The 63,994-nt window shown below is 36.9% G+C and overlaps 3 protein-coding genes across 3 annotated transcripts; all 3 read right to left on the bottom strand.

Annotated features, from left to right (window-relative positions):
* Nucleotides 1-14,971: 14,971 nt before the first annotated feature.
* Nucleotides 14,972-18,452, bottom strand: LOC130933889 (glutamate--cysteine ligase, chloroplastic-like; the record flags this gene model as incomplete). Its single annotated transcript, XM_057863495.1, has 13 exons — nt 14,972-15,262; nt 15,421-15,490; nt 15,592-15,672; nt 15,795-15,887; nt 16,014-16,094; nt 16,177-16,266; nt 16,444-16,537; nt 16,714-16,782; nt 16,886-16,956; nt 17,025-17,093; nt 17,226-17,309; nt 17,949-18,041; nt 18,345-18,452. Coding segments are annotated over 13 exons (1,092 nt in total), but the record flags the coding sequence as incomplete, so codon positions are not given.
* A 2,668-nt stretch (nt 18,453-21,120) lies between these two features.
* On the bottom strand, nt 21,121-23,170 carry LOC130932399 (uncharacterized). Its single transcript, XM_057861718.1, has 4 exons — nt 22,877-23,170; nt 22,136-22,759; nt 21,851-22,047; nt 21,121-21,764 (listed from the first exon to the last, which is right to left on the bottom strand). The coding sequence occupies exons 1-4, from the start codon at nt 23,064-23,066 to the stop codon at nt 21,330-21,332; spliced, it is 1,446 nt and encodes a 481-aa protein (XP_057717701.1). The 5' UTR covers nt 23,067-23,170; the 3' UTR covers nt 21,121-21,329.
* Nucleotides 23,171-34,512: 11,342 nt separating this feature from the next.
* On the bottom strand, nt 34,513-45,248 carry LOC130933888 (uncharacterized). The gene is made up of 28 exons (XM_057863494.1): nt 44,870-45,248; nt 44,693-44,777; nt 44,367-44,442; nt 43,893-43,957; nt 43,768-43,812; nt 43,580-43,680; nt 43,346-43,487; nt 43,034-43,095; nt 42,855-42,928; nt 42,704-42,774; nt 41,411-41,498; nt 41,258-41,330; nt 41,049-41,144; nt 40,531-40,639; nt 40,220-40,313; nt 40,044-40,127; nt 39,805-39,961; nt 39,420-39,616; nt 38,366-38,410; nt 38,236-38,264; nt 38,006-38,127; nt 37,867-37,914; nt 37,507-37,631; nt 37,116-37,405; nt 35,591-36,491; nt 35,418-35,489; nt 35,057-35,158; nt 34,513-34,975 (listed from the first exon to the last, which is right to left on the bottom strand). Exons 1-28 carry the CDS (start codon nt 45,246-45,248, stop codon nt 34,931-34,933), a joined length of 3,777 nt encoding a protein of 1,258 aa, XP_057719477.1. The 3' UTR covers nt 34,513-34,930.
* Between the last annotated feature and the right edge of the window lie 18,746 nt (nt 45,249-63,994).

Genomic DNA, 63,994 nt, shown 5'->3' with positions numbered 1-63,994 from the left:
AGTTAACCTCATCTATTAATCAAACAAATTTCATGGGATATTGCCCTCCATCACAATATGATTCAAGTTATTATTTTAATGATGGCTGGAAATATCACCAAGAAAATACAAATTCTGAGCACTCCAATCCATGAAGATTTACTTCAGAGACACAAGATGAGCAAGAGAATCATATGGGATATTTTTCTCCACCACAAGATGATTCACGTTATTATAATGGTGGTTAGGAATATCACCAAGAAACTACAGATTTTGAGCAATCCAATCAGTGGGGATATGTTAATCAAGATAATTCCATGGAATACTACCCAACACCACAAAATAATTCATATTATTATGCTAATGGTGGATGGAAGTATCAACCAGGAATAAACAAGTATGAACACCTCCCAAAGCCACAAGATGATTTAAACTGCTATAACAACCACTCAGATTGTGACTGGGAGGGTCAAAATCAAAGAGATCTTAATGATCCATACTTTGTTCATCAAGAGAAATCATCATTGGAGTATGCTTTCGATAAGCTCATGCATAATTGTTCCCCAATGTCACAAAATGAACTATACTGTGATTACAATGATTCACATTGTGGATGAGAGGATCAAAACCAGAAAGCATTTGACAGTTCATACCCCACTTATCAAGAGCCATCATCACTTGAGCAAACCTTCAATTCACTCATACAAAATTGCCCAACCTCACCTTCCAGTTCCTCATTTGAAGATTGTTCATCACTTGATTATGCCTCAACACAAAGTCTCCTCCAAGATCCATATAATTTATTCCACCAACCACAAAACTTATTTCATAATCAACAAGATTCATCCCATACCACTCAAAACAACTTCACCACAGCACCCACATATCCAGAAACTCATTCTCAACCTTCATCTTTTGAGCTAATAGCTGAGGATCCCCTTCAAAAATCCAGAGAATTGTTGAAAAGACAAGAACAACTCATGGAGAAACAACAACAATCCTGGAGAGAAAAAGAAATCCTTCTTCAGAAGATGGATGAGCATTTGGAGAACAGAGGGAAACACTCAGAACCACTAAGCAAGAAGAATGAAGATCACTTGGTGGATGTGAAGGAGAAAGTGAAAGAGCAAGACGAGGAGGCTACTGTATCAAGTGAAACTCCAATGGAGAATGAGGTGGTGAAGGTATTTGAAAATGAAACTGCATTTGAGGAGACAAAGGAATATAAACATTCACAACCCTCACAAACTTCCCTTGAATTTGAGATCGAAAAATATGAAAAGGAGATGAAGAAATCTTGGGAAGAACAACAACCCTTCTCCATGAAAGTACTATTAAGTCAAATGTTGAATGTGAAGGAGAAAGTGGAAGAGCAAGAAAGTGAGGAGGATAATCAAGAGAATCCACACTCAAGTAAAGTAGAGAAGAACATGAAGGAAGAGCTCATGGAACCACAAATTCAAGAGGCTCTTGATGAAGATGAAACTCCAATAATCACACAACCACCAAGTGCTGATATCCAAGAAGTGAAGGCAACTAACAAGAGTATCAATCCAACCCCTGAACCATCAGCAAGCAAGCTCAACCAGGCCATTTACAGAAAGAAGCTTGCTAAGAGGAGACCAAGAAAGGGGACATTAGCTGGTTAATCCCTCCCCTTGAAGTCATTCCTCTTTAATTGGAAGAAGAGGAAGAAAGTGAGGAACAACATGTCAAGCTAATGACACTAAAAGAGCGCTTGTTGGGAGGCAACCGAACCTTGGGTAACATTTTATTTCTTTGTCTAGTTCATTTTTTTCTTTGTCTGTTTAGTTTAAATTTCAATAAATTGGCATATGATCACATTCTAAGTTTGGTGTTGTCCTGCAATAATTTGTTTTCAATCCCTTTGGATGATTGCATCAATTTTACATGGAAGTGACACACTAAGATTCTAAGTTTGGTGTGCCACTTATATTTTTTATGCAAATCATCCAGCAACACCACTTGTCTGCATAATCATAATGCCTTGCAGTTTTATCTTTCATTTAGTTAGACAATATTAGTTTTCTTTTTGTTTGAGTCATTTTCTTGTTTTTAATGCTTTCTTTTATTAACTATTTTTGTTAATACATCACCAAGAAATCCTTATTCATGACAGATTCTTCACTTGGTGATTGTATTTAACAATAACAGTTTCTTTTGTTTAGTTTTAGTTCAAATAAATTGATATATGGTTGCATTCTAAGTTTGGTGTTGCTATGCAACAAAATTTGGTTCCAATCCTTATAAGATACTTGCATCAATTCCAAGTGAAGTGTCACACTAAGTTTGGTGTGCCACTTATATTTTATGCAATGTATCATGCACACCCTCTTATTTTTGCAACCACAATATCTTTGTTTCTTTGTGCCTTGATTGTTATCCTCAATTTTGCTTGCTTAGAACACATGTATCACTAACATTTCATTGTGTAAGACATTCATGATCCTTCTTAGCCCCTTAGCCATTGTTCTAATTGTTGCTTGAGGATGAGCAAGCATTCTGAGTTTGGCAAGGGAAAAGGAAGAATGGGAGGAAAATGACAATAATAGAGAAGATGAATTGCAAGGTTGTAAAGTTTGTTTTCCTCTCATTTATTTCTAGCACTTTAAATTGCATGATTGTCTTTATATTCTCTGTATGCATGTGTGGTATGAATAAGCATAGCTTGAATTTTGATTTGCAACATGTTGATGTGACATTATGACTACCAACTTGAATTTTGTGAGTTCAAAGTAGTAAATTATCATGATCATAAACAAACAAGGAATTAAAGAAGAATTTAGCATGTGCATACAAGTATTGGAAAGCTAGTATGTTTGATTGTTGCTCAATTGCATTAGATTTTATTTAATTGAAGTTTTCATCTAGAACATTTTGTGAAATCTTTTGAAATCATGAAAACCTTGAAAAAGGGCAAAAAAAGGTCAAGAAAAGAAAAAGGGAAAGAATGAGAAAGCTAAAGGCTCTGAGTACCAATGACAATTCTATCGTTAAGTACTTGTGGTGTTTATGTATCAAGCCAAATGCTTGAAAACAAAACACTTAGAAGTCAAGGTTAGGCTCAAGTGCAAAAGCACTCCCTCAAAGCTCAAGGCTCTGAGCATCAAAGATTAGAGAGTTAAGAAAAGAAATAAATGAGCTTAATGAAGTCCTCTAATTAAATGCTTGTGGTGCTTATGTATCAAGTGGTAATACTTGAAAATAAAACATTTAGAAGTCGTAGCTTTGTTATCAACTCATGGGACAAAGCACCCAAAAGGAGAAGCTAATAAGAAAAATCAAAAGCTTGTTTCAAGGAAGAATTATAAGGAAAAGATTTCATAAATTGAACTAGATAGAAGCATCAATCATCTACATTTCTTTTGTGATTGAAGCTTGCTTAGAAAACTAGCTTATCATGAACATTGAGTTGTTATTCTTCTCACCGTGGTTTGTCAATCTTTATTGCATGATTCTTTTCTTGCTTGGGGACAAGCAAGGTTTAAGTTTGGTGTTGTGATGACATGTCACCATGTCATATTTTTCTATGCTTTTTCATACAAGAAATTGATGGTTAGTGCTTAAATATTGCATTCTTTTATGCTCAAATGGTATATTTCCTTGATCTTTTGATTTTATAAATTTTGTAGGAAATAAGAAGAAAAAGAAGCAAAAAGAGCACAAAATAAGCTGAAAAGAAGAAAAGAGAAATTTTGGGCACACTTTAAAGATTGAGCACACTTTGGAGCTTTAGGCCATGCTTTTAAAAGTGTGGCCCATGACCATAAAGCCATGGCATGCATTAATGTCTTATGCATGCATATAAGCCAATAAACCATGGCGTTGCACAAGTGAACACTAACGTTCATCAATTGAGTGAATGCATGCAAGTAATATTAGTTCAAGGCATTAATAAAGCATGCATGCACTTAATTGAGAAAGACTTGAATGAATGCAACGTTAATGCATTATTAAGTAAATATAAGCATGCATGCAGGAAATAATTCATTAGTAATGTCAATGGATGAACCAAGGCGTTAAATGAATTAATTGGCATTACTAATCAACTACACCAATGGAAGCATGCATGAAATTTACTTAGTAAATTAGCCCAACATTTGCGCTCACGTTTGCCTCAAACGTGAGGTCAAACGTGAGTGGTAACCATACCCTGGAAGAGGAGCCACGTTTGCGCCAACGTTTGCCTCAAACATTGAGGCAAATGTTGGCTGAAGATCACTCAGGGGAAGGGCCAACGTTTGCGCCAACGTTTGTCTCAAACGTGAGATGAAACGTTGGCGCCTGAATACCATGGAGGAAATCACGTTTGAGCTCACGTTTGACCTCAAACGTGAGTGACAGCAGCTGGCCTTCTGCATAATGCCACACACGAAGACGTTTGAGTCAACGTTTGCCTCAAACGTGAATGCTCTAAAGTCCAAATTGCAAGTGGATTTCTTCTCAAAACCAAGGCCATCCAGATCCATCTTCAAGACTTCAACCCAATTCCACTCCAAAGCAAGCAAAGCCCACATGACTCAAAGGCATACAGAGAAGCTAGATTAGGAATTTCATTTTGTAAATATTACTTTTATTTTTCATTTTTATTTTGTAAAAGCCTATATAAAGGCATTAGTTTCATTTCACTAAAAAAAGGCTGGCTCTGCTAGAGCATTAGGAGTAGGGTAGAATAGAAAGTCCTCTTTGATACACTTTTAATTTTCTGCAATTGTCATTTTCTAATATTGAATTCATTTTATGCAATCTAAATTTCTACAATTCTCTGCTACACTTTTCTTTCCTGCAAAGTTTACTTTCTGCAACCTTGTGTTTGAAATTGTTGAGATCCAAATTTACTTTTCTTGCAAGTTTAATTTTCTGCACTTGATCTGAGTTCTAATTTACTGCTCTCATTTAATTTTCCAGCACCCAGCCCCCTTTACATCTTACTGCAATTTAATTTTCTTGCTCTTTAAGCTTCAGTTAATTTACATTCTATTCTTTACTTTCAAGTCAATTTACCTTCTACAATTTATATTCCTTGCAATTTTCTTTTTGTTGGTTACACTTCACACAATTCACTCAATATTAGCTTGACTAAACTAACCACCCACTAAAGTTGCTTGATCCATCAATCCCTGTGGGATCGACCTCACTCTAAGTGAGTTATTACTACTTGATGCGACCTGGTATACTTGCCGGTTAGATTTATGTGTTGGAAATTCGTTTTTCCACAAAAACAACCATCACCCAATACTTCACAGACCTTCTACATTTAGTCCTTCAGTCGAGTTGAATGTTGATACTCGAGAACAACTCCGGTCACTTCTTAAACTCTTGGATCATCCACCTGCTGCATGGATCAATGATACAATTCTCAACCAGTTTTTATCTGATCTTTTGAATTTTGCCTTTGAACTCCCAGCTCCTACTCCGTATTCTGCCATAGTCCAACAATTCAAACAGCTTACCAAGCACATCATAGCTTTCCAAAATAAACTCCAAGAGATCGAGAACGAGGAAGTTAAGATCAAAACTGAAGTAGAAGGTTGTGCTGCGGCCCTTCAACCGAAAAAAACTTCCCGTGAAGAATTCAATTTGAGAATCTCACAGGCTATTTCTATTCAAGCTTTTTATGACAAGGAAGAAATAAAACTTGAAACAGAATTGGCTCAGATCAATGAAAAGCTTGCCAAAATACGCCAGAGACGCGCTGATATAGCCATACCTCTAACTTCTGTCCAGCAAGAACAACAACAAATAATCCAAGAAATTGTTTCTATTGAGACCAAGCAAGAAGAATATGAGAAACAACTTGACAAAGTCCAATACGAAAAGTTCAAGCATGCTGAGGCACTTTCAGCTCTGGACAACCAAAGGGCAAAGCTACGCTCAGACTTGGCAAAACTCCTAGCGCCTTATACATCTTAGATTTTAGTATTTGTAATAATTTTACTCTCTTTCAGACTTATACACCTTGAATTCAATTTGGAAAACAAAAATATTGCTTTAAGTATTTTCCATTAATCGAGTCAATTATATTTCCCGATTCGATATCTTTAATCCGATATGCATTTTCCGAATACAATCCTATCACTTGGAAAGGACCTTCCCAAGTATGGAACCATTTGGCAAGAAATTTCGATTTTATTTCCATTGGTAAAATAACTTTTAAAACCAACTTACCTATACTGAAATACTTTTCTCTTATTCGACAATTATAACTTCGAGCAACACTTTCTTTTTGTCGAACCATACTCTCCAAGTGCTAGGATTCGCTCTGAATATAACTCATTTAACTCATCAAACATTGCATTCCAGTAATCATCGACTGAAAAATCATTTTGTTTCGATACTTTCAAAGTATTCAAATTAATTTCTAGTGGTAGCACTGCATCATGGCTATAAACCAATTTATAGGGTGAAGTACTTGTTAACCCCCTTGGTGAATTTCAATAAGCCCATAATACTTGGCTTAAAGTTTCATGTCACGTTTGGTGTCTATTTTTGATATGCTTCTTGATCAAACTTATCAAGATTTTATTTGCTGCCTCCACTTGTCCATTAGCCTGTGCATAATAAGGAGTTGAGATAACCATATTGATATTCTTCGAGACTGCAAAATTTCTAATTCGCTGATCAGTAAACATAGTCCCTTGATCAGTACTCAATATTTGAGAAATTCCAAATCGATGGATAATATGTTCCTCAATGAAGTCTATTATTTCATTTTGACCAACTTCTATTAGGGGAACTGCTTCAACCCACTTTGTAAAGTAATAGATTGCTACCAAGATAAATTTATGTTGTTTCGATGAAGGAGGGTGAATTAACCCAATTAGATCCAAAGTTCGACTTCTAAATGGCCATGGTTTTATGATCGAATGCAACTCAGATGCTGGAATCTGTTGTATCAAAGCATGTTTTTGACACTTTTGACATGCCTTTGCATATTCAATACAATCTTTGATCATAGTTGGCCAATACACATGATTGCGATATAACACCCATTTCATCTTCTTTCCAGCCTAATGGGCTCCACATATACCCTTATGGACTTCGCCGAAAGCAATATTTTGATCATCTTGTCCTAAACATCTCAACAAACTTCCATCGATTTCTTTCTTATACAATTCATCAACCATTAAGACAAAATTTATTGCTTGTAATTTTATCTTTCTATCGACTGGGATATTGGGATTCTTTAAATACTCAACAATAGGCTTTCTCCAATCAGTATCTTCCCATTCATCTATGCACAAAGCCTCTCTTTCATTCGCAGGCACTAATATTTGATGGATACTAGCCAATTTTTTAAGAGTTTCTGGACTGATTCTATATCTCGAAGTAATTTGGGCTAATTCATTAGAAATTTCATTATGAATCCTTGGGATGTGAACCAAAGAAACTTTTCGAAAGGAGGTTGTTAACAACTCCCAAGCAGTTGTTAAATACTTTTGCAATTTCTCATTATTGCATTTAAACTCCTTCGGTAACTACTTTAAAACCAATTGAGAATCCTTCGGTATTTGAACTTCCAAAGCCTCATTACTAATAATATTTCCAGACCCAAAATCAAAGTTTTGTACTCTACCATATTATTCGAGCAAGGATATTTTAATTCAAACTAGAATTCTGATGGAATCCCCTCTTGTGAGATAATAAGAATTCCAACCCCTGCACCATCTTTATGCTTCGATCTATCAAAATATAACTTCCAATAATCGATTTCAATGTTGATTACATTTGCCCCCTGGTCATTCAGATCTTTCGAATTATCTACAAGAAAATCTGCAATGACCTGACCTTTCACAGGTTTGGCCGGGACATACTGTAAATCAAACTCTGTTAAGGCGAGCATCCATTTCCCTAAACATCCGCGTAACATTGGAAAACTTAACATATATTTGATAAGATCAGTTTGTGCTCTAACTTTCACCGATTTAGCCACCATATAACATTTTAGTTTCATACAGGCATAATATAAAGACAAATACAATTTTTCGATCCGGGAATACCTTGTCTCGATATTAGTAAGCACCCGACTAAGGTAATAAACTGCGCGTTCATGCCCATTCTCATCATCTTGGGCTAACATATACCCAATTGTGTTTATAGATGCTGCAATGTACAACTTCAAAGGCTCATGTGGACGAAAATTTGCCATAATTGGAGCCTTAGATAAATAAGCTTTAATCGAATCGAATGCTAGTTGATGCTCAGTCATCCATTCGAACTATGAGTCATTCTTTAGTTTCACTAAAGGTGCAAACACTCGAGCTTGTTCAGAAAGATTCGAAATGAACCTTCTGAGGTAATTCACCTTTTCTATGAAGGATTGCACTTCTTTTTTCGATTTGGGCGCAGATAATGCCAATATTGAATCTGCCTTATTTTTATCGATTGCAATTCCTTTTTTATGAACAACAAAACCTAGAAAGTTTTCAGCCGACACCCCAAAAGCACATTTTAAAGGGTTCATTTTTAATCCCTTTTTCCTCATGGTGGCAAATACTTTTCTTAAGTGGTCAATGTGTTGACACACTGAAATCGATTTGACCATAACGTCATCGATATATACCTCGGTAAATTTTCCAATAAACTCATGGAATATAGCATTCATTGCTCGTTGATAAGTTGCACCAGCATTTTTCAAAACAAAGCGCATAACTACCCATTCATAAGTACCCAGCATCCCAGGACAACGAAAGGCAGTTTTAGACACATCATCTTCTGCAATGAAGATTTGGTTATACCCTGAATAACCATTCATACAACTTAAAATTTCAATTCCCGCTGCAGAGTCGATTAACATATCTGCAATCGGCATAAAATACTCATCCTTTTGGAGTAGCATTATTCAAATTTCAAAAATCAATGCATACTCTCAACTTTCTATTTTTCTTCATCATAGGAACAATATTTGAAACCCATTCCACATATCGTGCAGTTTGAATAAATTTTACTTTAATCGAGCGTTCTATTTCTTCTTTAATCTTTTGATTGATTTCTGGAGCAAAACGACGACAGATTTGCTATACAGGTCGAGAATTTGATTTCAATGCTAATCGATGCTCTACAAAAGAACGATCAAAACCAGGCATCTCATGATAATTCCAAGCAAAACAATCTTTAAATTCATGCAAAAGATGGAAAAGTTCAATTCGAAAAGGATCGATAAGATTTTTACAAATATATGTAATTCGAACATCCTCAAGAGTCCCTAGATTAATTTCTTCTAAGGGATCTTGAGATTCAAACCCTTTGAAAGGGTCATCATCTTTTACTAAATATTTTTCGAAATCCAAAGGTTCTAAATCATAGATGCAATTAAAAGAAAAATCAACAGATTCATTAGGAGTTGAATGTACTTGATCGTTTTTCCTATTAACATCAATTTGATTTTCAACACCATGTACTTCTGCTACTACATCAATAATTTAGTTTGAAACATCACTTGGATTACATAAAGAAGAAATATTTATACTATGATTGAACTCGATTGAACTAATCGAGTCATTACAACTACTAGAAGAACTTATATTCCTACATGATCCCACTTCACAGAGGAACCACTTTTATTTCCTTTAACAAGAGAATTACTTAAATAATTGTTTAAAATTACCAGGTAGTCTGAAATATTCTGGTCCTGGTCCATTGAGGAATCCATCATCTGGCCCTTAAGAGAGACAATCCCAGCCAGTTGGGCTTACATTCAGCTGTGGGTAGCGCAGCTTTACTATTAATCCTTCCGAAGACAAGTAACAACCTTCACAATTGTAAGAGTTTAGCATCCAGTCAACATTCAAAGGTTTCAATTTAGTGATGTACATTCTGAAGTCAACATGCAGCTGTTCGACATACAAGTTCGAATCTGCTTTAATGACTTCAGGTTTGCCATCTTCCGTCCAAAGAAGAACACTTTGATGCATGGTAGAAAGTGCAACCCCTACGCCATGGATCCAATCACGCCCCAATAAAGCATTATAGCTTGCCTTTGACGGTACAACCACGAACACAGTATTTCGTTCAGAGTACCCAACTTTTACACTCAAAGTAACTAGACCCTTTGCTAGGGTCAAAGCCCCGATGAAGTCCATTACAGCAGTATTTGTGGGGACCAAGTCATTAGGGTGCTTTCCCACCTTCATTAACATCCTTTCAGGCAGGAGACTTATTGCTGCTCCCCCATCAATCAGAATTTTATTCACTTTGATCCCACTCAAAGTGGTGGTGATATGGAGTGGACGGAGATGGGATTTCTACCTTTCAGTAGGCCTAAGAAAATAACACGGTTTATCCTCATATCAGATGAAGGAGAATGCTTCTTCGGCTTCCAAATCATAGTCTTCTTCTGAGTTACCTTCATATTCCTCCAGATACTCAGTAGAATAATCGAGATCGTTCCAACCATATCATCATCCTCTTCTTCGAAGTATTCCTCATCGACATCAACTTCATTGCCCTTGTCGACTCCCGAAGAATGAGCTATTGTCTTTCTCCATCTTTGCAGGAGTTGGAATTCCCTTCGGGCACGTCTCTCCATCAAAAGGAAAGACAATTCGGGAATGTACAGAAGGCGTTGCCCCCTTGCTTATATCTGCTTGAGGCTTGTTGTTTTGATTAACATTTCTTCTACCCTTACCCCTGGGGTACCCTTTGGCTTGACCACGATAATAGGAAATTTGATTTCGAGAGGGTCCTCGATGTCCCCACTGTGGATTCCTTCGATAGAAAGCATTTCGATTTTGGAACTCCTGACAGTTCCGAATCTATTGCACACCTATAGCTTGAGATCGGCTCAAAGGTGCAACCATATTTTACTGAGGGGTCTTAGAACTTTGACCCTAAAAACGCCGAATTGGCTTACTTTGGCGTGCCTGCTCCTCTCTATGAGCCAATTCTTTCTTTTTCGAAAATTGCCGCTGCTTCAACATTAAACACAGCATTACATCGTGGGCATAAAGACACATCACGATCTTTAATCTTCTGCTGTACCAAAAAATCAAGCAAGCCATCTCCTGCTCGAGGATACACAGCTCGAACTTGTGACTCAAAATCATCCAGAGCTACATCGAAATCATAAGACATACCAACCATATTCACTCCGAAACATGGTTCAACAAAGCTAGCATCAGCATCAAAGGGATCAACAACAACCTTCATTTCCTTCTTGCCATCATCAAACTTCAACCATCCCTCCATTATAGCTTCCTGAATTAAGTCCCTGAAACGAACACAATTGTTAGTCGAATGACTGGTTGCTTGATGAAATTTACAATAAGGTTTTCCTTTCAAATCTTTCACCAAAAGTAAAGTTATACCCTTAGGCAGAATTAATTGTTTATCTTTGAGCAACACATCGAAAATCTGATTAGATTTCAAAATATCAAAACTATATTTCTTTCCACTTTTTAGTTTTGATTCATTCGACTTTTCATTACTAGGAAGCTTTTTAAGTAAAGAATAAACATATGGAGGACCCTTTTTAAGTTTGGCCAAATCGATCTCTATTTTGAAATCGAATTCCTCCTCCGAGGACTCCATAGTCACATAAACAACTTTTTCTTTTCAAGTAAAAGGGTTACTCTTTGATCTTTGCTCACTCCTATATTTCTCCTTTTCTTTTTTCATGAGTTCAGTTTGACGGACCTTTTCAGCCAAACGGGCTAAATCAGGGATATGCACATTAAGAAACTTTCGGCGCATATAAAATCCTAGCCCCATAATTGCTATTTTCACCACTTCGCTCTCGGGTAATGAAACTTAGCATCTACTTCTAGCGTTATTGAAACGTATCATGTATTCATCAATGATTTCATCATCTTCACATTTCAAAGCAACTAGATCAGTAACTGCCACATTTATTTTCCCTCGATAAAATTGAGCATGAAAAGCAGTTTCTAATTGATTCCACGTCGTTATCGAATTTGGCCTGAGATTCGAAAATCAAGTAAATGCATTCTTCGTTAACGAAGAAGGAAAAAACTTCATTTTCAAATTCTCATCATTGGCTAAATTCCCAATCTCAACCAAATATCGAGCGACATGTTCAGTTGTAATCACGAGAATACTCAAAATGTTGCTGTGGATTTTGAGAATTATTCCCTCCATTTTCACTCCCAAATTGAACAGGAGGAACTACCCACCGGTGGAGTATAACCAGGAGGAAGGCATAAGGAGGCCAATCGGTAGTTATTGGAGGAGGTGGTAAATTACCACGTGGACAAATGTTATGTCCAACATTTCCAGTTTGCACAGTGGTAACTACTATGCTTTCACTTCCAATTGCACCTTCTGAACGTGAAGTCACATCCACTTGTTGCACAATTACTGATATGCTATTATTGGTGGATGAACCACCATTCACATTTGACACTTCATTAGCCATGTGAATGATTTTCCCACTTCTCAATCGCATACACCGAATGATATAAATTTTTTTGACACACTTCAATTTTAAAACTGTTCCACTGGGCGTGCCAATTTGTTTTGTCGATTTTTAATAAATCGATGGTGGTTCGATTCTAATGGTCTGGAAGCGAAACCAACTCCTCTTTTGTAGGTACCAGTTTTCTATAAGTGCATCAAAGCGTCTTCGATTAGACGGGTATCAAAATGAAATATAAATCGAAATTTGTAAAGAACAAAAGAAATGAGAAAAAAAATGAAGTTTTCAAAAAGTAAATTAACTGAAATCGAAAAAATTGCATTGAAATTTAAAGAAAGCAGTAAAGTGTCTTCGACTGGGTCAAAGGATTTTGACATGAAACTTAAAGGTACTGAAATATAAATTGGACATGGAAATTAAATAATGCTTGAAAGATAAATTTTACTGAAAGATAAAGTTTGCAGAAAATGTAAATGGAAAATAAAGACTTGTGAAAGAAACCCTACAGATAATTGACTCGAGGCAAACTCAGAAAGTCTCTAGGATGTGAGAGTGCGTGAGTAATTTCTAAAGCAAAGTTCCAACCCTTATTCCCTAAAACTTTCTACTATTTATAAACTACTTTTGTAACCGATTATTAATCATGCAATGCTATCTTGAATGTGCACTCCCTAGTAACCGTTCTCACTCTTTTACCAATGAAACGTTACCCATTAATTTCTCACGTGGTGAAAGCCCTTAACTTCTTCACTTGAGTAACCATTTGATTCGCTATTTCGAACAACCATTTGGTTTTGTAATTCGAATTCCTTTTTGACCAAACCTTAGTCGAATAATATTTTTTGACTAACAGAGCCGATGCTCAGTACCCCGTCACAGCTCTATCCCAATAGTTGGGAGGCACTCCGGTGATTCGATTTGATCTGCAAGCACTTGGGGATCCCATACTCTTGTCTTCTTTTTCCTTTCTGATATTGTTGGGGCTTCCCTCAATATGCACGACATTGGGGATCTGCACATCGTTGACAACCCTGGGGTTCGACTGTGGAACATGGCTTTCCCTCTTTCGACTTTATTCGGAGAGAGGAGGGATTTGATATTTATCCTACGTTAAAGTATCAGTCTCCACAGACGGCATCAATGTTCATTTGCTGACCTGAGTGAGGTGAGTGGAAGAATGAGACTGGCAACTCCAACATGCAATGCTGAACAGAAGATGACGAGAGTGGTACCTGCAATAACATTTCAACGGCCAAATCTGAAAATATTCAAAGAGGTGAGGTGAATTTTTGGTTGTGTACATACCTTTAGGAGAGCCCCGTACTCTCTCTTTGTAGTGGTTATGAGAATATATAAAAGATTTTCTAATTTAAAAAATTTTGAAAATTTTCTTCCTACTAAAATTTTAAGAAAGTTAATTGCAGAATTAAGGAGGATACCAGACCAAATCTTATCCTTCTTAGATTTAGAGGACCTACTATCTATGGGATCTTATCGTTGAGCCAGTTTAATTTATTATGACAAAAGACTGGAAGTCATGGTTAGGGATGGTAATGGGGTGGGTAGGGACAGTTTTTTGTCCTTTTTGACCCTGTCCTACCTTACAATAACCTGCATCGAATCCGTCCCATTTTTACCCGCGGGTAGTAAAAAGTTAAAACCTAACTCGTCCCTACCAGTTCTTATAATTATTAAAATCCAAAAAATAAAAATAAAATTTAAAATTTATATAACCATCATTACATACATAATATTATTAAAATATATATATATATAACGGGATAGATTTAACCTAAACTCGACTCTGCTCCGCCTCACCTAGGAACTCACCTCTTTAAAAATCTGCCCCTGTGTAAAGGCGGATAATTACCCGCCTCAAACAAATAGGAGGCAGGATGAATACCCACAAATTCAGGTAGTGTTACTACCCTTAGTCATAGTCCAAAACATTTATTATTATTATTTGGTTAAATATTATTTAGAATCCACTAATTCTACCAATTTTCATTTTATGTTGTTATTGAGAATCAATAGAAATATAGAATTGTTTTGTACACCTAATTTGATTATACTAGGAAAAAATATAAATAAGAGAGTTTAGTATGCAAGTATTTTTTGTGTGTACGATACTTAACTCTTATCATAACTAAAAGAGACATTTATTTTTTTAAACATAAGAAATCAGTCTTATATAGAATAAAACTTCTTACCCGTGAAATTTCTTATCCATTGAATTAAAAAAAGGAAAATATAAATAGATGATATAAAAATAATTTCTCATAAAATAAAATAAAAACAAATTCTCATCTCAAAAATTAAAATAAACAACATATATAAAATAAATAGCAAGTAATAACTATTCTAATTTGAAATGTTATTTTATAATTGTTTTTTAATGCAGTATTTCTTCTTTTAGAAAAACTGCATTGGTCATTAATTATAAAAATATTATGTATATATAAAAATTAATTATTATGTACTATGTATAAATATATAAATTATTATTAATATATATTTAATTATAAAAATTAATTTATTTTTAGTATGTGTTCTATAAAAATAAATAATTTAATAACTAATGTTTATGCATTGATTTGATCTAATGAGGTTATGAGGTGTCAATCACGCGTTAAACAAATTGTCTAGTCGAGACTATTATTACAAGTAAAACCCTGATTAGTGGGCCTTCCAAAATCTTATATTATAGTGTGGTTGATTAAAAAGGAGGAACTTCACATGGTCAAACCTAGTACAACTGTTGTTTCTCCTCTCTATGAGGATTGCAAGGGTTATACGCAGCTTAGTAGCAGCGCTCTCTGAAGACAGGATCTACGCTGTTTCCCCACGTGTTATGAAACATATCCAGAAGCCTATCAGCTGGCGTCAAACCTGCGATGTTAGTGCGAAGATGGTCATAAAGTTAAGAACAGCGCCACATTTTCCAAGGTTAAATTACTTACAACTGAACAATGTTGTTTTCACCTTAATGACATTCTAGTGCTCAAAGCAGGATGAACGAATAACGTTAAAGCTATCAGCTTATATACCTGTTCCAACGACGTCTTTTAATGGATCCAAAAAACTGGATTCGTTTAGGCCTCTCCTGTCCAAGCCATCCTGCAAAACAATATAAATAGAAGTCTGACGTAGTTCTAGACACCCAAGATAATGAAATCGGCAAAACAATTGGCTCTATCATTTATCAGCATCAAAGACACCTTCGCCCACTGCAACACATCTTCAGCCACATGCCGCAGTAATCTACCTTGAAATGGAGTCCTTAAACCAGTCATAGGAACCTAGACGTACAAATCACACAATTTTAGTCCACAGAAGAGGGCCTAGACCAACGACCACACTATATTCACTGGAATTTAATTCTTCCCGCATAAATGTTTGGCTTTGATTCACTAGTCATTACCATGTTCCTTAAATTCTGTCTCTCCTCGGGGGTCCAATGAACAATCATATCTAGAGCATTATGTAGGGAAACCTCGTCATATAGCAGACCTACCTGACATAGGAAAGATGACAACAATGATATGGGATTGCTTATTCTTGCCTGCAGACTATTAATATATACTTTTACTTTTAAGTTCACAATGTGAAGGAAAAACATGCAGGCGAATAGATCAATTACCCAAAATGCTGGCAGAGCACACAGCATGTCTGAAGTTCCCCCATCAGCACCCCTCATTTCCATGTACCTCTTGAGCCTGACCTACACAAAATTGAATACTCGGCCAACTTAGTAAACAGCAGGTAGATATACAAATTTCTTTGATGTTATACTTGGCCTCAACCTCGGGAAATATGGTCGTCAGATGATTTTCCCAGTCACTTAATGTTGGCACCTGACCTGGGATGGCAGGGAGTTTACCTGCCATGAAGTCCTGCACAAGATTCCATCAGCTAAGTACAGCTACTATGCTGTACAAATTACCAACTTGCTATCACTTCAACACATGCATAAAATTAAAACAATGTTGAACTAAAGAATAGTATGGCTGGAACTTGCAAGCGTAAGCTAGATATATCTGATTCTGAGAGATAAGAATAGAAGAGATAACCCGGAATGACATGCCACCGCAGTCAATGTACTTATTTTCCCGATAGACAAACATCATCGGTACATCTAGAGCATAATCAACATACTGCTCAAACCTATCAGAAGAACGAAAAATTAATCAAGATTCGTTATAGACAATTCCGATTGTTCAATTATCAATACTCTAAAGTTTTACTGAATGATTTATCCTAATAAAGTATCCTGTTTAGCAACACTGTGATCACAAACATAATTCTCTACCTGAATACTTCAAAAAAAAAAGTAAACCTACCCAAAAGTATCATCAAAAACAAAGGGCAGCATGCCTGTGCGACGTTTGTCAACTTGATTCACCTTATAGCTGTTTGCACCGCCACCAGGAAAAAAAAAAAAAAAGTGAGAAAATAATTGAACACAAATATTTGGGTGCTAAGGTGACTAATAATTCAGACAATTTTATAGACCTCCTTATGCTGAGGTAACCACTTGGGATGCCTCCACTGAAAGGCGAATTCGCAAACATAGCTGCTGCTAGCTGGTTAAAATAGTTGTTAGATACTGTAAGAATCTTGAACTTTCAACAATACTAGAATGAATTCTCACCGGCTGCAACGTAAGCCCAGTACGCATTTTCTTGATCATGTCTGCTTCAGAACTGTAGTCCAGGTTAACCTAAACTCATAGTTAGAAGGGAATATATAATATACATCGCCTATGCCAAGCTCACACAGACAATTCCTTGGTCACAGCTAAGTGGTTGAGGTATAAAATATTAAAGTATAAAATATTAAAAATTTCTCTCACCTGAACAGAGCAGGTCATTAACAATGCCTCAACTTGAGGTAAGCCATTATTGTTGAAGTAATTTTGCATAATGTCATACCGTACCTGGAAGAAGTCAATGTGCAAGTGAAATGCTGAAATAGGAGAAATTAGACATCATGCTACATCATGTTAGTTTAAAGTAACGCTAAGAAAGTTCCCTAGTGCAGCCAAGAAATGTATTGGTTTATCGTAACGCTACATCATGCTAGCAAACATCAAGAGTCCAAAAATAATCAGCTTTCCGCACGACCAATTATATTAGCAAATATCAAGAAGTAAACAAGATTGACAAGAAAGTCAAACTAACAGAAAGAGTGGTGCAACACATTGAGACAACACGAGGAAAATACTACGTAGCAATACAAAGAAAATCTTTGTAGTCTCACCACCCAATCATGTACGAGAGTTTGAAATTAACATAAAGGGATAGTGGTCCAAATTCTGGCAATCTCTGCAAATAGATTCAATTGGATCAAGATTATCTAAAGCAAGGAAGTTGGAAAAGTGAAAAAGTGAGAAGTTAATCATTCTTTAAGTTAAGATAGTGAGCACACATTTCATCAAAGTTGCACAATCAATGGTGAATTGGTGATTAACCCTTCACTTACCACTTTACCAACTTCCTCACTTTAGATGATCAAATTGGATTCAATTGCACTTCTTGATTCCAATGTTTGACTATAGGTAAAAAAAAAATATTACCTTAGGCACTCTAGGTATGTCTTGCGGTTTCCATTTAGGCTGGAAACCTAATCCCAAAAATCCAATTCCCATTTCCTCTCCAACAGTTTTCGCCTATGAAACAGAAGACAAAATGGATCCATCTCAAACTCACCTGAGGAGTTTATCAAATGCAATTATGTTCTAAATCTGATGGTCTGGAAAAATGAAGATGATGCTGCACTCTACATAATCAAACTGCCTTGTGGATTCATGCCATGCCAGAGAATTTAAGATACGGTTGGTTTGCATTTTCATTTTTTCTGTTTTTATTAGTGTTTTCTGCTCTTCTTTTTTTTCATTCGCAAAATATTAAAAACAGGAACCAGAGGAAATGAAAACAAAACCGCAAACCAAAGGCAGTCTTCTCGTACTGACCTGATAGAGGTGTGAATTAAGCTCATCACAAGTCTGATGCAATGTTTTAAAGGGAGTACCACTAAGCTCAAATTGACCACCGGGCTCCAATGATATGCTTCGATTGCCCTGGGGCAGAATGTTCTATTTATCAATCTCATGCATTCCCTTCACTTCATATGGATATCAAGAAACAGATTTCAAACAAGAATGGTAAAAAGATAAGCATTCAAGTAGGAACTCTACCTATAAAGGCATTATTAATTTTATAAATAAATAAAATTATGAAGGAGGAAGGGCTTGCCTTTTTGAGGCCTATGATATTGTCACCTTCCATTATTTTTTCCCATTCAAACCTTGCAGCAATGCCATTGAGTAAAGCTGCTATTTGTTTGTATTTAATTGGACGCAGGGTTTCAAATTCAAAAGCAAATTTCTCATGCTCTGTACCTATTCTGCAAGAAAAATACAATAAAAGGTAGGTGAATTACATCTGGCAAATGGAAATGGAATATATTCTGAACGAGAGGGAAAATCCTTGAAACACGCTAAGACCGTTAATGTTTTTTTTTATTGAGTGGCAATTAGATACGGCAGCTCAGCTCAGATGGAAAAGAAGTAAAGAACACCAGGACAAGAGAATAAAACAATAAGCAATATACAGTCGATGAACAAATCCAGTCTTGAAATAAGCAATACCACATTACATGATTTTTTGAATGTATTAAATGAAGTATGGACGCATGATAATAAGGCAGTGTTTGCTCAAAGAAATAACGTGGTGTGGTGAGAAATGGCGTAAACTAAAAGAGGAAAAGAAGTTAGGTGACCTCCACTCGTCTTTAGGCTTGCAACCAGAAGCAAAGTAGTTAATAAGATCATATTTTGTCAATGGCTGGTTGACCTTGAGAGGAGCCTCTGTGGCAGGTCCCGTAGCAACGATGACTCCATGCCTTACTCGTCTGCAAGATGCAGACGCTCTCTCTTTGTGAAAAACAACCATGGACGACCCTGATGATGCCCAATTCAGATGAAGGATTCCCATTATCAACTGAAACAACATGCACACACTGCACTTTACTTCACTTAATCGTGAAATTTTAATATTAAAAGTAAAAGAATTAAGAGAGATAAATATAAATAAAGTGCTATAAAAGTGGTGCATATAATATTTTTATAGTCAAGTCGCTGTATAAGTCCATTTCGAAAGGCATCTTCCTAGTTTGAATAATTTGCAATTACTATCACGAGCTACCAGTCCCATACAACGATTATTTCTTACTGACTGCAGCCAAGTTTTGACACTATAATGTCAAGTCTTGTCAATGAGCAAATCACAATGAACGATGCCTGTCTTCAGCTTATGATTGCCAAATCATAGTTTGGTCTAATGAAAAACCGAACTTTTACTATCTGCCATTTGGATTCATCTAGAATCTAAGAGTAAGATTTTGTCAAACATTTAAGTTGCTGTCCCAAACGGCCAAACCGTAGTTCCACTTTTTGCCAAAAGCACACAGTATCATAGGTTTTCTCTTCATCTTTTTCCTCCCAAGAAAAGAAATCAATCTTTTACTTAGGTTTGTTTGACAATAGATCAATCTTGGAAAATGACCAAATGAGCATCTGGAACGTATAAATAGAAGAAAAACAAAGCCAAGCTTGCTTGGTAATACTAGCAAAGCTAGCATGCATTAGTCCAAATACGAAACAAATATCTGCTTGAAATCAATCTTTTACTTAGGTTGGTTTGACAATAGAGTCAATAACACTAAAACCCTTGAAACTTGGAAAATGACCAAATGAGCACCTGGAACATATAAATAGAAGAAAAACAAAGCCAAGCTTGCTTGGTAATATTAGCAAAGCTAGCATCCATGCATTACTACAAATACGAAACAAATGTCTTAAGCAGACTGCAAATCAATGAAAGAAAGTTACCACAAACGAAAATTAATGGTTATTGTTGTCCAATCAACTTTAGTTGATAGATAGATAGAACTATAGAAGGAAGAATGAAGAAAGAGCGTAAGCAAGGATGTAACGAATTTTCCGTGGTCGGATGGATGTCACGATTTTTTCGTGGTTCCCAGGTTCTAATCAAGCATCGAATCAAATATACAGATATATTAGTAGAAATAGAAATAGAATATAGAAAATAGTCAAAATACAAATACAAAAGCATGGTATAGTCTTGATTGTGCTCCACGTGTCCTGGTAACGACACGTCAGTTTGTTGTCTCATCTGCTGTTATCTATAGAGTTGTTACTCGAGCTTTACAAGTGTCTTGCACCCTCAGTTTTGGGATACAGAGGAATCTCTTGACGTCGGTTATCGGTGATGAAGTCTGAATCACGACACATTGACGGATGAACCTTGGTCATTTAATGCACTATGCTGATAGAATGAGAATGGCCCAATCATTTGTTTCCACTTTCCCCTTTCCACTCAATTATAATGCCGAAAACAAGGCGATCGTATGCTCGGGCTGCAGCAAGTGATAATATGAAAGAAACAAACTAGCCTTGTATCCACCTTTCATCCCAATCCAAACTTATTAGACAAAAAAGATATGGTACTCTAGCACGTGCAGTAGTATTCTAGAAAGGGGCAACTCAAGCTCAAGCATCATAAAATCAGCAGATGATACTTAATTGATATGGGTATCATATATGATAGGAGTTAAATTTTGTCAGGGATAACCTTTGAATACCAATAACCGAAAAAGAAAAAAAAAATGGGACAAAGTTGTGCTGGACGGACGTCTCTATGAACTCGCGTTGTAAAAGTTATTACTTATGAGGGAATACACTGGGCCATCTTATTGATCTAAGAATGAGTACATCGTAACATTCTCCTCTAGATAAGTCTTTTCCAAAAGATAAAAGAACATGTTAAAGCAAAAATATAGTGCGCATTTTCCAAATTATTGTGCAGAAATCTTCAGGGAAGAGGAGTCATTCCCGGCATGATCCAGTCATCTGCTAAAAGCTTGAGAGTGCATTTTACTTCCTTGCTCTTTTCAAGAGGAAACGCAATGAAAAGAATCCAAGAGCAAAAGTTTGCCAAAACCAGCCTCTTGCATTAGAAGGATCGACCCTTTTAGCGAGGTGCCAAGCATAAATGGCTTCAAGGATATGTAAAGCTGTAGCTAAAAGGAAAATTAGTCTTATCATCCACATTGATCGAAAGACAAAAAGCGATATAGCTCTAAGAAAGACCACAATTCCAATGTCAGGTAAGAAAGCAGCAGAGGCGAGAGAGATCATTCCAATGACTGCAAACAGCCACACGTATATGGTAGGCCCGTCCAATGTCATCCTTTTCCTCTCTTGCCAGTATGCGATGGTAGAAGCCATCCCCTCTCGAGAGGACACCATGGGGACATAACCGATCTCCTCTCTGGCTTTGAGATAAGAGAAATAATGGGTGACCCCAACCTGTGAAAGAACGAATATGAATATGAATAAATTGGGAATACATGATGATATTGATAGTGGCCCAAGTAAATCTCCTCAGGACTGACCTTGTGTACTTCAGGGGGAAGGATGAATGGCTGAGGAAGCCACCACCGATTGAGCCATGGATATAATATTGTATAAACAGCCCAGCAAATCCTCCCAATAACAAGAGCACGATCGACAGCCAAACACTTCATTGGGAACTGGTAGTCCAAACTCCTGACGAGAGGTTCGATGAATTCAAAAGTATTGACAGGAGAACCTGAAAATAACAAAGAAAACCAGCTGAGGCCGAGGCCGAGGCCGTTTTCTCAAGGCTGCAAGTCAGAAATATGAAAATGAGTAGGTACCGTCAGATATGAAATATGCTTGGCCAGCCGCGTTGGGGAGCTTTCCCTTTCCCTCCCCAGGGATGTCATCCAAAAGCCCCATACTTGCCAAGATGAGAGCAAGAACAAGGTTGTCCACATAAACCCAATCTGTTTTGACAGTGTGGTGGCCAATCCGGAAGAGAAGGAGACCCAACTTGGCCATGGATACGATCCTAGGGAGGTGCCTGTCTTCGCCGGGTCCGTAGATTGCAGCAGGACGAACAGCGCAGGTGTAAAGACGCTTACCGGAGTTATTCTTGAGTGGGCGGGCGTTATTCTTGAGAACGAGCTGTTCGGCGATGGATTTGCTGCGGCCGTATGAATCGACGAGATGCTGATCAATTGGGAAATACGGCAGAGTCTCATCTCCGTTGACGATGGGTTGACCACCGAAGACTACATTGTAAGTGCTGCAATAGACGAGCCTTGTGATGCCGAGGTCGAGGCACGCGTCGAGCACGTGGCAGGTCCCGCTTATGTTGACCTCATCCACGCGCCCCATCTGAAGCATCTCTTTGCCCGACATTCCGAAGGCCGCCAGGTGGAACACACACTCCACCCCCTGCAGGGCCCTTTCCACCTCTTCTTTGCGCCCAACATCCCCTTTTTTAATTTAATACTTTTATTGTTAGCAGAGACCCACAGACTCGCAATCAGCTTTGTAAGGTGAAATGAAATGAAACCAAATTGCATGCAAAAAGAATATAAAATTAGAGTAACCTTGGATGAAGCGCACTCCCTTTTTCTCGAGAGCATGGGTAAATGGAGATGAGTGGCGGAGGTCAAAGGCTCGCACCTCCGCGGCACCTCTTCGGATCAGCTCCAAGCAAAGAGCTGCCCCTACGAATCCGAGCCCACCGGTCACCACGAAGACCTTCCCCTCTATCCCTTCGTTCTCGCTCAAGTGCATTCTCGATCCGACCTGATTCTGATCTGCTCGTCACCACCTTAAACACACACTAACGCTAAGACCAAGTCAGAACACAACAGAAAAGAACGGGCAAAGAAACACTTTCGTTACTCGAGATTACATTTAAAAAAGTATAGGCAGTAATGAAAATATTAAGATTTAGATAAATAATTTAAAAATCGGAAAAGCTCTGCATACAAGCCATTAGCGCTTGTATGCTTTACAAGTTTATTAAACAATAAATTTAAAATGCGCACTCTTCCACCTTCGTTGATTACACGCGCTATATAATATGCCGCGTATATCTAACTTCCAAATTTAAAATATTTGTTTCCTTCTTCGTTTTCGTTATTTTGAGATTTGGTTGTTCTTCTTCTCGCGCGTCTTCCCTCATTCTTCTCCATCGATCTTTTCCTCTTCTTTTCTCACTGGTATGTTCTTCGTTTACGTTCTCTTTTTCTCTCTCTGCAACTCCAGCTTCGTTTTCTCTTTTGATTTGTTGTTTTCTGAAATCAAAGTTCGAACTCGTTTTGAAGATGATGGATCCTTCAAGCTCAGATTCTGCGCTGAATCCAGGAGATGTGGATTATGAATTTGAATCTAACGAAGTTCCTGAGATTTGATTTACAGTAATTTGTATAGCATTGTGTAGTTTAAAAATTGCTGAACATTGTTTAATTACCTGGAATTTATAGCAGACGCTCGGGTGTAGATCAATTCTTCTTTGGGTGTATTTTAGCTATAAGTGTGGGTGTATATACACTTTACTGGTTTTTTGTTATTTTTAATTGAGTTGTTGTTGTTCAGGTGTATTATATCAGACATGATTGGGTGTGTTTTTAGTTTTTGACATGGTGTATTCTGCAGCCTGTGTATTGACAGTTTATGGCTTTAAAGGTCATTTTGTAGTTGAATTGTTTCGGTTCGGGTGTATCATATTAGACATGATTGGGTGTATTTTTATCATATCTATGGGTGTATTCACAGTTCTGACCAGGTGTATTCTGCAGCCTCTCTCTGTTGTTGATGACGAGCTTGTTCCGAAGGTCGGAATGACCTTTACGACCCTTGAAGATGCCGAAAAATTTTACAGGAACTACGCCAAGGTTGCAGGTTTCTCTACAAGAGTTCGGTGCACAAATAGGAAGAAAAACGAGATTAAGAATCAACTGATTACATGTAGCAGAGAGGGAAAATGGAAATCTAAAATATCTCCAACCGAGAAGACCAATCCGACAGCCGGTTTAAACTGTCCTGCAAGAATTTATATACACACATTGAAGGATGTCGGTGCTTGGATCATTTCAAAGGTTGTGCTGGATCATTCACACCCCTGCTGTCCAAGCAAAGCAGAGATGCTCAAACAGCACAGGGAACTAAGCATGTCCATTCGTCGTACGATAGAGAATAACGACGAGGCCGGTATCAGACCAAGCAAAACCTACCAATCATTTGTTGCGGCTGCCGGGGGTCACCGCGAGTTAAACTTTATCGAAAAGGACGTGAGGAATTACATTACCAGGGAAGTGCGGAATGTTTCCGAACAAGAAGATGCAAAGGAATTCGGGAAATATTTGTTACGAATGAAAGAGAAGAATCCGAATTTCTTTTTTGAGCTCGAACTCGAGGAGGATCAATCGATTAAGCTGGCTTTTTGGGCCGACGCAAGAAGCAGAGCCGCGTTTGACTATTTCGGAGACGTCATTTCATTCGACACCACTTACAATACAAACAGGTAACAAAATGTCCCTGTTTATGATGCTAAATTAATTTATTTTTACGAATCCGCAGCAGAGGTGTATATTGGCTGTCTCATTGGGTGTATTCAAAGCATTTGTTGGGGTGTACCTAATGATTTTGCATTCTGGACCATGGTAATTCGTTTCAGGTATAATTTGGTCTGTGGTTCTTTTGTCGGGGTGAATCACCACGGTCAGTCAACACTTCTCGGATGCTCTTTGATGAAGAACGAAGAAATTGAATCATTCAAATGGTTATTTCAATGCTGGCTTCGTTGCATGGGAGGAAACGCTCCGAAAGGGTTTCTCATCGATCAGTGCGCATCAATGAAAAGGGCTTTAGAGTCCTGTATGCCAACAACAGTTCACCGCTGGTGTATTTGGCACATCATGAAGAAGATTCCAAGCAAATTAAACGGGTACAAGGGACATGCCGATATCGAACAACAAATGAGCCATGTTGTTTGGAACTCTCACAGCAAAGACTCATTCGATAGGAATTGGAACGATTTTCTGGTGAATTTTGGTCTTGCGGACAACAAGTGGCTTTCAGGTAATGTGTTTTTAAAATCTGCAGCAGAGGTGTAAATTGTAGGATCACTCGGGTGTATTTTACTGTGTGTGTTCGGGTGTATTATGCAGATCTGTACGAAGACCGTCACATATGGGTTCCTATCTATCTGGACCACCACTTCTGGGCAGGGATGAGAAGCACACAAAGGAGCGAGAGCATGCATTCATTTTTTAACAAGTACATCACCCGGAACAGCTCGCTCATTCAGTTCGTCAAACAGTACGATAATTGCCTCGGAAGCAGGGAGCAAGCAGAGAGAGAATCAGATGCTGCAGATTTTCATACGGTCATACCGTGTGCAACCAAATCCTCCATCGAAGCTCAGTTTCAAGATGTGTACACCCACGCAAAGTTTAGGGAAGTCCAAGCCCAATTCAGAGGAAAGGCGAATTGCATCACCAGATTAAAGAATTCCGCTCTAGGCTATTCAGTATACGAAGTCGGAGAACAAGTTTCCAGCTCAATATTCGACAAGTTCACGGTTACCTACGACTCAGTTGCAGCCGAGGTAAAATGCCAATGCTTATTATTCGAGTCGAGAGGGATACTGTGCCGTCACGCACTAAGCGTTTTAAGCTTCGAACAAGTAAGCCAAGTGTCCCCTAGATACATACTAGAACGATGGAGCAAGAAGGTAAAGAGGCGACACACACACATCAAGAGCAGCCACGACGAGCCACTAATGGAGCCAAGAAGCAAGAGGTTCGACCAATTGGTTTTTCGTTCGCAAAATATTTGCGAATTTGCCTCCGAATCGGAGGAGCTGACTGCAATTCTGCACCGTGCGTACGATAACGTCATGGCCGAGATGGAAGCAATAAAAGGCAAAAGGAAGGGGACATCTTCTTTATCCCACGAAGACGCCAACTTGGAATCCGTTAACGAGCTTCAAAGCCCGCCAAGGATTCGAACAAGAGGACGTCCAAAAAACAGGCTAGGTTCAAAGCTGGAGAAACATATTGCAAATGCCACAAAGAAGAAGAAGACGAAAGTTTTAAGCGAGGTAAATGTAATGTTCTTTAAATTTGTGGCGATTGAGTTTATTTTTCTAGTTAATAGTTTAGCTAATGTGTGAGTGTTATATTCAGATAAACCTGTTTGATGCTGTATCAGCGGCGCATTCAAGTTGCAGCCAATATCAGGGACAAGTTATAAATTATCAGTTCAGGGTACCAGCAGCAGGGGATAACTCTTTGGGTGTATAGTTATAAAGAGTATGGGTGTAAAATCACTGTTACTTTTGGGTGTATTTTTGTTAATTGACAATTTACATATAGACACATATATAGATACATATAGAACAAAAGCTGTAAAAATTCACAGGTTATGGGCGTATATTTCAGTTGATGTTTTTTTTTCATATTTTAGTACATGTAATTCATTCATTTTGAATACAGCACAGACAATTGGGTGTATATTTTATTCAACCTCGGGTGTATTATTAGACTTGCGTTGGGTGTAACAGTTTATAATATGCGTATGCTTTGATTTTTTGCTTTATGTTTTACCACCTGTAATACAGTTTTTGAATACATCACAGACAGTTTATCAGCACAGATAGTTTAACTATGGGAAAAAATATACATGGAATAGAAGTTGTTGATAAATGGCAAACATTTAAATCATTTGTTCAATTTACAAACTACCCAGTTTCTATATCAGCAGAATTAATCTGACAAAACGGACTCAATAATACAGAGGATGGCTTTGACAGTCTTATGGCACTACTCTCTCTAATTGCCCGATCTCTCTGTGTATTCAACTCACTGAATAGTATCCGGGAAGCATACTCCACTCTATAGTGGTCCACCTCCTCCTACAATTAAAAAGTATGTTATGTTTAAACAGAAATATTAATTCAGTAAAGTAATACAGAGTTATATAGTTCTAAAGACAGTTACCTGTGTCCAATTATCCCATTCATACTTCCCCTTTTTAATGTTTTCCGGCTCTATTAACTCAAGCCACTTCATTACGTAGATAGCGCAGTCATAGCTGAAAACGAAGAAAATAAATTACAAATCTCATTTAGGAAAGTTTAATGTTCAGAGTCACAAATTTATACCTTGTTTTTTGGCCTGAAATTTTAACATATGGTGCTTTAATTTCCTTCTCCTTCTCGCCTTTCTCGAGAGGTTTCCCGCCGGCATATGTTATCAATCTTGAAAATACATATCCCTTAAATACCAAAACAAATCAGTAATACACCCGAATGAATGGACAAGACACACCCAACTTAATATGGAATATACACCCAATTGAATATGGAATATACACCCAACTCAACTTTCAAAATAGACCTATCTATTAAAGTAAAGAAGACAGAGGGAACTTACAGTGAATTTATTAATGTCCTTTCTCTCAGCGCTTGGAGCTTTTTTGTGTAGCGGGTCAAGTATTTGACATTTTCGCGTTCTTGTATTTATTAGCCATAACCACCAATGTCCCGAGTGGCAAACAGGAGCAAAAATTTGAAGGATTGCCACATTTCAACAGTCTGTTATTTTATTTGGCATATAAGTAAATAAGCGTACTAACAAATTTACGAAACAAAAACTTACATATGGATGCGAACTTAATTTTTTTCTATCTATGAAGTGAATGAAACTCGGGTAGGCTTCCACCCTGAATTCTCTGTTCGTTTTCGGAGATATGAATTTCCCCCTTGGGTGATCCGAAAGTGCCATGCTCTGCAAGAATTGCAATACAAGAAATGAAAACATGAAAATAAACAACTTACACCCCAATCTAAGCTAAAAAAATACACCCAAATCAATCCATAAAATACACCCAAAGTTCGTAGAAGTAACACTTACCACAATATCGGGGGGGAGACAGTATATTTGTGCCTGAAACCTGTTTTCCTTTTTCTGGTTTAGGATGAGGCAGATGGCAGATACAATCTAGAAATCAATTTTAAATTAATAAACATTGCAGTTGACTTTGGTGTAAAAACATTAATGTTAGTCTAAAATTACCTGAGATTCTATATCACTTTTTGCCTGGAGGGATGCAAGGTGCGTTCTCATCAAAATGTATTCTCCTTGGCCAGTCAGAGTGCATATCTCCTCAAACTCATCAGTATTGCCCTTTGCATCTTCCTTTAGTCTCGTCCCCCAGATGTAGCACTTTTCTTTCATATCATCCGAAATTTGATTTATTACCCCCGGGGTTTCAAACTTTGCAGAACTTTCTCCCCCAGTCTCCCTCTGAATTTGTGGACTTTCGTCTTTTCCCTTTGACGCACTGCTTGCTAACTTTTGGACCAAACTGTCCAATTGTTCTAGCATAGTTGCAGTTTCTGGAGATTTTTCCCTTTCTGTCTCCTGCGTCGACGCCCCCTCCTGGCTTGAATCTGTCAATCCGAGGCTGAATGATGGCATCCCCGGATCTGTTTTAGGAACATAGCTTGCTGTCCGTGCCATCATCAGCAGGGCAGCAGCGTCTTCGGCGTCTGGATGACTGCATCATTATGTATAAGAATAAGAGTAAGAATAAGAATATACGGATGAACAAGCAAAGATTGATTCTAGTCTAATTAACTTACATTTTTGTTGGAGCTGGGGGAAGCTTGGGTGTTGTTTCTTGAAGTTGTTTGGGGGTTTCAGGAGTGCTGCACAGTTACACAAAATCGATCAGGAAGAGTATACACCCAAACTCTTAGCAAATATACACCCAAACCCTAAACAAATATACACCCAATACTATTTTCTTACGTTTCTCTAGCCCCTTCAATCTGTAGCATAGGGGTTGGTTCGGAATCTGCGTCAGTGGTTGTTTGCTGGGATGGCGGCACAAAAAACTGGATCGGGACTCTAAACAAGAATAAAAATGAAAGGTTAACAACGTATTTGAAAATAATAAGGTTATAAGGTTGAAATATTCTTGGATAACTCACATTGCAAGCGCTTCCGACGGCGTTTGTTCCCTAACAACCATCATATTCGAATCATCCGGAGTCAACCTAAAATACACCCAAAGAAGGTCAAAAAATACACCCGAACAATTCAAAAAGAAGACGGGCTTTGTTTTTTGAGAACTTACATAATTGCAGTTTTTGCTTTTTTTTGCTGCCTTTTTTTTCTTGAATAAAATAATAAAGGGCTTTTTTTTCTAAAAAAAATATATACAGAATTAGAAGTAGAAGTTATTAGAAGAACAAAAGTAACGGTTATTTGAAAGAGAAATTACATGCTCTGAGACGGCTGGTTTACACTACTCTGTTCTGTGCGTCCTTGAGAGGAAGGATCATCACTTCCCAAGTTCACAGCCGGTAGTCTAAACAGATTTCATGTTATTCAAACGAAATATACATCCAACTTAGTAAACAAGATACAACCAACTTGATCCACAAAATACACGCATATTGTTTCACAGAATACATCCAAATCATGATAACAAGATTTTATTAAATAATAAAGCTTCTTACGTTTCAGAGGACACATAGCGACCTTCTGTCGATCGCAGGTCAGCCTGGTTGTCCCTGCAAAATAAGATACAATTATTAGCAAACAAAAGACACCAAAATCTCAAATACACAACACAGCAAGACATACCCCTCTGCAACAGATTTATGAACGTTTTCCCCTAGCAATTCATCAAGTTCGTCACTTGATATTTCATATGTCTCACTACATTCATAAAATAAGACGTTAACAAAAATAATTACGATGAAAGACCGTAGTATAGCTTATGAGGTACTGTACCCGTAAAAGTATTGATCTTCTTCAGGAGGTGAATCCTCCACAACTACTTTTTTCTTTTTTTGTGGTGTTCTGGGTGGAAAAAAAAAACAGTACCAATCAGAAATAAAAAATTAATTTTATCACAGAATATTAATGAAAGAAGTGCTTACTCTTTTGGTGTTGTTTTTGTTTTTTTCTTTTTCTTCTCCTTCTTCCCAGGTGATGATTCTTCGCTCCTATAAGTCAATAAAAGACACCTCAGTTAATACACAAAATCTTTATAAAGAAGCCAAAAGAAAGGAGTAATAATTTCAGGATATTACTCATCACTTGGTTCAGATTCAGATTCTGAATCAGAATCTGAGTCCTCTTGCCTCTGCTTTCTTTTTCTTGAGTCCATTCTACAGACAAACAATTGTCATTTAGAACATACTAAAAATACACCCAAATGGATTCACGAGATACACCTAACTAAATATACAATATACACCCAAAACAGCAAACGAAACACACCCTGCTTAATAAGCTACATACACCCAACGTGGACAAACAAAATACACCCAAACCGAAAAAGAAATTACACCCAAGTATGGTACTTACTTTTTCCCCTTTTTGCCGGGGTGTTTAATTCCCGAATCCTCCGAGTCTTCTTGAGCCTCAGACTCAGAGGTAGAAGTGTCACTGTCAGTAGTTTCTGTCTCCGAAGACGATGTTGAGCTCGCCTTCCTTTTTTTTGTTTTTTTTATTTCTTGTTTTTTTTGTTTTTTTTGTTTTTTTCTCATTTTTTCTTTTGTCTCTGCCAAATTCAGAATCCCCTGAAACATGAGATATTTTAGTTAGCACCATTCGGGTAAATAAAATACACCAACTTATTATGATTACTCACCAAATTTCCTCTCTCTCTGCATTCATTCTTTCCACCAACTGCTCCTTAGTCCAGTTGGCAATCCATGGCTTTGGTGGTCTTTCAACCCTGTTCTTGCCTTTGTTTTTTGAAAGATGAAAGTAGATTATCATCAGGGCGAAGAGGCAGCCATTGATTGCCTTCTTCTTCTTCTCTTGATAGTCTGTTATGCCCTTGATCATGAAGGTCAAAACATGCCCCCCCCCCCAGTTTCTCTCCTTTATGTCGTCCATCTTAAAAATTGGGACCAGGTGCACGGGCGATATTTTGTTTATCGTCGTTGGCAAAAGGAACGCCATCTGTATGTAGAGGATGAATATCCTCTTGAACATCAGGCGTTCCTCTTCGTTGCCAACGCCGATGTCCATCATTTCATCGGTAAGACTTTTGAGGGTCTTACCCTGGAATCTTCTATAAATTATTTTGTCATCATCAGAAAGTTTCTTATAGTCAACTTTCTCAGGAAATAGATCTCCTACAAAAAGGAAGACAACAAAGCATCCAAGTCGGTTCAAATACACCCAAGCATCAGGTTAATATACACCCAAGCAACAACCTAATATACATCTATAATTTTGAGCTAATTACCTGTTGCATTGATGCCAAGCGCATCACCTATTTTTTTTGGGGTTATATGGAAAGAACCATATCCTGTCTTCAGTTTGTTCTCCCCAAGTTTGAAGTTGTTTGCCAGCTCCCTTAAGAGTTGGTGATCCACCCTCAGTGGTGGGATGTGCATCAACCCACCAAATCCAAGATCCCTCACAATCGCCTTCTTCTCCTCAGTCATGTTTCTGAACTTATCATTCAGGAGATGTGTGGCACATTTCAGGTCTTTAGTTTGGTTTCTTGCTGCTATTTTCTCTGAAACTAAAAATACACCCAAAGATATCAGTAATATACACCCATATATATATGACTCAGATACACCCATTGATAACAATAAGATACATTCATTGATAACAGTAAGATACACCCATATATATGAGTCAGATACACCCAAAGATATTCGCAAGATACATCCATTGACAACAGTGAGATACACCCATAGATATTATTCAGATACACCCAAAGATGTCAAAGAAGATACACCCATTGATTACAGTGAGATACACCCATAGATATTATTCAGATACATCCATATAGATATCAGACAGATATCATTCAACCATGCTTCAATATAAAGCCACATTACAAGGTTAAGCAGTTTACACCCCCGAATCTACGGAATAAACCCCCAAAATCAACAAAATAGCAGGAGAACTTAGAATAACAATGTAGAACGACGTAGAACTTAGAAGAACGACGTATAACTTAGAAGAACGACGTATAACAAAGAAGCAAGAGTAATAGTAAACCCTAGAAGAACGACGTAGAAGAAAAGTAAAATATACAGTATTTTAATGGACTTACGTTGAGTATTCTTGGTTTGTTTTTTCTTCAGATTCTTCACAAAGAGGTTGATGGTGTTTTGATGCAGTTTTCGAACTACGATTTCTATATTTTGAAACTTGATTTTCGCTCGAAAATGAGAAGGTTTCGTTATTTTGAAAGTGCCTTGAGAAATGGAAGAAGTGGAAGAAGTGGAAGAGTCTGCCATACGTAACCGTTCGAATGTTGAGCGCGTGATTTTGACGCGCCATCTTATCTCTCTTCATGCGCGTGATTCGTGTTTGGGCTGGGCCAACTTGTTTGCTTGTAGGCTTGTATGTGTAGCAGGCCCGTTTAAAAATATAGTATATATTTTTTTCTGTAATTAAAAAGTATAGTGTATTTTGATTTGGTTAGCTGTTGTTTATAGCATTTATTTTTGTAATGGACGATTAAAAATTTAAAATTAAATCTAATCAGTAAATTAAATCGAATATCTAAAATATTTATTATAAATATTATATGTATAAATAAATCAGCCAAATGTTTTATATTAGCTATTGCATAAGGTGAAAATTTCACGTGAATTTATCTTTATATAAAGTTAGTATTTAAAACTTATTTAATAATAATTTAACTAAATTTGTTTATTTATCTAATGCTTTTTAGTTATTAATTTTATATAAAAACAACTAATTATATTTGAATCTCTATCATTGCATAAATACTTTTTTTAACTTTTTTTAATATGTAAATTATTTTCTAATTAATTACTTTAGTCTCTCAATAGTTAACTATTTTAGACCATTGCCATTGAAAAGCTCATTACAATTTTTATTTATAGTCCATTTATTATAAAAGTACCTTTACATCAAATATTTATTATTTTTTACAATAATATTATTAATATTTATAAATTAAAAAAATTCACTATTATAAAATAATTAATATTAAAAAAATTAAAAACTTTATAAATAATAATAATATACAATATATAATTTGAGCTTAAACTAATTTGCAACATTATTTAATATAAAAAAAATATAGTTAAACTATATAATTGATGATATGTATTGTGAAAAATATCCGTAGAACTTTGCAAGTAATTGAAAAAGAATTGAATTAATTTGGATCTATTTTTTGAAAAAAAAATAGTTTTATGAATTTGAAAAAAAATTGAAGAAAATTAGAAGAAATTATAAGAATAGAAGTATATGTAAATAGTATATATAGAATAACAAAATATTAATTTATTAATAATAATGATAATACAATCACAGTTATATATTTTTATTAATAGATATGTAATATATAATACAATTTCACTACATATTCGGTCTTTTTAACAATTAAATTAACCCAAAATCAACAAAATCCACTCCACATACGCATGAAATCAGGTCGTTTGTGTTTTTTTATGCGTCTCCTCCTCCTTCTATCGGTAAGAAGAGTTTTAAATTATGCAAAATTTATTAAAAAAAATAACATTAAAATTTTTTAACAATAACACATTCATTTATTAGTTTTTAACACCAAAATTTTGTTATAAAAGTACAAAAATATCTTCTTTAATTCTATACATTTATATACTGTATTACAATTTTATTTACTTAAATAAATATAGATTATTCTTCTTCTTACTAATTCTGCAATATTATATTTTTTTTACTTTTTTCTTATTTTTAGTATTTTTAATAGAATAAAACAAAAAAATGAAAAAATAAATACTAGTAGAAGATAAACAAAACGAATCATTGAACTCATAATCGTTGTATGGAACATATGCTAGAATTAAAATCATCATTGATGAATGTTCTATTTCTTTATAATTCTAAATTATTAATGATAGAATTATTAAATAAAATGTATGAATAATAAATAACAAATAATAAAATAATTAATTATAATTAGGGAGTAGATTTTAAAATTAAATGATATATAAAAGACAAATTAATAAATAAAATTAAAGAAGTGTTATTTTGATAATTATTAAAAAAATTTTAAAAATATTTAAAAAAATATTAGAGGACTAACAAAATTTATTTTTATTATCATTTTTAACTATCAACTCAAATTTTTTAGTCTATTAATCCAACAACATACGTTTAGCCCACACTTTTAAATATTAACACTCCATTACGGAGTAAAAATAAATTTTACTAATCCTCTAGTATTTCTCTAAATTTTATTATTAGGACCACTTAATAGTCCAAAAATTTTGTAACCATCTAATCTGTTGCATGAAACATAAATTAGATTTGAATCAATTTGAATGGTAACAGACAGACGACAGTTCCAGCGGCAGAGGAAGGCAGGGCACTACTGTGAAATAATGATAAGATTGCGTAACTAGCTATTTGATCGGTGTTCCCCGAAAGAAACAAGACAAAAGCTAGCTCCGAAGTAATACAGGGCATTCAGTTGATTTGGGTTAACAATTAAGGTTGACATCTAACCGTCTTGGACTCACCAATATTGGTGGGGTGGCAGATCTTCAAATGATGTTCCAGAATTTCTGCTTGTTTCTGTAATTTAATCAAAACATCGTTTCCAAATACTGCACCGGGATTTGTCTTTTATTCTTATTAGCTTCAACTTTGGTTTTCCTCAGAAGGCAAGCCCCTTAGTTTCTGCTGCTGCACCATTGCAATTAAAGTCAAATCTTAACACATGAATGCTATTGACAAAAATACTTGCGACGCAACCTAAATACTGACTTCTGAAATCTTTGGCCGGGGAACATACGAATACTTGTCGATGGAACTTAAGACAGCAGTTCCATTCATGCCTCGATCATTCACATTAACTGGCTTCAAATCCTGTAGCAACAGCAAACCATAGAATAACTTTCTTAGACTCAAAAATTGATCAATGTGGAAATAACATATACGAGTAAGACGGTATTCTGAGAAGTTTGTTTTTTGTTCCAGTCATGAACTGCTCAAGTTCAACATCTTTCAACTAGCCATAAACTAATGTTTCTGGCATTATGATAGAAAACTGTTTGGCCATCTGCTTTTGTCATTCAGAATAAGAATATTATGAAAAAGATAAAATGGCCACATGATTCAATCTTACCACATCCTTGGAAACACCAGACGCTGATTCCTCATAGCTCTTCACCTCTAAAGAATCATAGTAAAACAGTATCTGGGGAAGAAATGCATTTAAAAGAACAGTAATAGTAAGCAAGTTAGGATTGCAGGAAAGGGTAAAAAGGGTTCCTGTAAGCAGTGGTTATAAGAGGGCACCTTTTCAAGTAACTGAATATTTGATGAATTGGTTGCAATGATCTGAACTCCTAGTAAATTGTTGCGGTCACTGCAGAAGGGGCAGAGAACAGAGCTGAAGACACACCCATCTTCCACACACCAAATACCCTGTTCCAGTGCACTGCCAGTGCGGATACGTTGATCAACAAATGAAGAATCGGTTAGAATAACGGGTATACTATTTGATGTCTCAGTAGCATAAGCTTTCGTTCTCTGTTTCAAAAGGGTTCTTAAGTGGACTTTTGATGAGGAAATCAAGGAACACGTGAGATACAGATCGTTTTCAGGTCGGCCCAATGGGTTTTTGCAGAGTAAACAAAAAAGTTGTAACCTTCTATCCCGTAAAGGGAAAGTTAACGAACATGAACTAGGTAGAGTACTTGTTGGTAACTCAGGAATATTTGACTTCGAATTTCTCTCCCAAACATGTTCAATTCCATGAGCTTCCTCTCTAACATCCAATGAGCTTTTTGTGTATGTCATAAGAGTGTTGGCACAAGGTGTAATATAATTTAAATTTTCTACCTCTGTGATAAATGGTGAGAGCATGGTCTTCCTCCTTTTCTGGTAGTGAGAATTAACACTTGTATTCACAGGTGATTCCATTTCAGGAATATTATTTCTAGCTATATTCTTTTCAGGAGTAACAGTTATTGAAGAGTGAAGCCCTGAGGAATTTTTACTTCCATCAGGTAAACACACTGATACGCTTGACAAGTGATTTGAAAATTGAGCAGAGGCCTCAATTATGGTGGAAACAGAGTTATCATCCTTAGAGAAACCAGGGCTACCTGGATCACTGTTAACATCTATACAAGGGGTTTCCTTGATGGAGGAGCATTCTCCAAGCGTGGATGCAACAAATAAATCCCGATTGAACCTGCAAGAAATATATACTTCTAGTAATGACATTGGAAGTGTATAATGGTGTAAACATAGTTGCTGCTGCATTAAACTTCCGAGTATGGTATTTGATGAGTTAAGGAATGACCTTTTTATCAAGTTTTATACCAGATAAAAAAATGAATCTTATATACACATGCATCAGGGGATGAAGATATGGCAAAACTGATATTCTATTATAAAATTGTATACCCTGAGTTTGCACACCCAAACTGATAACATTGAAAGGTGCTCAACCACAAGGGCAAAATCAGCAAATTCCAGAGAACATGAAATAAACAATATGCTATAAGATCAACTAACATGATGAAAAAGCAGTAGTTATTGGCTAGTCAATCACAGAGTAGGCATAGTTGCCAGCACGGCTGCACTGGAAGTTGTGCTGACAGAAAATTGATATCCCTCGCATATCTTTTGAAGTTGAACAAATGAGGTCAAAGTAAACAAAATTGGTGCTATGGCCGGACAAAGATTCCACTTAACACAATTTGACAATTCCTCAAATTGGATATGTTCATTATATGGCTTATTAAATAGTTAGCAACAAATCATACTAATGGCATAAAAGGTGGCAACACCCAAAGAAAAACTGAAAAAGTACCTTTCCTCCGTCGGATTACAGATTTGTGGGTTTATATGGGCTTCACAATTGTATTTGTTACTATTCCCTTGAGCTGATGGTTGACTGTCAACAAGATCTTGACAGCTTAGTACAGGAAAAGAGCCATGGTCCTCAATAATTGACCCTTCTTTCTCAAATCCATTGCAAGATTTGTTAAGTTTCTGATTTTTCTTTCTTGTGAATCTCTTATTCTGACTCTTGATATTGACACCATCAGTATGTAAGCTCAAATTCTGTTTGACATTCACTGTATTCATTGCATGCCATTCCTACAGCAAGTTCACCGTATATTTAACAGTTCTTTCCACTAAGCCCAGTATACGAACAGGGCAGGGTATAATAAGTTCATATTATGCCACAAGCATTATACCTTGGCATCCTCAAAGAATGATTTTAGTCCTTCTATTGATAATTCGAAGTTGTCATAAACCTTTAGGTTTCTTCTTAGCCACTTCGAAATGAATGCTCTACTTCTTTCTTCACGAAGACGTTCATCTATTACCAGAAGAACAGTTACATAGGAAAAGGCGACAGCAACAACTAAACCTTATACTTTTAGATGGGCATGGCAGTATAGATAGATCAAGGGCCATAGTGTAAACAGAGAGTAAAAGAAGGATAAACAAGAAACAAATAACTTGATAAAGACTTCACTAAATCAGTTCTTAAATTCTGAAACAAGATAGACAGTAGAAGAGATATAATATGATCAGCAATTCAGCATAATTACCCAAAAGGATTATTGCCCCATAGTCAAGCTTATGTCGTATACAACGGCCTACAGAAGGTAAACATAATCAGTATAAGAAAAATAAAGAATGATTAACTTGGCTTGGGTTACAATGTGGAAAACCAGAGCCATGATTTACCTGCTGCTTGATTTAAAGCACGGAATGCTTGGTGACAATACCACTCACTTCCGCTGAGAAGATTTTTGGATGATTTGTACATATCATTATATTTTTTCTTTAGAGAAACTTGAATATCATTTCTGCAAAGAAGTGACAATAAATTAGGCAATCAGAAATTAACCAGTAGGCTGCTTCCTTCAAGAGAGAGGAGGGGGGGGGGGATAGAAGAGAAAAGAAAATATTCTTACATGTTGGGAAATGGAATACCAACAATAATCTGACATTGTCAAGAACAGACATTTTATATCTTATTTTCATGCTGATGACCAAAATAAAGAGAATAAAGTATAGTAAGTTTACAAGTATAGATAAGGATACAACTACTCTGGCATTATCATCAGAGAAATCAATTCCTTCAGAAACCTGCAAGCAAGATAAAATTATCAGTAAAAATACATAATCATATAATGGGGTTGTTAGCAGAAAAAAATATGTGAAAGGTAACAGGAAATGGCATTAACTCCAATAAAAAGAAAATTTCAAATGAGGCAACTGATTGGGACTATCAATTATAAATTCATAGTCCATATCACAAGCTTCTACTAATATCCATTTCCTGAACTAACCTTAATCATATCAAAAGTAAACAGCCACATGATCAATTTAAGTTTTAAATCAAAAAGCAAATTTAAATGAGAACGAAAGAGAATAATGTAAAATAAATACTTCAAAGTGCAACTCTAAATAATCATGTAACCTTTGAGAGTTGAGACTAAGAAAACAGCAACTCAAGACGTGTTTGAGGAGCCTAATGCAAAACATGCTTGTTCTAGCTGCTTAAGGGAAAGATGGTAGCATTGCTACAAGAAGAGATGCTCTGCTACCCGTTTAAATAAGTATCTACATGTGATGAGAAAGTAAAATTGATGCCTTCATTATTGAAAACTTGAAGACTTGAATCAACGTAAAATAAATGGTGCATTCAAAAGTGAAAAGAAAATAAGAAGGACGAAGAATGAAAAACACAGCGGAAAATAAAAAGATAGTTTCCTACTAGTCCTCTAATAAACCTGTATTCAAAAAAAAAAAAAAAACACTCGAAAATTCCTTTTTCTGTTAGTTCTATTTTTCGCTATTAATTTTCTATCCTTTCATTTCCGCTGTTCTATTTCTTATCAAAAAGTATACCTTCTTTTACAAATAAGTTAGCTAACAGTAATTTTAAAACCTTATTATGTGTGACATTCATGAAAAGGGTAAAGAAATGAAAAATATATTCATATGCAAGCACATGCACATACAAGCCCTACATATTCCGATATATCAATAATACTTGTAAAGTACAAGGACATAATTGACGTTATATAACTTTAGCCTGATAATATATCAATTCAAAATAACCGATAACTGGGTGAGTAAAACTGTAATGCACCTTTCCACGGCAAACACCAAGTAAAGCAGCTCCTCCTTTCTCAAAACCCTCTTGGGAATCAACCGGATGGGAGTGATTTGAATCAATTTCTTTAATCCTTCTTTTCCTTCGCGCACCAGGCTTTTTCCCATGATGAATCGAGTCATAATACCCTTTTAAGGTAGTCTCAAAATCATCTTGGCCTCCAGCTCGTGGTTCTGCATGTCAAGTACAACAAAATACAGATTATTCAAGCAACCAAAATAATTGGCAAAAGACAAGAAAATCAACTTCACATATAAATCATCTCAACTTCAATGTTGTGGAGAAAAATAAAATGAATCAACAAAAACTAACAGATCTAAAACATATTCTGAAAGCACTTGGAAGAAGATAGATAGCTCACCAACATAAAGGGGCTTTTTTGCATTTAGTCGAGACCATTGACCTGTTTCAGTCCAACGGTTGCATAATTTCTCCATCAATTTATAACTTGGGAAGAACACAAGACATCCACCTGGAACAATGTTGAAGATTTCTTCTAAAGATCTTCCAACTGCATCCTAAACCATTACTTACAGTCAAAAGGTGTAACTAGAGAAGCAAGAAAATTACAAATAGTGAAAATATGTATATCAAGCATACCTGAAAGGCATATCCATCTGCTGTTTTATAACTTGCATTCAAAGGGTAATTACCAGGACCAGTGGAGATTACAGCAGGCCACACCTGTATTCAAGATGTTATAACTTGTTGAATTGCACTTACAGAACTAAAAGGATTAATGAACCTGAAGGATATATTGTAGAAGCAGATGAAACCTGTGTGCAAATGTCAATTACATGGGGGGCTTCAAGATTAGTTTCAAACTGAACTCCAAGCTCAGAAGAAAAGGAACTCATCGGCGATAGAGTCCTAAAATACCCAAATCAAGAAGATAGTGATTAGTGAACCAACACCTTTGCAATCTTTAGCCCTCATATTTTGGGCGTTGCATCAATTAATAAATTAAGAACACAAATAGCACAGTCCACCTCATTTTAGCAAAGGTGCAATGTTGTTTAAATTAACATTATGTTGCCCTTGCACAAAGTATAAAACCTGCCCTTGTGTGTCAAAGCAGTATGCTTACCCAGAAGTCAAGATAATCGATAAAGAAAGATCAGCAACATCTCTAAACACAACAGCTGGATTCAAGCACCACAAGCTGAAAGTGTGTGTCCAGTTTCCAAAAGCTCTTACTGACATAAACCAATGAATGGTGATAAGTCATAACAATGCACTTTACCAATTACAGCATTAATCTTTCAAAAGAAACGGCAAAAATATACACACTATTGGAACTTTTTATAGGGCAATTGGTCGATTAAACACTTAATTGTTTGCCCAATCAAAATAAAAGGTTACATTAGTCATAACACGCTAAAAGGGTTTAAGGTTTACTATAAACAGATCTTTTTCAAATTCCATATAATGTTTCCAATTTCTCAATTAGGATTCTATATTTTATTTTAAATTATATACCCCAGAAAATTTATTTATAAACCAATAGATTCCCAAACCATCTACCAGTCACTTACATGAGGATAAAAGCATTGTGAATTGGAGTTTTGCAACTTATTATTGATTGCTTGGAGTGCAACTACTTACCAGCATCTTTTCTAACACATCGCTGCAGAGCAAGCTGGTAATCCAACATGTGAGATCCGTTTCTTGAGAAGAAATAAGTTAGTGATGAGAATAAACCTGAAATAAGATTGATTACCAAACAAAACAAAAGGTCATTGACAATACCAAATATTCTTTGATCAGTAACTGAATATGTTACCAGAAATATTTTAAATGCCACAATCCCATACCTTCCAATGTTATCACTGACATGCCACTTAAATGTGGCTTATCTGTCTCCAAGTCCGTAGCAATTCTGATTGCCTTGAACAAACAATAAAGTTAATAAATTACAAGTGTCACAACAGAATAATAATACATAGATTGGCATACAAATGAGATACCTTAGTAGCACATTCTAGTAAGATTGGGAAGCACTGTTTTGAGATATTTGCTTCTTCAAGTTCTCTCGATGCCTTATCACCAGTCCAACTACTCATACAAATGAATATGTTAAATCACAGATATAATTCTCATGTTGACTTTCATTTTATGAGAACGTTCTAAAGGATGTACAGGCACTAAGCAGAATATCAATTCCCTTGCAACAGACAAACCACAAGTATTTGGAGCTTAAATCAGCCATTCAATTCTCAGATAGTAAATGTAAAATGTCAAAAGGAATTCAAATGAATTCATAGCTAGTTTCCACACAGATTACCTGGGACAAAAAAAGGGGGGAACCAAGTGATCCTACTAAACTCAACAAATGATATAACATGCAACACTATCTAAGAGGGAGCAAAAATCAAAATATTTGGAAGAATACAACAAATAAATTTTTCTAACAGCAATAGCTTAGGTTGTTAATTTGATTCTATCTAATTTTCCAACTTCGTGTGAGATTAAATGCGCACTTGTTTCAACTTATTTTGACACCAAAAATGAAATAAAATCACCATTTTTTTTACTTAAAATTGGGCTTATAATTTGTCTAAATTTAATAAAATAACTCCCCACGCCAAACCCCCCCCCCCCCCAAAACAAAAAAAATCAGTTTTCAACTTTTTGGGAAAACTGAAACAATACACAAAACAGGTTCCAAGTAAAATTAATTTTCGGCTTTTTTCAAGTATATAAAAAAAATCAAGTTGTAAAACTACTTTTCGGAAAAGCAAAGAGAAACGCACCCTAAACGCATATTTGTAGAATCAATTATGTGTTATATTTGGATACTCTAACAAAATTGTAATTTAAGAAAAGTCCTTTTTGTTCAAACCTTTCAGAAAAAGATAACCACTTTTATCTGGTAAATAACTGAAATGGATATGAAAAAAATTATATGTTCATGTGGGAGTAGGCTGGTAAATTGATTGGGTGGAGAAGCATGCCATGTACTGTCACTTCTAATTGTAAATCAAATCTGTCCAAAAACTAGCTTCTGAAAATCTTCAAAAGAACTTAAGACATTTCTGCTTGGATTATAATTCTGTCAACCAAATAAACCAAACACACTTCTTTCAAAAAAGCTGCATTGATAGCTTCTCAAACATTATTACACTTAATCTACATCATTACGCCCAATTCTAAAATGCTTAGGACTCTTAACAGAGTTTAAGAATTAATAAATAAAACGCACAAAGGCATTAAGAATCATAATTAACAGAAGCGTATAGATTTGAAAACCCTGAACTCACCATGACACATAGTGCTGAAAATCACGCTTGTCTAGGTTATTTTTCTTCCGTTCTATCCAACTAGTAAGACCCTACACAAGGTAATACACTTTATTATACCATTACTAAGGATATACTTAAAAATTTCAAATCGGTCATCCAACCAAATTACCTGTGCCATTTCATATAGTGGTTGGTATATTGCAGCATTTACAGAACATAGTTGCTGCAGCTCCATTTGCAGTTCTGCCAAAAGTATGACCAATAAATTAGCATTGATGCCTCATTATTAGGATAAAATAAAAAATAAGGAAATTCAAAAAAAAAAAAACTGTAACATTCACAACATACTATCAAAATCATCCTCTTGAATATCCACGCTGCCAGCATCTCGAGTGATGTCCTCTATATTGCTGCAGAGTGCAAACATGGAATGCCAGATATTTAGAGACAAAAAACATAAACTACTACCAACAACAGTAAAAAAATAGAACCTTCATCTCTAGATTCGCAAACATACAAATGAAGGCATAAAAAGACATCTTGAATCCATATAATAGTGATTACAGTCTGGAAAATAAAGACAGCTCAGTTTAATAGGACTCCAGGAACTGTATTGCAAACTCCACAAATAGACAATGAGGCAAATCACAAATGGCTTACTGAGCTTCATCAAGAATCAGTATAGCTCCTTTAATATCTAAGTCCATTGCTCCCCGAATGACAGGATTAATGATGTAGCTATAAGGACAAAATACCAGCTGCGCATCATCTGACATATTACGTGCAGCATAATAGGAGCAACCTGACAGTGGAGACAACTAAGGCTTGCATTTGAAAAGCTTAGCAGAAGCTTAATAATAAATAAATAGATAAGAGTAGAACAATAAGCTGAACCTTTCACTGAATGTCCAACTTTTATAAGATCTTCTATGTCATGCACCTCATTACATCCTCCTTTCTGAAGAGAGGGATGTCCTTTGACTTTATGTGCATTTCTGCTTAGATTGTACGTTTCTTATATATGTTACTTCAAGAGGTTTAAAAAATAGAATGAAGCAAAGTGCGGACAAGCATATACTTACTTGAATTCTGGACACCCTATCTCCTGGTCTTTCAGAAGTAGTTTACTGAAAGCATTTAATGAAGTGTGTCAGTAGGAAAGTCAGAAATAAATTCAAACAACTAAAATTTTAGGGATGAAAACAACCATTCTTCATTGATGTTCTCTTTGCCAAGTATATTTTTATTCGTGCAGTAATGTTTCCGTGATGCCTGCCAAATGAAGAAAGGGAAAAACACTTAGCCAAATCCATGTCACTTTACCATCTTGATGCTAAATGTAACATATGTTCTTGCATTAACATTACTTAGCATAGCATATATATTAGTAATGTTTTACCAACAAAATAAGATATCACTTAGTAAACAGAAGTTGAAAACAACATATTTTAAATTCATGGCAGGGAAAATAAGTACTTCAGGAAAAGCTATTGCAAGATAATGTCTTTCTTCAAAAAGCCACCAAATGAAATCTTGCATCAGTTTCCTTAAGTATTGAAAAATAAATGCCAAAATGTAATTACTCATGAGAACCCACGGTTTATAAGGAACCAAATGAGGAGTTAAGATTAAAAAAGAAAATGTAACTAATAACTATACAAAAGCAATGCGTTAAACCTACCAATACAGCCATCGGCACCCTGTATGTAGTTTTCCGCAGTTCACGAATGACTTGAGAGATTTGTGAGTGAGTTCTCCTTAAGAAAGACAAATGCCGTAGTTAAGCAACCATGCCAATGCTCTCAGAAAAAAGGGCAAGGGCAAAACTCTGGAACAATGTATCTATTGATTGTAAAACAGATACCTTAGTTCTAAAATATTAGTGTAGATCACCTCCTACATATTTAATTGAGATAAAAACACTTATTTTTTTCACTGGTAACTGTTTTGAATTTAATTGAGATAAATCATCCGCACAAATGAGAGCTGAAAGGTATCAAAACATACGAGGCATAATATATAGTAGGAGCGGCCTTTTTCTTCTGATTTTTTTTGGCTGGTTCGGGTTCTGCGAGCTCCGGATTATCGGATGCTGAATTGAGGAGAAACTTGTTGAGGAAAAACAAGAGTGCAAAACCAAATGAAATGAAATAAATTAAATAAAGGAAAGAATAAGATGGTTACGAGAAGAAACGGCATCATCCTCGGGAAGAAAGCCGCCGCCGTGGACGAGAGGATCGGCAAGTGGCTCGGAAGGCGGAGGGGGCTTGGGTTGGGATTTGTAACGGTGCTGCCAGGCGAGAGAGGAACAGAGGAGGGAGAGGGACTTGCCGGTGCCAGTTGGAGACTCGAGCAAGGCGTGGCAGTGGCCTTCCCTCTGAGCTCGGTCGAGGGTGGAGATCACTCTCCCCATGAATGCAAACTGGGACCCGTACGGTTGGTACGGAAACTCCACCTGCAGGCCTCCGATGTGGTACACATTCTTCGGGAGATGATTGCCATTGCTCCTGTTAGGTTTTGCTGCAGAGTTCATTTTCTCCTTTACTTCCGCTTTGCACGACATCATACACTTCCAAGTTCAAAAATCAAAATGGTAGTATTGAGTTTCTGTGGACTCTCATTCCCTGGTGAGTGGCTGTTTAGGCGGGAAAGCCAGCCTTGTGATTTTCACGAGGCGGTAAAGTGGAAATATACACCATAAAAGTTACATATTTAAGAGGGTGAATTATACGGTACATAGCTAACTCTGTACAGATTTATAGATATTTCATGTGATGCAATGAAAACTGCACACGTATCCAGAAGCTGGTTGAGCCGCGAAACATGTGTCAGAGCCAACAGTATCCTTGCAGGGCTTGTTGAGCCTTCTAGGATGAGTGGCGTAACGAAGAGTATATTTTTGTGGGGTGTTTGGCATGGGCCTTCACCATATAATCTTATGGTCCTTTTATTTGGTTAATCGTATAAAATTTTTGTTTAGTTAGTTTTTCTTTAAGCGTTTGTCCAGATACTTATATATGGGCTAATTTATCTCCATAAACTAAACAAACCCCAATATAAATCAAATTAGGAATTTACATTTCTATATAAATACAAAAATATTACGTAGATATCTCCATTTATATTTCTATATAAATCAAATTTATGGAATTCGAATTAGAAATTTTAGTAATAAATCGAATTTAAAAAATTTGAATTAGAGTAACCTCTATTAAATCGAATCAATAAGGTACGATTTAGTCTTTTAGTAAATCAAATTCATTAAAATTGATTTACCATGAGTATTGTGTAATAGTAAATCGAAATCATTAGATTTGATTTACTATAAAATATTATCTTTGTATAATTTGAAAGGGGTTCATTCGATTTAGTATAGTCCTAATGTATATAAATACGAGCTAAACGTGAATTTTTCACCATGATTAGTAATGAGAGTTTTTTTAGTTTTGGTACACTATAGAAGGTCCATTAAAAAAAACGCGATTGGGAATTGGATTTACTGATAAGGATTCGCTGAGTATTTTCCTCAAACCTTCGACAAGTTTCACTGGAGTTAGGGCTAGCAATACATATTCAACCTGCGGGTACTGACATGGCGGAAATTGGCGGATTAATAATTATTAAGAAAAATGGCATTGCAAGTACAGCTCTTAACCAGCAAAAATCCACTTGTCAATTTAGAAAAAGAGTTGTCACAAAATTAGAATTAAAATACTGGGAGTATGAGTCCCAGGTCGTCTCCCAACGAGTTGCAGAAAGATGTGCTATTTTATCAATCAAAGATTTTCCAAAATGGTTTTGAGTTTGATAAACAGGAAATTAAATCAGAGGATTTATGCAATTTAAATAAAAATCTTGACCGGGAGAAGATTAATCGGAAGTTCTATCCTTGTTGGAATTTTCTCAAGATCAATTAGTAATTAGTAGTTGTTCCTACTTAGTTAACCCTCAACGAATGAAGGAAAGTCAAGTTAAAAGTCAACTTCTATTCACAAGTCCTAATCTTCTCCCTTGTGAAGGATTAGAGTTAGTGACTAACAAGCCAACCAACAACGAACCAATTACAATTGGACTCTTGAGTATTCCAACTCAAGGTTCTCCTTTTAATCAACTCCCAATCAAGTAGGAAAACTACTCCATTATCATAAATGTAGACTTCACAAAATTAAGAGGGAAAATAAAAAGAGACATGATAAACAATAATCAAAGAGATCAATTAAAAATAAAAATAGTCTTGGATTAATAAACTCTAAAAATAATCCAATTGTAACTCTGGACAGATTAAAGATATGAAAGAGTAAGTAAAAAGTAAGTAAACAAACTAGAATGACCAGTTCCGGAGGTAAACTCTTCTCAATAACCAAAGCAAAATCTTCAAATCCTAAAACTATGAATGTAGAGAAAAAACCTAGAGGAAAAGGTAGAATTCTCTCTCTAGATCCAAAACTAAAAACTAGAAAATATGCGAAATGAGAGTTTTCTTTAGTCTCTGCATGTTCCCTGGCTCTAATCTGCGTTTCTGGGCTGAAAGTTGGGTTAAAATGCAGCCCAGAATCCACGCTAGTGTTTTCTGTAAATTCTGCTAATCGCGCACGTCACGCGACCGCATCGTCCACGCGTTCGCGTCATCCAGCGTTTTCTGTGCCACGCGTGCGCGTCGTCCACGCATTCGCGTCACTCGTGCAGCTTCCAATCCACGCGTTCGCGTCAGACACGTGAGCGCGTCACTGCGATTTCCTCCATTTCGCGCGGTCGCGTGAGCCATGCGCTCGCGTCACTTCTCGCTGGTTATCTCCTCAATTTCTTGTGTTCCTTCCATTTTTACAAGCCTCATCTCCATTCTCTAAGCCATTCCTGCCCTATGAAGCCTGAAACACTTAACACACATATCACGGCATCGAATGGTATAAAGGAGAAAAAAATATACAATTAAAAGATCTTTAGGAAGCAAGTTTTCAATCATAGAACAATTTTAGGAAGGAATTGTAAATACATGCAAATCATATGAATAAGTGGGTGAAGACTTGATAAAACCACTCAATTAAACACAATATAAATCATAAAATAATAGTTTATCAACCTCCCCACACTTAAACATTAGCATGTCCTCTTGCTTAGTTGAAGAAGATAAATATGAATGAATAGGGACATGTAAGACTCATGCAATGCAATGCAATGCAACTTATATATATATATATATATATATATATATATATATATATATATATATATATATATATATATATATATATATATATATATATATATATATATATATATGAATGCAACTATATAAATTTGTCTATCTGATTAAAAATAAATAAGTTCTCTAAGACAAAACATAGAGCAGATTTTACTAGTTTAAATCATATAGTAAAAGCAAGTAGATTTGTAAGAAGACAGCTCGTGAAAGCAGGGGACATGGAATCAAGTATTGAACCCTCACTGATGGTGTGTGTGCACTCTAATCTCTCTAGTGTATAGGGTAATCACTCTATCCTTCTCTAATCATGCTTTCTAATTTTTGCTCTTCACCTAACCAATCAACAATATTTAATGTATCAATGCAGACATCATGAGGTCTTTTCAAGGTTGTAATGGGGCTAAGGCAAGGGTAAGGGTATATATGGCTAAGTGAGCTTATAAATTGAATCTTAAATTAACCCAAGCTTTCACCTAATCATATATGTATATTCTATATAACTTCAAATTTCATACCTAACTACCCAGAATTTCCTTTTCACATTCTATACTCATGCATCAACCTTTATTTTAATTTTATCACATGTGCATTGATTATTGAACTTTAACTTATCATTGGGGTAATTTTGTCCCCTTATTTACTATATATATATATGAACATAAAAAATAAACATAGCTTATCAATGCACATAGATTTTTAATTTTCTTTTATAGTTTCACATGAGTAGGTACCCAAATTCCCATTATTTTATCATGACACATTCCTTTATTAACCTTTGTTCCCACAATCTTCCCATACTCAGTTAACACATAATTTCTATCATAAGCTAACCAAAGATTCAATTGGGATATTTAATTGTTTTTCTGCTTAAGGCTAGTAATGTGGTAAAATATAGAACAAATGGAATTAAAACGGCTCAAGATGGCTAACAAAGATAATTTAAAGGGTAGGCTTATTTGGGATAAGTGAGCTAAACAAACAATGACCTTAATCATATGCATGCATATAACACATTAACATTAGACATATAGGATAAAACAAAATTCAAATTACAATCATAGAGAAGTAAACACACAAGAATAAAATAGTTATGGTTAAATAATGTAACCATGTATTTAGGCTCAAAATCTCACAGGTTGTGTGTTTTTTCTTTAGCTCAAAAACCATGTTCCAATTACAACTTCAAATAAATCTAACATAAAGGTTTTGATTTAAATTAGTGAAAAAAAACAAAAATTTGGGTCTTAGAAGAAACTTATTATCTTTTCAATCAAGTAGAACATGTATGCAAATAATCCCATTTCTAAACAATCTATCCTAAAGAAAAAAAACTGACTAAATGTGCTACTTTATTGATGTTAGGGAAGAGAAATTACCTTCGGAAGTCAGATATTGACCTACCTTCCCACACTTAAGGCTTCGCACCGTCCTCGATGCCATCTGTCAGGAACAAAGGTGGGCTGATAGCAGTATCTCCACAGTCGGAACCATCATGGTTCCCTGTGCTGGTAAATGAAGTGGAGTTCAGAGTGTCTGGGTCTTTTTCAGGTCTGTGGTTGCCTGTAAGTAGCTCCTTGAGGTATTTGAATCGGTGCTAGTTGCGACGCTCTCGTAGCTTCACTTTCTAGTCTTGCCGGTCCAACCTCTCCAGTATTTGATGGAGCAGCTGACTTGTTGAAGGTGCTTGTGGTGTGGAAGGGGGAATGTCTGCAGCTTGTTCTGCGGACTGGTTGGTAGTGGCTGTTGGTGGGTTGAGATATTTCATGTTAGGGACGTACTGATCATCCCATAGAAGCATGGCTTTGGTGTCCCCAGCTCTGTAGGAGACTCCGGCTGTGAGACAAGATCTGAGACTAAGGCGGGAAAAGGTAAGTTGCCCACAATTTGTACGTGTCCCATGGCATTCCGGATGTGTCTTGATAGGTTTAGAGGCTGGTCTGTAAGGAAGCACCATAGTAGAACGGCCATGTCTGCAGTGAAGGAGGACTCATGAGTGCTCGGAAAGACGTAATGAGACATAATCTGTGCCCATACGCGAGCCTCCAAGGTAAGAGCGGAAGCCGATATTCCCTTAGGTCGGGAACGATGGTATCCATAAATCCATCTGCTGCCAGGTTACGCAATAACTCTGAGAACAGCGTTCCAGTCAAATTTGTATGTCTGGTGCTTGAGTACGGCCTCTTGAAATGCGTCCAGTCCTTCTGGAGCAGGGGAAAGATTTAAGGCTCGTTGAATGGCCTCTTCTGTAATGGGGACTTGCTTCTGACGGACATAGACAGACTGCATGGTTGGCAAGTGGAAGTTGGAGTAGAATTCAACTACCTATGAAAGATTAACCTGCCGTGGCTGTCTGATGATTGGATTTTTGATGGTATAGAATTTTACAAATGAATTCTCGTTGCAAGTATAGTTTCTAAACCAACAATAATCCTTTCATACAAAAGATTGTTTGTCACAAGTAACAAACCCCTAATTTTATAAACCGAAGTATTCAAACCTCGGGTCGTTCTCCCTAGGAATTACAATAAAGTGTCTTGTTATTGGTTATGAGTTATTTTGGGGTTTTGGATAAGAAGCATGAAAAGTAAATGGCAATGAAAATAAACTAACAACTATAAAAGGCTCTTGGCAAGGTATGAAAAATTAGAAGTCCTATCCTAGTTATCCTTCTCAATTGTGATGAGAATTGTTCATTGCTACCACTTAGTTAACCCTTACTAAATAAAGGAAAGTCAAGTGGATGAATTGACTTGAGCCACAAGTCCTAGCCAACTCCCAAGGAAATATTAGCTTTAGTGCACTCCAAACCAATTAGCAATCCCTCCAATTATCAATCAACAAAGGAATTAGATAACTCAAGTGTCACTAATTACTCTACCTAGGCCAAGAGGAACAAAATCTACACTAAAACTAAAAGAGACATTTCAACAAACACATAAAGTGCAATAGAAGTAATCATGATTAAATGCAAGAATTAAAGGAATCTACAACTACAAAAACAAGAGATCAACAATAGAAAAGCAAAGAAGACACATTTAGTATGAATTACCTCTTATTGAATTGGAAGAATGTAGAAGGAACAATACTAGATCTACAACAAAATATAAGAACAACATAAAGGAAATTACAACAAAAGAGTAGAAGAAGATGAATGTAGCAACAAAGAATTGAGAAGATAAGAAGAAGGTGAATTGAAATCTAGATCTAAGAACTAATCCTAATCCTAATCCTAGAGAGAAGTGAGAGCTTCTCTCTCTAGAAACTAACTCTAACTACTAAACTAAGCTAAACTAAACTAATGGTAACTAACATAATGGTAAAAGTATGTTGATTCCCCTTCAATCCTTGGCTTAAATAGCATCAGAAATGAGTTGGATTGGGCCCACAAGGCTTCTAAAATCGCTGGCCATGTTGTGCTTTAAGTGAACCAGGTGGCAGCAACGGCGCGTGCACGTACTATGCGCGTGTGCGCCACCATACGTGTAGCAACTATAGCAAATCTTATATCGTTTCGAAGCCCCGGATGTTAGCTTTCTAACCCAACTGAAACTGCATCATTTGGATCTCTGTAGCTTAAGTTATGGTCATTTAAGTGCGAAGAGGTCGGCTTGACAGCTTTCCGGTTCTTTCATTTCTTCATGAGTTCTCCAACTTTTCATGCTTTCTTTCTTCATTCCCTTGATCCAATCTTTGCCTCCTAAACCTTAAGTCACTTAACAACATATCAAGGTATCTAATGGAATCAAGGTGAATTGAATTTATTTATTTTAAGACCTAAAAAGCATGTTTTCACTCTTAAGCACAATTAAAGGAGAATATACAAAACCATGCTATTTCATTGAATAAATGTGGGTAAAAGGTATTAAAATCCCCTAAAATCAATACAAGATAAACCCTAAATATGGGGTTTATCAACTGTCTTCGTAGGAATCCCCAGTGTCTTTGTTCAATTCGCGGCTCAACAAATTCAGCAATATGGGGAGGAAAGATAAGAAGGTGTTCGTTGTTGTAATTCCTTTCTGCTAGGATGGGGAACATCTGCTCACAGTAGCGGTTGGGAAATCGCGCAATGTCCTTTGCTGGGAAGGCTTTTTCCTTTTCATCGACCTTTATAATCCTCTTAGTTCTTTTTGTTGAGGGCTTAACTGCAGTTGAAGATGGCTCTGCCACTAATGCTCTTTTTGTTCCTCTCCTTGCTGGTGGTTTGGGAGTAGCTTTCTCTTTTTCTTTCTTAGTGGCCATCCTGAAAGGGAAAGAGTAAGGATGTTAAAATTTCAAGGGTTAGAGCAAGGAAGAAAACGGAAAAGGTGGTAATCAATGCACAGTAAAGAAGAATGACGTTAACACATGGTCATGACTACATGTGAAAAGTCATCAATGGAAATATAGCAAGTGCATAGGATGACAGTTAAATGCAAGGTGTTTATTGGCATGCTGGCAAAGGCATGAGTAGCATAGATCAAGTATTCAATGTCCAAGTTAGATTACCAAGTTTGTCAAACTAACAATCTGTTTGTAATAACAATTATATTTAATTAAGAAAATATAAAAATGGTTTTTGTGAAAAGCAAGCATTTAGAGGAGTAGATTAAAAGAAATCTAAAAATAGTGCACAATGCCATACGGGTGTTTTTACAAACACATAGCATGCATGGTAAATAAGGTATTGAAAGTATTAAATTGAACATGCAAGCACCCTATAAAAAGTAATATATAATTGTCAAACAATTCCTTAACAATCCATAAGCAAAATATAAGAAATAATGACCCAAATAAATTTCCAACACCAATAAAAAGAAAAAGAAAGAGAAAGAAAACATGGATAATGAAAGTAAAAAGAAAAAGAAGAAGAAAACATAAAAATAAGAAGAAGAATAGAAAAGTAAGGAGGGAAGAAGAAAAGAAAAGACCTTGATAATGGTGGTGAGAAAGAGGAAGTAGAAAGTGAGGAAGAAGGAAGAAGGAAGAAGGAAGAAGGGGGGAAAGAAATAAGGATTTGGGGAAGAAAAAGATAAGATATTTTGGCTGATCTGGATAAGTTATGCGGCGCAGGCGACGCAGACGTGTGGGTCACGCGTTCACGCGAATATCGCTTATATGAGTTGACGCGGACGCGTGACATGGTTTGTGCTAGTGGCGCGAGGGCAGCCTCGCGTTCGCACAACTCTCTATTCAAAACTCATTGTTGCCAAATTGCAGGGTGACGCGTTCGCGTGGTGGACGCGATTGCATGAATGGCTAAACTTTGAAAACGACGCGTACGTGTGGGGCACGCGTACGCGTGGAAGGGCTTGTGCGTCTAACACGAATTCAGCCCCGCTCCATCACAACTTGCTGCCATACACCCTTTTTACGTTGATTTTTTTGAGCACTCGTTCGCGTGGGTGACGTGGACACGTGGGAGGCATTTTTCCCACATGACACGGACGCGTCAGCGACACGGTTGCGTGGGTCAAATTGTGTCAAAGGCACACCTCCAGCCATGCTTTCGCGTGACTCTCTATTCAATCTTGTTTTCTTCCCAACGCACCGTGACGCAGATGCATCGCGTGCGTGTTTTTTTATGCAATATGCAAATGTAGATGCGAACTATAGGCACTAGTACTAAGAAGAGTTATTGAAAAAGGGAATTAAGGAGAGGGAAAAGAACGATCATACCATGGTGGGTTGTCTCCCACCTAGCACTTTTAGTTAAAGTTCTTAAGTTGGATTTGATGAGCTTCCTGTTATGGTGGCTTATGCTTGTATTCATCCAAAAATCTCCACCAATGTTTGGAATGCCAACAGCCTCCGGGGTCCCAAACAAGGCACATAAAGCCCTTGAGTGAGTTCAAATAGGTTTCAAGGCTTCCAGTGTGCTGAATGTCAGAATGGACTCCAGGATCCCAAACCTTGCTTTTACACCCGTCTTTGTCTTGATTTGCATTTTTCCAGCCGGGTGATAGGTAATCTGAATTCTTACTGTAGTGACCAAACAGCTTCCGAGATCCTTTCAATTGAGCTTGACACCAATCCTTACACCTCAAATTGAAGTGTGAAACCTCATTTAATCTCGCATACCAACTCTGAGTGCGAGTCAATTCCCTTTTACTCTTAAAGCCGCAAAGAGCTCTAAGCTTGCCATCTGTTTCAAGTAAACCATATTCAAGTGGAAAAGTAAAGATAAAAGCTAAGGATTTTACCCACTTGAAGTTGGAGTTGGGTGGTAGTGGCCTTGGGATAAGTGTTTCCAGTGTTTCTGTAAGCTCTACTCCCTCGTGTTCTTCTGTGAATTCCTCCACTTCCTTGCAAACTTCTTCAATGTCAACCATGCCTTGATCAAAGTCTTCGATTTCTTCCTCATCATCACTCAAGTCATAAGTTGGAGGTTAAGAAAAATCTACCTCAGCATTATCTTCGTATTCACTTGGGGAAGATTCTTCTATCTCAAAGAATTCACTTGCGGATGCAAGTTCATTACTAAGAGAACTTGACTTGTGATTATCATCATCAAGGAAACTTGCGTCTTGGATTATTCATTCAGTTCTTCGTAAAATACCTGCTTTGGGGGTTGTGCACTATCCTCCTTAGCATCAATTGTAACGTCCTTGGCAAAATTCTCCACAAATCTGGATTCCCATGGAGGTTCAGCGTCTCCTAAGTCTTCAATCAACTCTTCTTCTTCTATAATGACAGCTTCCTCGACCTGTTCCAGTACGAAGTCATGCTCTATACTATCTACTAGAGTTTCTAGTATCTCCTTCATGCTACGTTCTTCATTAGATTCTCCACATGAAGTCATGGGGATTCCTTGAGTGTCCGAACGTCTGGAAGATAATTGATTTATTGCTTGCTCCAGTTGATGAAGGGTTGCATAAAATTGATCTACTAATTCTTCGAAGTGAACCTGTGATTCTTGGCTTGATGGATATGGACATGGTGCATATGGAAGTGGTGGTTTTGGGGGTAATTGGATTGGAATTGGGGTGGATAAGGATCATACGGTGGTGAATGGTGAAAAGGAGCTTGTGAGTGTGGTGGTTCAAAGCTGTGTTGAGAAGGTGGTTCGTAGGCATATGATGGGGCTTGTTGGTAGCCACAAGGGGTTCCACTATATCTATTGCCTTGACAGGCAAAAATTGGCGGATTAAGAAAAATGGCATTGCAAGTACAGCTCTTAACCAGCAAAAATCCACTTGTCAATTTAGAAAAAGAGTTGTCACAAAATTAGAATTAAAATACTGGGAGTATGAGTCCTAGGTCGTCTCCCAACGAGTTGTAGAAAGATGTGCTATTTTATTAATCAGAGATTTTCCAAAATGGTTTTGAGTTTGATAAACAGGAAATTAAATCAGAGGATTTATGCAATTTAAATAAAAATCTTGACCCGGAGAAGATTAATTGGAAGTTCTATCCTTGTTGGAATTTTCTCAAGATCAATTAGTAATTAGTAGTTGTTCCTACTTAGTTAACCCTCAATGAATGAAGGAAAGTCAAGTTAAAAGTCAACTTCTATTCACAAGTCCTAATCCTCTCCATTGGGAAGGATTAGAGTTAGTGACTAATAAGCCAACCAACAACGAACCAATTACAATTGGACTCTTGAGTATTCCAACTCAAGGTTCTCCTTTTAATCAACTCCCAATCAAGTAGGGAAACTACTCCATTATCATAAATGTAGACTTCACAAAATTAAGAGGGAAAATGAAAGAGACATGATAAACAATAATCAAAGAGATCAATTAAAAATAAAAATACTCTTTGTATTAATAAACTCTAAAAATAATCCAATTGTAACTTTGGACAGATTAAAGATATGAAAGAGTAAGTAAAAAGTAAGTAAACAAACTAGAATGACCAGTTCCGGAGGTAGACTCTTCTCAATAACCAAAGTAAAATCTTCAAATCCTAAAACTATGAATGTAGAGAAAAAACGTAGAGGAAGAGGTAGAATTCTCTCTCTAGATCTAAAACTAAAAACTAGAAAATATGCGGAATGAGAGTTGTCTTTAGTCTCTGCATGTTCCCTGGCTCTAATCTGCGTTTCTGGGCCGAAAGGTGGGTTAAAATGCAGACCAGAATCCACGCCAGTATTTTCTGCAAATTTTGCAGATCGCGCACGTCACGCGACCGCGTCGTCTATGTGTTCACGTCATCCAGCGTTTTCTGTGCCCCACGTGCGTGTCATTCCACGCATTCGCGTCACTCGTACATCTTCCAATCCACGCGTTCAAATCAGACACGCGAGCGCGTCACTGCGATTTTCTCCATTTTGCACGGTCGCGTGAGCCATGCGCTCGCGTCACTTCTCGCTGGTCATCTCCTCAATTTCTTGTGTTCCTTCCATTTTTGCAAGTCTCCTCTTCATTCTCTAAGCCATTCCTGCCCTATGAAGCCTGAAACACTTAACACACAGATCACGGCATCGAATGGTATAAAGGAGAAAAAAAATATACAATTAAAAGATCTTTAGGAAGCAAGTTTTCAATCATAGAACAATTATAGGAAGGAATTGTAAATACATGCAAATCATATGAATAAGTGGGTGAAGACTTGATAAAACCACTCAATTAAACACAATATAAATCATAAAATAATGGTTTATCAGGTACCCAACCCGTTCATGTAGGGTAGGCTACTCGACCCACTACGAGTAAGGTAGAGATCGGTCTGGATATACCCACCCGCGGGTACCCAACCCGTTCAGGTAGAATAGGCTCCCCAATCCGCTGCGGGTGCCCAACCCGTTCAGGTAGGGTAGGCTACTCGACACGTTACGAGTAAGGCAGAGACCGGTCCGGGTATACCCACCCGCGAGTACCCAACCCGTTAAGGTAGGGTAAGGATCCAATTCGCTACAGGTAGGGTGGAGATCGGTTCGGTTATGCATGTGGGTAGGTGGTGCGGTATTTTGTAACCCACAAACTAACAGGCAAGTGCACCGGGTCGTACCAAGTAATACCTCAGGTGAGTGAGGGTCGATCCCACGAGGATTGATGGATCAAGCAACAATAATTGAGTGATTGACTTAGTCAGGCAAACAGAAAGTAATGTTTAGGCAATATAAAAGACATTAAACAATATAAAGAATATTGAAGGAAGGCAAGTAAATAAATTGGGAAGAAAATATGGAAAAAATAGTTAAGGTTTCAGAATTATCTATTCTTCCGGATTAACTTTTCTTACTAACTATTTTAATCATGTACGATTTAATTTATGGCAAACTATATGTGACTAGACCCTAATTCCTTAGACCTTTCTAGTGTTCTCTAAAATTCATTAACTGCCAATTCCTTGGTCAATTAATTCCAGTTAGAAGCTGCATGATCAAATTCTAGTTTATATGCCACAAAAACTCTAATTACCCAAAAATAAAAGGATTATATGTCACGTATCCTGTTAAATCCAAATAATTAAAATTTAGGAGAATATGTTTTCAAGCTGTTGTTCAAGTAAAGAGCTTTTTCAAGTTTTACAAGAACTCAAATAGAAAGAGGGTCATACTTCCGTTTCACCCAAATTCAAAGGATAAAGAGCGAAGACAATTTTTAAATTATAAATCCATACATGAATTAAAATAGAAAAAGTAATAAAATCAATCCATACAAATAGACAGAGCTCTGATGAGCGGATAATTTGTACACTTTTTGGCATTGTTTTCAGTATGTTTTTAGTATAATTAGTTAAGTTTTTAGTATATTTTTATTAGTTTTTAGCTAAAATTCACTTTTCTGGACTTTACTATGAGTTTGTGTGTTTTTCTGTGATTTCAGGTATTTTCTGACTGAAATTGAAGGTTCTGAGCAAAAATCTGATTCAGAGACTGAAAAGGACTGCAGATGCTGTTGGATTCTGACCTCCCTGCATTCGAAGTGGATTTTCTGGAGCTACAGAAGCCCAATTGGCGCGCTCTTAACGGCGTTGGAAAGTAGACATCCTGGGCTTTCCAGCAATATATGATAGTCCATACTTTGCCCAAGATTTGATGGCCCAAATCGGCGTAGCAATTCGGCCTCAGAAATTCCAGCGTTAAACGCCGGAACTGGCATAAAACTTGGAGTTAAACGCCCAAACTGGCATGAAAGCTGGCGTTTAACTCCAGAAAAGGTCTCTACACGAAAATGCTTCATTGTTCAGCCCAAGCACACACCAAGTGGGCCCGGAAGTGGATTTTTCTGTCATTTACTCATTTCTGTAAACCTTAGGATACTAGTTTACTATTAATAGGATCTTTTGACATTGTATCTGTACCTCATGACACTTTACACGTTTCTTTGTGTACCTTCCACAGCATGAGTCTCTAAACCCCATGGTTGGGGGTGAGGAGCTCTGCTGTGTCTTGATGGATTAATGCAATTACTACTGTTTCTTATTCAATCATGCTTGCTTCCATTCTAAGATATCACTTGTTCTTAATCCGGATGAATGTGATGACCTGTGACACTCATCATATTCTCAACTATGAACGTGTGCCTGACAACCACCTCCGTTCTACTTTAAATTGAGTAGATATCTCTTGGATTCCTTAATCAGAATCTTCGTGGTATAAGCTAGAACTGATGGCGGTATTCAAGAGAATCCGGAAGGTCTAAACCTTGTCTGTGGTATTCTGAGTAGGATTCAATGACTGAATGACTGTGACGTGCTTCAAACTCCTAGCAGGCGGGGCGTTAGTGACAGACGCAAAAGGATCGATGGATTCTATTCCGGCCTGACCGAGAACCGACAACTGATTAGCCATGCTGTGACAGAGCATAGGAACATTTTCACTGAGAGGATGGGAGGTAGCCACTGACAACGGTGAAACCCTACATACAGCTTGCCATGGAAGGAGTCTTGCGTGTTTGATGAAGAAGACAGTAGGAAAGCAGAGATTCAGAAGATGGAGCATCTCCAAAACCTCAACCTATTCTCCATTACTGCTGAACAAGTATTAATTTCATGTTCTTTTGCTTTTCACAATCAATCCTGATAATTTCTGATATCCTGACTAAGATTTACAAGATAACCATAGCTTGCTTCAAGCCGACAATCTCCGTGGGATCGACCCTTGCTCACGCAAGGTATTACTTGGACGACCCAGTGCACTTGCTGGTTAGTTGTGCGGGATTGCAAAAGTGTGATTGCAATTTCGTGCACCAAGCTCCTAACCTTAACAATGGAGGATTAGTTACTCATGGTTCAGAGAAGAAAATAAGGATTTTGATAAAATGTATTTTGGTAGTCTGGAATTGAATAAATAGTTCAATGTTGTATATCCTTTTATATCTAATCCTAATAGATTTGAAATCTAATTATCTAAAATTAAAAATGATATCTTTTCCTAAAAATAAGATTTGAATTTAAATCAGAATAATCAGCAGGTCTTCAGTTGATGGGTGGGGACCACATGTTTTGTCCATTCTGTAGCTTCTAATCTGTGTTTTCTGGGCTGAAAACTGGGTCAAAACAACCCAGAAATCGCCCCCAGCATTTTTCTGTGTTTTCTGCACGTGGCGCATGTCACGCGTACGCGTCAGTCACGCGTACGCGTCGATGGTCTTTTCCGCAAGTCACGCGGACGCGTCGCTGTGCAAATCTTCAAATCACGTGTACGCATTAGTCACGCGCACGCGTCGCCATGAAAAGCTCCAAATCACGCGTACGCGTCAGTCACGTGTATGCGTCGCTCCTCGCTGCCATCTCCTTTGATTCTTGTGCTGCAGAAACTCCATCAAATCCAGCCAAATGCTACCTAAAATAAACAAAATTGTACGAGACTCAAAGTAGCATCCATATTGGCTAAAAGATAATTAATTATTTATTAAACTCAATAAATTAGATGCAAATTCACTAGGAAAATATAGGAAAGATGCTCACGCATCACAACACCAAACTTGAATTGTTGCTTGTTCTCAAGCAACCAAAACTAATATAAGCTTAGGATGTGAATTTGCATGAGAGTGAGAATTCGATTAAGCTCATGTCTCTTCTTATAGTGGGGTTTACAACTGCAATCCTGAATAGTTTTGGCATCTCACTCTCCTTTGAATCAGAAAAATGTTACTGTCATTTGGAATTAGAATCCAAATAATATTATGAATTCTCTGATATTTTGTAACTCAATTTAATTCTTGAACACATCAAATTTTCTTTGGTGCTTTGAACATTGAGCCTAGCCGTGACTTTAAATATTTTGTCTCAAGCTTTACTTGACACAGAAACACCACAAGCACTTAACTGGGGAACTCTTTTTAAGTTCTAAATATTTTTTTATTTATTATCCCAGACAGTGGTGCTCAAAGCCTTTGGCGTACTCTGCAATTGATCTCGACTCTAAATGTTTTGTCTCAAGGATTACTTGATACAAGAACACCACAATAATGTGACTAGGGAAACAACTCTTTGAGCTTTTAATCATGTCTGACCTCCCTAGTCATTGATGCTCAGAGCCTTGGACCTTACTCTTATTTTTCTTTTGCTTCAAGGATTAAACTTTCATTAATTTCAGAGAAATCATAATAATTCTCTAAATTCCTGTTCCTTGTACATCAACATTCTTTGATTCAAATTTAAATATGCACTGTTCATGTCATGCATTCAGAATTACAATTAATACCACCACATTTAAGTAAATAAGACTACTCTTAAAATTAACTCAATTTCTCATGCAATACATCACCTCTGTATTTTTTATTTGAATTCAAGCTCAGTGAATAATACATGAGACATCTTTTCGGAATTAAAGCAATTAAGAGAAAACTAAACTAGACCTAGGATTCTAACTAATAAAGGATCATGCAACAAACAAAGCAAAATAGCAGAAAACCGGAACATAGCATAGAAAAAGAGGGGAGGAATATAGAATGAAAGGAACTCAACCACTTTAGTTATCCTAGCGGTCACTTTATTCTTCAGGTTGTGCTCCTCAGTGAAGATGATTCGCCTCCCTTTTAGTGCCATAGGAATAAACAGAAAACCCTTAAGCAAAGCATCAACACCAAACTTAAAGGTTTGCTTGTCCTCAAGCAAAGAAGAACTGAAAATAGAAAGAGACAAATATTATGATGAAAAAAAAAGAAAAGGATAAAAGAACAAGAGAGAATTAGGATTGGGAGAGGGGGAAAGAAAATTAAAACTGGGCGGCGGACTAGTGTAGTTGTGCAGCGTAGGTGACGCGTACGCGTGGGTCACGAAATTTTCTTAATGATGCGTACATGTTAGGCACGCGTACGCGTGCCCTTGGTTTTGTGCGATTCGCGTGAAGCCAGCCGCGGGCACGCACAACTCTCTATTCGCGTGGCTTGGGTACCAATATTTTCATACGACGCGTGCACGTCATGCACGTGCACGCGTGGATGAACATTTGTGCAAATGACGCACACGCGTCAGGGACGCGTATGCGTGGTCAATTTTGTGCGTCTAGCACACTTCCAGCCCCAAACCAGCACAACTCTCTCCCCAAACACATATTTACATTGAATTTCAAGGTCACGCATACGCGTCACTAACGCGCACGCGTGGAAGGCGAAAAGTGCAAACGACGCGCACGCGTGATGCGGCTTGTGCTTCCAGCGCTACTCCCACTCAACTCTCTGTCAAATTTTATTTTTCACCATATGACGCATACACGTCAGCGACGCTTGCGTGTCATGTGTTCTTTTGTTTAATTATCCGGTTCCTATTCTAAAATAGCTGCATGATCAAAAAATTAGTAAGAACTCAATAAAAATCAAATAAGTAAGAACACTACTACTATGAGAAATAACTAAGGATACGAAATTATCGGGTTGCCTCCCGACAAGTGCTTCTTTAACATCACTAGCTTGACGGTCAGTTCTGCTAGTTCAGCAGATGAGTGGACCTCTGGCGATCAATCTCGCCTCCAAGATAGTGCTTCAACCTCTGGCCATTCACTGCAAATTTTCTGTCAAAATTCTCTTTCTATATTTCCACATGACCATATGGTGAAGCTCTGGTAACCACAAACGGTCCTGACCACCGGGATTTCAGCTTCCCGGGAAAGAATTTGAGCTTTGAATTATATAGAAGCACTTTTTGTCCTGGCTCAAAGACTCTGATGGCAATCTTCTTGTCATGCAGTAGCTTGGTTCTCTCCTTATAGAGCTTGGAATTCTCATAGGCTGAATATCTGAATTCATCAAGCTCATTCAATTGAAGCATTCGCTTGATTACTGCAGCTTCTGAATCAAGATTCAGATACCTGATTGCCCAGTATGCTTTGTGCTCTAGTTCAACTGGCAGGTGACAAGCCTTGCCATAGATCAACTGATAAGGGGACATGCCAATGAGAGTCTTGTACGCTGTCCGGTATGCCCAGAGAGCATCATCAAGTTTTCTAGACCAGTCATTTCTTGAAACACTGACGGTCTTCTCTAGAATCCTCTTAAGTTCCCTGTTGGAAACTTCAACCTATCCACTTGTCTGGGGGTGATAGGGGATTGCCACTTTATGACGGACTCCATATCTCTGCAAAAGAGAGTTCAGCTGTCTGTTACAAAAGTAACTTCCTCCATCACTAATGAGTGTCCTTAGGACACAAATCGGCTAAAGATATATCTCTGAACAAAAGCTCATTACCACCTTGGCGTCATTGGTGGGTAGAGCCACAGCTTTCACCTATTTGGACACATAATCCACTGCCACTAGAATATAGTTGTTTGAATGTGAGGGTGGGAAAGGTCCCATGAAATCAATACCCCATACATCAAACAACTCAACCTCAAGAATCCCCTGCTGTGGCATTTCATGGTTGGCAGGGAGATTCGTGGTTTTTTCACATCTGTCACAGTACTTTACGAATGCTCTTGAGTCCCTGAAGAGAGTCAGCCAGTAAAACCCGCTTTGAAGGACCTTTGTAGCTGTCCTTTCACCACCAAAGTGGCCTCCATACTCAGAACCATGACAGTGCCAAAGAATCTGCTATTTTTCTTCATCTGGGACACATCTCCGGATGATTCCATCTGAACACCTTTTAAAAAGGTATGGTTCTTCCCAAATGTAGTACTTTGCATCAGTCAATAGCTTATTCACTTGTTGCCTACTATACTCCCTTGGGATAAAATTCATGGCCTTATAATTTGCAATGTCTGCAAACCATGGAGCCTGCTGAATGAGGAACAATTGCTCATTTGGAAATGTCTCAGTCACAGCTGTGGGTGGTTGCACTCCTGCTTCAGGCTCAATTCTGGAAGGATGGTCAGCTACTTGATTCTCTGACCCTTTCCTGTCTTTTATCTCAATATCAAACTCCTGAAGGAGCAACACCCATCTAATTAATCTTGGTTTAGAATCCTGTTTGGTTAGAAAGTACTTCAAAGCAGCATGATTAGTATAAATAATAACCTTAGAACCAAGTAAATAGGACCTAAACTTATCAACAACATACACAACAGCTAATAATTCCCTTTCTGTAGTTGTGTAATTCTTTTGGGCATCATTTAACACACGACTGACATAGTAAATAACATGTACAAGCTTACCATCCCTCTGTCCTAAAACAGCTCCTATCACAAAGTCACTAGCATCACACATTAATTTAAATGGTAGATCCCAGTCAGGGGGAGCTATAATGGGAGCAGAGGTAAGGTTTGCTTTCAGAGTTTCAAAAGCATGCAAACAATCAGAATCAAAGACAAAAGGAACATCAGCAACCAACAGGTTACTTAGAGGTTTAGCAATTTTAGAAAAATCCTTTATAAATCTTCTTTAAAATTCTGCATGACCTAAGAAACTCCTAACTGCCTTAACATTAGTTGGTGGTGGTAATTTTTCAATTACCTCCACCTTTGCTCTATCAACCTCAATTCCCTTACTTGAAATCTGGTGTCCAAGAACAATACCTTCTGTAACCATAAAATGACATTTTTCCCAATTTAAAACAAGGTTTGATTCTTGACACCTTTTCAAGACAAGAGATAAATGCTTAAGGCAGGATTCAAAAGAGTTACCAAAAACAGAAAAGTCATCCATAAATACCTCAATAAACTTTTCAACCATATCAGAAAAAATTGAAAGCATACACCTCTGAAAAGTTGCTGGAGCATTGCAAAGTCCAAAATGCATTCTTTTGTAGGCAAATACTCCAAAGGGACATGTGAATGTTGTCTTCTCTTGATCTTGAGGGT

The sequence above is a fragment of the Arachis stenosperma genome, chromosome 6 (genome assembly GCF_014773155.1).
Source record: "Arachis stenosperma cultivar V10309 chromosome 6, arast.V10309.gnm1.PFL2, whole genome shotgun sequence".
Lineage (NCBI taxonomy): Eukaryota > Viridiplantae > Streptophyta > Magnoliopsida > Fabales > Fabaceae > Arachis > Arachis stenosperma.
This window is presented reverse-complemented; position numbering and strand designations above follow the sequence as displayed.

What these genes read in the sequence shown, in the direction of transcription:
- LOC130932399 (XM_057861718.1), bottom strand. Translation starts at nt 23,066, where the DNA reads ATGCACTTGAGCGAGAACGAAGGGATAGAGGGGAAGGTCTTCGTGGTG. An exon ending in AGCATATTTCATATCTGACG is followed by an intron (nt 22,048 to 22,135) that starts GTACCTACTCAT and finishes TGTTATTTTCAG; the next exon opens with GTTCTCCTGTCAATACTTTT. An exon ending in TTCCCCCTGAAGTACACAAG is followed by an intron (nt 21,765 to 21,850) that starts GTCAGTCCTGAG and finishes GTTCTTTCACAG; the next exon opens with GTTGGGGTCACCCATTATTT.
- LOC130933888 (XM_057863494.1), bottom strand. Translation starts at nt 45,248, where the DNA reads ATGTCGTGCAAAGCGGAAGTAAAGGAGAAAATGAACTCTGCAGCAAAA. An exon ending in CCTACTATATATTATGCCTC is followed by an intron (nt 44,443 to 44,692) that starts GTATGTTTTGAT and finishes GTCTTTCTTAAG; the next exon opens with GAGAACTCACTCACAAATCT. An exon ending in CTGATTCTTGATGAAGCTCA is followed by an intron (nt 43,096 to 43,345) that starts GTAAGCCATTTG and finishes TGCACTCTGCAG; the next exon opens with CAATATAGAGGACATCACTC.